This window comes from Podarcis pityusensis, assembly GCF_964106645.2.
Source record: "Podarcis pityusensis genome assembly, chromosome: 8".
NCBI lineage: Eukaryota > Metazoa > Chordata > Lepidosauria > Squamata > Lacertidae > Podarcis > Podarcis pityusensis.
This window is the reverse complement of record NC_138033.1, coordinates 59,351,370-59,423,458: the sequence shown is the minus strand read 5'-3', so window position 1 is coordinate 59,423,458 and position 72,089 is coordinate 59,351,370. Positions and strand designations below refer to the sequence as shown.

The 72,089-nt window shown below is 43.8% G+C and overlaps 1 protein-coding gene and 1 long non-coding RNA gene across 2 annotated transcripts in view; both read left to right on the top strand.

Annotated features, from left to right (window-relative positions):
* The window catches only part of UQCRFS1 (ubiquinol-cytochrome c reductase, Rieske iron-sulfur polypeptide 1), a 5,835-nt gene extending 799 nt beyond the window's left edge, over window positions 1-5,036 (top strand). The window contains exon 2 of the mRNA XM_081015565.1: window positions 4,241-5,036. Within this exon, the coding sequence (XP_080871691.1) occupies window positions 4,241-4,851 (611 nt within the window). The 3' untranslated portion in view covers window positions 4,852-5,036. The remainder of the gene's footprint in view (window positions 1-4,240) is intronic.
* A 24,949-nt stretch (window positions 5,037-29,985) lies between these two features.
* Window positions 29,986-48,090, top strand: LOC308483005. Its single transcript, XR_013989541.1, has 6 exons — window positions 29,986-30,040; window positions 36,292-36,349; window positions 43,365-43,514; window positions 44,779-44,889; window positions 45,027-45,220; window positions 47,797-48,090. It is a non-coding gene; the product is annotated as an uncharacterized lncRNA (long non-coding RNA).
* Window positions 48,091-72,089: the final 23,999 nt, after the last annotated feature.

Sequence of the window (72,089 nt, the reverse complement as noted above, 5' to 3'; positions counted from 1 at the left end):
ACTTCCGTTATCCCCACCTAGTAGGACTAGTGGTCAGAGATGATGTGAGCTGTAGTGCAACGACATCTGGGGACCCAAGATTGAGAAAGGCTGCTCTGACTGCACCACGCTGGCTCTCATACACCGTTAGGCTGAAGGGTACTTACCTGATTCAGATGCTGCGGTGTACAAAACAGTTTCCCCGCACACAAGTCAGGCTTCTCCTGGCTTTCTATACTAAGGGAGAACTTCCTGAATGGAGTAGTGCTGTGTCTGAATTGTGCCACCTCAAACTTCATATGCAAAACTAGTATGGCAGGGATTGGCCAGATCGCCTTCCTGAGTAGCAGTCCCCTAAACCTGGTGCCATCCAAATGTTTTTTGGACTACCATCCTTTGCTTGATAGTCATGCTAGTGGGGGTTGTGGATCAAAATATCTAAATGGCACCAGTTTGGCTTCGAGTGTTGGACTACGACTGGGGAGGCCCAGGTTCATATCTTCACACACCTGTCAAGTTCACTTGGTGACATTGGACAAGTCAACGTAAGCTGCGTTATACAGAGTCAGACTGGGTCCCTCTGATTTGGTGTTGTCTATACTTGGCTGGCAGCTGTTCTCTAGGGTTTCTATCTCTCAATCTAACCTACTTTGCAGGCTTGTTGTGAGGATGAAATGAGTTGGTATGGGGGGAAGTTGAGATATCTGTAATAAAAAGTGTGAGTTTTCTTTACACAGGGATTTATTATTTGCTTCATTAGGGCTGTCATGCTGAAGATGGAGGCTTACATTATTGAATGTTCCTTTGTACAGAACAGAAGTCCCTGCATGCAGGCTTGGTTGTAGCCTTCTACCTTGGTTTCCTGTTTGTGGGGAATATTCTTACATGGAGTATTATTTTCTGGCTTGTACTACTCCAAGACTGCATAATGGAACTTGCATGATTGACTATCCCCACCCTGGCAAAAAGACACAACCAAACCCTCTACCAAAACCTTAGGTATTAGTAAGAAATCAATATGGGGAAGGGACATTGTTAGGTGTAGAGCGTTTGCTGTGCATGCAGAGGTTCAGTCTTTGGCTACTACCACTGAGTGAGATAGATCAAAAGTCTGACTCAGTACAAGTGTTTTCTTTGGAAGGAGTATTAAATCACACAAGTTTTTACCTGCAGCCTCAGAGGTGCAGTCTAGAGCAGGGGTCAGCAACCCGCGGCTCCGGAGCCGCATGTGGCTCTTTTACACCTTTGCCGCGGCTCCGGGGCGGATACTAGCGAGGGGAGGAGGCGCATTGTGTCCCCACTGTTTTAAATGTCGCAATGGTTTTGCGGCTCCCAGTTTTTTTTTCTTCGGTCCAAGTGGCTCTTTTTGTTTTAAAGGTTGCAGACCCCTGGTCTAGAGAAAGATTTACCATATTAAGAGTTATTCCTAAAATGGGAGTTGGAAAGGGTTGGACTTGTATAGTGTAAGGATTGTATCTGTGTTTTATCTGTGGCCCCAGCATAATGCTTGCCACCCCACAGGTTCCCTGTTAGCTGGTTCTGCATCACATGTCACCAGGGGGTAGAGTCTTTTTTCTCTCACTGTTGCAGGATCACTAAGTTCAGCCCTTTGCTTTTCACTCCTCTGGAGAAACTAACCTTTCACTTGCATAATAGGAAGTAAGAGCTATACTTGGGGATGCTGTTCGTATATAGGCTGAATTTGTTCCTTTTCCCAAATTGAAAATTGGGAGTGGGGTGGAATGTTGGAGGTTGACTTTTTTGTATAGAAGAGCCCTGCTGGATCAGAGAGCATCATTTCTAGTCCAGTATCCTCTTTGCAACACTCTCCAGCCAGTAGGACTTGATGAAACAGTACACAAACTGCCCCAGTTGTTTGTTTCCAACTGGTAGTTTTCTAGTTTATTGTTTTATGTATTTAAAATGTTTATTTTAGTTATTTAAAATATTTTATTTATTTAACATATTCATTGATTAAAATATTTATATACCACTGTTTCATTTAAAAAGTCAAAGCACTTTACAACAGTAATACATATGTACAATAAAAGCATGTAGATATTTAAAATCAGATTATCAATTATTGCAGAAAGATGTTTTCTTAATTGACTATATCATAATCCTGGCAGGAAAGAAAAGCTTTCAGCAGATGTTTAAAGGTTAAAACAGAAGGTGGCTGCTGAATTTCTTTTCAAGGGACTGGGCTGATGACACTAAAGGTTTGGTTTCATGTGTGTGTCAGATGAGCCTTACCAATTGTCTTTCACTTGAAATCACAAGGTGGTGTTTAGTAAAATTACAGTACAAAATGAAGCAGCAGCCAATGGGTCAGTGGAGGCCTATTAAATGTGATCAACTGATACCCGTTAGCCAGCAAATAAAGTGAATTCTAGTTTATAAAAGGGCAGGTGCTAAGTTGTGGGACTGCTTGGAAGCCGAGGCAGTTATATAAAAAAAAATCTGATACAGTATTTTCAGCATAGACCCAGTTTGGGTTATTTGCTACAAGGTTAAAATGTAAATATCCCATTTATTATGGGCCAAGTATAAAGGGGAGGATAATATGCTACTAGAGGGAATTGCAGAAATGGTTTAAACTTTCTTTAAAAAATTGTGTTGCTTCATTAGCTTTTTATTGGATGCAAATAGTCTTCTGTTTAACTTTAGACCTTGAAATTAAGTGTGTATTAGCTTGTCCTGAAAATCTTAACACAACCTTCATTTAATTTCTAAGGAAGCAGTCTTAAAAGAAACAAAAACTTATTATAAAGAGATGCTCTTATCCCTTCATTAGTTCAAGCTTGTTGCAAACACTTATTGTAATCTCTGCACAATGTCCCAAGAGATCCTAATTACCTTGAGCTTGATTCCTGAAGCCCTTAGTGTTATTGCCTTGCATTCTTACGAAGTCACATTTTTATGAAGTGCCCTCATTTCTTAAAAAATAAACAACTTACTGAAGGTGCATGGTATTGAGCTGTTGTGTCTTAAAACAGTTACATATACAGTACTCTAGTCAAAATAATTTTCCAAATACTCCTTTGGATTTGACTGAGTTATCATGCTAAATGAACTTTGTTGAATCCCCCCCCCATCAGATATTTTAGCTTAACTAATTCCTGCAATTGGAAAGAGTTGATAATATTTTCATAAGCGACATTAAATCAACTATCCAGTTTGATTTACCAAATATGTCAAGCATACAAAATTAAATTTGAGTCAGTTTGCATTTGGAAGCTTTCTTATTCAAAGTTTTCAAAAAACAAACAAACTAATATTACTGCATCTAAAAGAGATACTAATCCTACTCTAAACTTTAGATGTAATTTCATAGGCTACAATGTAGCTAATGATGCCAGCATAAGTTCACTTGTTTGCTTGGCTAAATGTAAATCAAGGTACTTTGGTTTAACTGGTTTGTAGATTAGGCCATAGAATTCCCCATAAAATGTAGAGAAATCTTCTAAATTTGTCAATTAAAAGTGTCTTTTAAAATTTAATCAAGTTCTAAGGTTGCCATATTTTGAAGAGCAAAAAAGAGAACACATTTGCTGACTTCTACTTTTAACTATGAATCGCTATGACGACACTCATTTTACATACTCATGAAAAAGAGGACAACCCTATAAAGGGCTACTGGAGTGGGTTTAACAAAACACTTTGGAATATTAGGGATTTCTTTACAGCATACAAAACACACCAGATTTCTCCCCCTTACTCCAATATACAGTGGTACCTCGGGTTCAGTACTTAATTCCAGAGGTCCGTACTTAACCTGAAACTGTTCTTAACCTGAAGCACCACTTTAGTTAATGGGGCCTCCTGCTGCTACCACACCGCCAGAGCCCGATTTCTGTTCTTATCCTGAAGCAAGGTTCTTAACCTGAAGCACTATTTCTGAGTTAGTGGAGTCTGTAACCTGAAGCGTATGTAACCTGAAGCGTATGTAACCCGAGGTACCACTGTAATCATATTTGTGTTCTTTTCTGGTTTTTACTATCATTTGATGACAATTTATAGGCTTCCCAGCCAGGAGATAATAGATTTTCATGTATAATTGCAGGAAGAAATAAATGGAATGCCTGCACCTCCATAAGGTGATTTAGTTCTTGTATGGAACTTATATGAAAATCAATAGTTAAATGTTCATGATAGTTAGTGTAGTACCAAAAATATAAATTTTATGGTGTCAATCCGGTACCAGTATAATGTCCTGTAATTTTTAAAAAATCAGTAATTGGTTTTCTCCATTCTTTTGCAGCTCCTGCTAGCATTCGTTACGTCCACAATGATGTCGCTGTGCCTGACTTCTCTGACTACCGTCGTCATGATGTAACAGATGCTGCAAAATCATCCCAAGAGAGCAGTGAATCCAGGAAAGTCTTCTCCTACTTTATGACAGCAACAACCTGTGTGGCGACAGCATATGCTGCTAAGAATGCTGTCACTCAGTTCGTCAGCAGCATGAGTGCTTCTGCTGATGTGTTGGCATTGTCGAAGATTGAGATCAAGCTCTCCGATATTCCTGAAGGCAAGAATATGACTTTCAAGTGGAGAGGGAAGCCTCTCTTTGTGCGTCACAGAACCGCAAAAGAGATTGAGCAAGAAGCTGCAGTATCTTTGACTGATTTAAGAGACCCCCAGCATGATTTAGACCGAGTAAAGAAACCTGAATGGATCATCCTGATCGGTGTTTGCACCCATCTTGGCTGCGTACCCATTTCAAATGCTGGGGAATTTGGTGGCTATTATTGCCCCTGCCATGGGTCGCATTACGATGCGTCTGGCAGAATCCGCAAAGGTCCAGCTCCATTAAATCTCGAGGTTCCCTACTATGAATTCCCTTCGGAAGATTTAGTTATTGTGGGTTAAATTTCTGGATGCCTGGCTCTTTATTTCCTGTATGTATGCAGAGGAACGAGGCAGGTGTTCATGTAATGTATTTAAAAAAAAAAAAATGAGTGGAAAGTATGGCTAACTGTCCCAAGTCACTGTTCAGATCTGATTGTTTGTGTACTTGGTCAGTTTTAATAAAGGATTAAAGTGCTTTCCCATAATGACGTGTAGCTTGTCTATAATTGGTAAAGCAATTGAATGTTTTCTAAGAGAAAATCAATACTTCTTAATAAAAAATAGTAACCTTTTTGGATGAAAAGCTATGAACTAGACAACTGAGGTTTAGATGGGCCAGTTTGCACAGGAGTTTTTGCTTTATGTGTGAGCAGGCCCAGCCATCCTTGGACTCGTACTGAGAATCTCATGAGATCTGATAGCTTGTTGGGTTGTTGTTTTAAAGCTATAGCAGAAGTAAGCTTCTAATGCCTTCCATCATTGTGTGTCCCTGGTGGAGGTTGCACTTGCACTAGCTGCTATATGATGACAAATACAATTTATTGACCTTGTGCTCTGACATCTTTAGCCTCCTGGATGCATTTGGAGAGCTTAGGCCCCTCACCTTGACTGAAGAAATAAGAGAGCCCAACCATCTTCTGTTGTTATCAAATAAACAGCTAGGCCTTTCTCAGTCACTTTCCCATGGTAAGATAATGGACTCTGATTGATATGCCACTCATGGGTGATTATGGGACACACTGGGCTCACATCATTGCAGTACTGTCTCTAGTTCCTGTTGATCTAATTGGCCATGCTGACTGGGGCAGATGGGAGTTGGAAGTCGAGCAATTGTTTGAGAGCTGCAGGACTCCCATCCCTGGTTGTAGATAGAGATCAGTGATCACTTAGTCTTCCACATTTATGTTGGAGAAATAGAATGAAAAGATGTGGAGTAACATCTGGTCAATGCATCATTGTAAGTTTCAAAATGCACAATGCAGTTCAAAAGCTAGCCAAACATGAGTGGTGGTGGTGGTATTATTTTTAAAAAATAAAAATAAAAAATTATGACAGCCCTTTGGATTGTGATCATACTTTCTAGATTTGTGTGTTAATGAAACAGCCAAATCTGAAAGTAAATCTGGTCTTTGTCCAGGAACCTTTGAATTAAAATGAGGCAGCAGTTTCTGAGCACAGAAATGCCTTATCCTGCAAATATATTTTTTATTTTGTTAGAGAATTGTTCCTTCTTTTTTGAAGACTCACTGATTGATTCCCTCCCCCCTGCACCCCACCAGGAAATAGAGATGTAACAACCACAACCCTTTTGCTTCAAGCACTGAACTTCTTACACGACATTAAAGGCATTGAGTCTGACACATGAAAGTAAAAGTTTGCATTTGTTTTTTCAGCTTTATGCCAGCTTACAAATGATGTATATGGTCAGCAAAGTGGTCAGTCAGAATACTAGGATACATAAAAATTCAACTTAAATACAAAATGCACTGATGTCCCAGCTACACTGTACTTCCCAAAGCAACTCTTTGATCTCATGTAGGCTTCCCTGATGTGCATGGTGTCTGTGAACATTTCTGCACTTTGATTTTTCTGTCACCCAGTCTGTTCTACCAGCCAGTAACAATGATACATGGAATGTTGAGTTGTGACCCCGCCGTAAGGTGTTAACACATAATATAAACAGGTGTTAGAAATATTTGAGAAATATGCAGGCTAATAATATGTCTGCCCCCAACGCACCACTTGGGCAGAGTGTCAAGCATTGGCATTACTCTAGAAAGTCAAGGTTTGGTTGGAAGTAAGCTACAACAAAACAATCCATGACAAACCATGCCACTTGCTTGTTTCTGCAAAATTGTGCCACGAAAATGAACAGAAGGACAGATTAATTTAATGGTGCAATGCCAATTATAAATATCATCAACCAATCCCATGCACCTTGTGTTCTAACAAAGCTATTGTGGCCTGCCAAATACAGAGATGTTTTTTTCCAGATCTGAACGAAGGTAGGTAAAATACAGAACACAATTCTGTATTTTGCACAAGAATTCTGCAAAATCTCGGAAAGACTAATCCTTTAGCAACTGCTTAGTATAATTATTTTAGGCCAAAATGTATTGTGGTTGCTTGCATCTATGTTGACATGCTACTTTTTTTCCCTTTTCATTAACTGGATTAAAAAAAATTGTTCATTGATTATAGAATGCTCTGGTGGATCAGAGAATCATAGACTTGTAGAGTTGGAAGGGATCCAAAACCTCATGTAGTCCAATCCCCAGCAATGCAGGAATCGCAGCTAAAAAGTCATTGACAGTTGGCCATCATCCCTATGTTTAAAAACCTCCAATTAAGGAGAGCCCATCGCCCTCTGAGGAAGCCCACTGTCAAAACAAGTCTGAATGCCAGCAAGTTCTTCCTAATGTTTAGTTGGAATCTCTTTCCCTGTCATTTGAATCCATTGGTTCAGGTCCTACCCTCTGGAGCAGCAGAAAACAAGCTTGCTCCATCTTCCATGTGAAAGCCCTTCAGATATTTGAAGACTTGCTTCTGGCTACACTTACCCAACTCCCTCAACCATTCCTCATAAGGCTCGTTTTCCAGATGCTTTATCATCTTGGTCACCTTCCTTTGCATTTGTTCCAGCTTGTGTGCTTAAGGCATGAGGCAAATCCATTGACATTAAGTTCTTTTATGGTTGTTTTTAAGTAGACTACAAGGAGATTTGGAATAGCTCTTAATGCCAGAAATCTAAATGCCATTTAACTGTTTCTCCCCTACCCTGCCATGAAACTTTGAGAACTATGGTGGTATTAAAAGGGATTGGATATCCTGTAACAACATTCTGTAAAGTGCATTTCTTGGAGTTCTCCTATCTTCAAATTATATTTATAATAAAGATGCAGCCTTTGTCATGCTCAGAGTTTGATTAAAAAAGAACCCTCTAAAATCTAATTGTTTTCATATTTTAAAAATCCTCAGAATCCTTACGGAGCTCTAGAAGCTAGCTAGTCATCTTGGATGACTTTCAAAGAGAATTGAACAAATTCATTGAGGATAAAGGCTACTGATGGCTACTAGCAATGAAGGCTATTGTCTGCATACTTGGCCAGAGGCTGTAATATTCCTGCACACCAATTGCTGGAAGCCGCAGGAGGGGAGCTGCTCCTGTGCTCAGGTCCTGCTTACAGGCTTCCAACTGGGGCATCTGATGGACCACTGGGAGTACAGGATAGTGGGCTGTTGCCTGATCCAGCAGGCTCTTATGATGTTCTTTTGGTCCATTTGAGAGCCTGCCATAATGATAGCGGACCAAAACAGGTTGACGAAAAGCAAAGAACTTGTTATTGCACATTTAGTGAGCTGCTAATGTGAATCATTTCCCATTTTTGTTAACTGGCCTGCAGAAGAATGCTCTGCTAACTGTTACATTACCAAGATACAGACAATTAAGTTATATAAAGGAGATGAAAGGATAGCAGGGCTGAAGACCCAGACAGCAGCAGCACCCGGTGAAAGCCCAGGCTGACAATGGATAGGGGCCTCTCCGCAACACGGTCCGAGATGCCATTAAAGTCAGAGCCCAGCCTGTAAGAGAGAGATTAGCCAAACCACTCATCAAAATGTCAGCACAAAGTCTCTGTCATGAAATATGCAAGTGATCTATCTCTGGATGTCTGAGCATGTTGTGTCAGATGTGTTATCATCGAAACAGCATTGACTGGAGGGGTGGGAGAAAGAATTCTAACAGCTTGAAGAAAGCAATTGAGGCCTTAGAATCATGCACAGTGCTATTTTAAGAGACATTGGTGCTGCTTTGATCTCCCTTCAAAGAGGCCTTGCCTAGCCACTTTCAGTATGCATCCAATTTCTCCTACCTAAGAGCCCAGGCGCTGCAGTGCACAAGACTGAACCCAGCTGAGGCCATGTTTTGACAGGGGTAACGTATGCAGGCTTGAGTTCTTACTTTTTGTACCTGTGAGTGGGGCTTGATAGGGGGTAACTGCAAGTGCTGCTGCCCACCCACTGTCTTGGGGAAAGGCCATAGCTCAATGGTAGAGCATCTGTTTTGTGTGCAGAAGGTCCTAAGCTCAGCCCCCAATAGCATCTCTAGGTAGGGCTGGAAGAGACTCCTTTCCTGAAACCCTAAAGAGCTGCTCCCTGTTAGTTTAGACCAGTGTTTCCCAAACTTGGGTCTCCAACTTTTTTTGGACTACAACTCCCATCATCCCTAGCTAGCAGGACCAGTGGTCAGGGATGATGGCCACTGTAGCTCAAAAACAGCTGGAGACCCAAGTTTGGGCAACACTAGTTTAGACAATAGTGAGCTGGATAGCCCAGTGATCTGATACGGTATAAGGCAGATTCCTATGCTCCGATGTACTAGTAGCAAAAGCTACTAGTTAACCTCAGAAGTGAACCTCAGAGGAACAAAGCAACTATATATATATATATATATATATATATATATATATATACACACACATATATACACACACACACACACACACACATATATATATATATATATATATATATATATATATATATATAAAAACATGCAGGATACAGAGCTAAAGAAATCTTAAGGGGTGGACATTCCACCTGCTAATTCCCCCAGAGATAAAAGGATCTCAGATCCACCATCCTTGACATTCGTACATTTCTATTCTTGCTTCATGAAATGCACAACATGCCTTATTGGAGGAGTTCAAAGGCTTCATTGTTTGGCCTGTGTTGGCCAGAGAAAATCTTGTAATGCCTCCGATAGGGAGAGGAGGGCGGCCTTCTAGCCTGTCTGTTCCCTATCCTTTTTGGACTTCAGGCGCTATGACTTTGCTCATCCCAAGAAGCTCCAAGCTGTGGAGGGCTGTGATAAGGCAGCCACAATGCCCAGGACACATGCAGTGGAAAACTGTAGAGAGAGATGCTGGAAGACAACTTTCAGACCACGGGATCTTCTTGTCTTCTACATGCTAATAGATTCCAACTCCCATCACCCCCAACCATTGGCTGTGCTGATGGGACTGATGGGAGTTGGAGCCCAACAATTCTGGAGGACCAAAGGTTTGCTGTCCCTGGACTCTGGAAATGATCAAGCGGTGGAGTGACTCCTCTATGAGGAAAGATTTCAGCGTTCTGGACCTTTTAGTTGAGAGAAAAGGCGAGTAAGAAGCAACACGAGAGAAGTTTATACAACTATGCATGGCATGGAGAAAGTGGGCAGCGAAAAGTCCCTTCTCATGACACTAAAACTAGTGGACATCCAATGAAGCTGAATGTTGGAAGATTTAGGACAGACAAAGGAAAGGACTACTTCACACAACACATAGTTAAACAATGGAACTCACTCCTGCAGGAGGCAGTGATGGACACCAACCTAGATGGCTTTAAAAGAGGATTAGACAAATTCATGGAAGAGAGGGCTCTTGATGGCTACTAGCCCTTATGGCCTTGTTCGACTTCCACAGTCATAGGCAGTGATGCTTCAGAATACCAGTAGCTGGAAACCACAGGATGGGAGAGTACTGTCGCACTTGGGTCCTGCTTGCTGGTTTCCCACAGGCATCTGGGGGGATTGGATGCTAGTCTAAATAAGCTGTCCACAGCAGGCTCTTCTTAGGTTCTTTTGACTACAACTCCCACCATCCCTGGCCATTGGGCATGATTGCTGAGACAGGTGGTAGATGTAGTCCAAGAGCAGCTGAATAGCACCAGAATGGCTGCTGCTGCTGAAACTAAATGGAACAATGGTCTGAATTGGACTAAGGCAGTTTCCTAGGTCTACATGGAATCACAGAATGGAAAAGCTGGATGGTTATGTGATTCTATGTGGACCTGTAACCTATGTGGACATTTATGACACCTTTTTCTTAACACAGCAAAATGACCTGTTGGGGGTAACACAGATAGTGCATGCTCCTTTAGCACATAGCCATTTCCATCTTTGTAACTTGCGCAACTCTTGAGTCCCTCCTGCATGAGTGATATCCTCTGCTTTCAGCAGTCAATTCCTTGACAATGTGCTTGAAGTGTACAGAAATTGCCCAAAAGCAGAACTCTCCCTGGTTCAGTATTGCAAACAGGGTACTGCCCACCAACCTCAGCCTGCCTTCAGTCAGCATCCACCCAACTGCCATGCCTTCCTACCTAAGATCAGTCCAGGGAGAGTTGCAACCTACCAGCTTCCTCCTCTTTATTCTCTATGTTGCCCTTGTAGAACTCAGGCGGGAGGGGTATTTGTGGAAAAACTAGAACTTCTTGTCTCTGCCAGTCATTGGCTGTGGCACCACCTACTGTTGGCCTCCCTGCCTTCCGTCCTACCAATCCCAATTGGCACCAGCCACCACTGCTCCCCAGCCTGCTAGAAGGGATCTCCCTAGAACTTTGCCTGTGCTTTCCTTGCTGTGTGAGCTATTCTGCACTGGCTGGATTAAAGGCTGGGGCTGCCTTTAGAACTTCTATAACCTCTGTTCTAAAACTGCTGCCAGTTCATTTCCATGCCCAAGTCAAGGTGCTTGTGTTAGTGTTTAAAGCCTTTAATGACTCAGGCCCCAAATGTCTGAGAGACCCAACTCCTTCCCCACAGACCCTCTCAGGTGCTAAGATCGGCGAAGGGGGCCCTCTTGGTAGTTCCACTGCCCTCAGAAGTTTGTGGGTTGATAGTGGCCCAGGAGAGGGCCTTCTCTGTGGGAGCCCTAGGTTGTGGAATCCCCTCCCCACAGAGGTGCATCTGACTTCTTCACTATACAGCTTCCAGTGAATGTTGAAGATACACCTTTTTACCCTGGTCGTTGGCACCTGAAATTGGTGTTTTCGGTACCACCCCATTCCTGCAACTATAATTTGTTTTCACTGTTTTTAATTCTGAATTTTAAATACACTGGGACCTCCTGGTGAAGAGCAGGTAAGAAATGTATCATTATCAGCTGTGCTTTCCTTCTAGAAAAAAAATGGTGCCAGTACTCACCACAAAGTTGTAACAGTATGTGCCACACTTTTAACCTGTGCTTTTCTTCTAGAAGAAAAGGTGCCAATATGGCGTGCCCTTGAGCATCCCTAGAAAAAAGCAGTGGTGATGAGGATGACTGAGAATAGGAAGAAGGAGGCAGAGGGGAGGAGGAAAAGGTTGTGTGTAGCCACAGGAAAGAGTATGATTTGGGAATAGGCTCTATTGGTCGACATCGCACATATAAAATGCAACCACTTGCTAGTAATAGAGCGCTAATGAAGGCCCTAGAAATAATTTCTCTCTCCTCCTTCTCCCCATGAAAGAAAATCTGCACAGCAGGACCTAACGGCAGGGATAAGAGGACTAAATATATAAATGGTAGTTCAAAAATCTTTGATTCTGCTTCTGGCCTCATAATAAGCTTGTACTGGAGGCATCTTTCATGCACAGTTAATCAGCGTGATCGCCCAAATGTTGACATTTAGCCCATAATCTGCTATGTAACAGCTTTAAACTGATGAGAGAACAGGCTGAGTCCTGCTGTGTAATGTACATAATAGAACTTAGGGGTGTTCTTCTGGGAACGCTCTGGGTTTCTTTGGGTGTGGGGGGACGGGCGGGTTGGCAAATCTGTAAACAGCAGCTTTTTAAATCCTTATCAAGCCCAGGAAGGACTGTTGACTTTAAATTATATTTGGCTTATTCACGCTGTAAGTGAAATTGCTGTTGCTGGCACATTTCAGAGTGGCACGTGGGGTGGTCAGGTTCCTTTAAATGCATTTGCAGTTCTTTCAGTGGTTTATTTTATTTTACAGTGGTGCCTCGCAAGACGAAATTAATTTGTTCCGCAAGTTTTTTCTTCTTGCGAGTTTTTCGTCTTGCGATGCACGGTTTCCCATAGGAATGCATTGAAAATCAATTAATGCGTTCCTAAGGAAACCGCCTTCAGACCAGGTCCGGGGACAGTCTGTCCCCCGACCTCTTCTGAAGGCTGGGGGGGGGGACAAGGGCTTTTCTTCCCACCCCCAGCATTTTAAAAAACCCCGGGACAGCGGAGGACTTCTCCGCTGTCCGGGGCGATCTTAAAATGCTGGCGGGCAGCATTTTAAAATCGCCCGGGACAGCGGAGGACTTCTCCGCTGTCCGGGGCGATGTAAAAGCCCCTGGGAAGGCAGGCAGGGGGGGACAAAGACTTTTGCCCCCCGCCCGCCTTCAGAAGAGGTCCTGGACCTCTTCTGAAGGCGGGCGGGGGGCGAAAGTCTTTGGCCCCCCCGCCTGCCTTCAAAAGCCGTCTGGGAAGGTAGGCAGGGGGGAGCAAAGACTTTCGCCCCCCGCCCGCCTTCAGAAGAGGTCCTGGACCTCTTCTGAAGGCGGGCGGGGGGCGAAAGTCTTTGGCCCCCCCGCCTGCCTTCAAAAGCCATCTGGGAAGGTAGGCAGGGGGGAGCAAAGACTTTCGCCCCCCGCCCGCCTTCAGAAGAGGTCCTGGACCTCTTCTGAAGGCGGGCGGGGGGCGAAAGTCTTTGCCCCCCGTCTGCCTTCAAAAGCTCTCCCGGGAAGGCAGGCAGGGGGGGAGCAAAGACTTTCGCCCCCCGCCCGCCTTCAGAAGAGGTCCTGGACCTCTTCTGAAGGCGGGCGGGGGGCGAAAGTCTTTGCCCACCCCCGCCTGTCTTCAAAAGCTGTCCGGGACAGCGGAGAAAGGCGCTGCCTTTCTCCGCTCTCCCGGGAAGGCAGGCAGGGGGGAGCAAAGACTTTCGCCCCCCGCCCGCCTTCAGAAGAGGTCCTGGACCTCTTCTGAAGGCGGGCGGGGGGCGAAAGTCTTTGCTCCCCCCCGCCTGCCTTCAAAAGCCGTCCGCGATAGCGGGAAGCTCTTCCCTGCTATCCCGGACTGCTTTTAAAATGCTGGCGGTGGGGAGCAAAGCCTTTCGGCCCCCGCCGGCCTTCCTGGACCTCTTCTGAAGGCCGGAGGGGGGGAAAGGCTTTGCTCCCCACCACCAGCATTTAAAAGAGGTCCCCGGAGATTTCCCTATGGGCTTTCGTCTTGCGAAGCAAGCCCATAGGGAAATTCGTCTTGCGAAGTGCCTCCAAAACAGAAAACCCTTTCGTCTTGCGGGTTTTCCGTCTTGCGAGGCATTCGTCTTGCGGGGTACCACTGTATTTACAAGAGAGATAGCGAGGTTGCCATTCAAGCAAAAAATAAAAACAGAATTACAAGCTGAATATCCTTAGCTCGGCGGCAGAACATGTGCTTTGCATGCAGAAGGTCTAGGCACAAATGCTTACATCTCCTGGTCGGAGCTGGAAGGACCTGTGTAAAACTCTGAGTAGCTGTTCCTAGCCTATGCAGACATTACTAAGGTAGCTTGACCAATGATCTGACGTGGTATAAGGCAGCTTCTTATTTTCACAAAATGAAAATAAGTGCTGCCCAAACCTCTGGTTTACAGCCATGTCATTTCTTGTCTTGATTGCTGCAATCTCCTCCTCTCTAGTCCATCTGGGTCCCCTCAGCCCTGCCTGCTGACACAGGTATGAATCCCTCTCATATTTCTGGCTTTGCAGTGCCCACCCTACCCCCAGTCCCTATCTTGGCTTGTTAGCTTTTTGTCCTTACCTTCAAACCTCTCTATAATCTTGCTCCCTGCTTATCTCTCTGCACTTATATCCCAACTACGTTTGCCAGGTGAGGAGCATCCCAGTCCCTGAAATTTCAGGGCCCAAACCTGAGACCTAGGGCTGCTACCTGGTGATGTTATGGGGGCAAGCCCTGGACATGGAAGTGTAGGGGAGATGGGCAGACCCCATGCCCAGAGTGTCTATGCTGCAATTTGCAGCCAGATCCTGCTCAGCTGAAGCTTGCAAGTTGTGTGCACACTAATCATCATCATCATCATTATTAAAGGTACTCTCATGCACCTGGAGATCCCCCTGACATCTAGAGGGGACCAGGCAAACCTGGAGAAACTAGGTCACACCTGAAGGTCTGGCAACCCTAATCCCAACAATCCATCACCTTTGCTCACCTAAAAGTCTGCTGCTCCCTCTGTCACTCCTTTTTCTCCCTTACTGCCCCTTATGTCTAAGACTGCCTCCATAATGTCTCTGTAAGGCCACCTTTCTTCCTTCCTCCAAATCCCTCCTCAAAACTCATATTTTCCTTGGTTCAGACCTGTAGGGAAGACCTTTCAGTTTAGTGGTTAGTTCATTTAAGCTAAAGACTCCACTTCCTACATCTCTACATTGTGAGAATGGTCCATTTATTCCTTCTCTTATCCCATGCTGCTACACTTTAGTGATGGTCTTTGTCAATGTTAGTGTGCTTTCCTTGTAAAAGCCATACTGGTCCTTTTTTAGCAAGGCTTATTCTTCTATACACTTGTTGATTCTATCTTGCAACAGCACTAAACTAGTGCACCTGTAATTTCCTGGATCCCACCCCCACATGGATTTCTGTTTAAAAATTGAACTTTCATTGTTCACTTTCCAGTCTTCAGGCGCAAAGACTGATTTATCACATTGCATTTCTTTTACTGTATTGTTATTAAATTCACGTATGCGTGAACAATATTGAAATATGACAGGGGGATGTTTTGTGAGCTGACACTTTGGGTCCCTTCCAACTCTCCAATTCTATGATTCTATGTGAATGGGTGCTAAAACTGCCACTCTAGTGTGAGCCCCACAGGGGAGGAGCCATAGCCCAGTGATGGAACACATGCTTTGTATGCAGAAAATCCTAAATTCAGTCCCCAGCTTCTCCACCAAGAAGGGTCAGATACTGGGTGGAGAGAGAGAGAGAGAGAGAGAGAGAGAGAGAGAGAGAGACCCCTACCTGAGACCTTGGAGAGCTGCTGCCAGCCAGAGTAGATGCTGCTGGGCTACACAGACAAATGATTTATCAATTTAGGCAGTACTCTAGGTGTGGAGAACATTCCCCTCTTAGGAAACATCTAGGGTGTGTGTGCTGGTGACAAGACGGGTCAGAGGGGAAAGTGGGTGGAAAAATGGATGTATGGATCTTTGTTGTTGTTGTTTAGTCATTTTTTTTTTTTTTTGCTTTTATGATTTTATTGAATTCCAACTCATTATACATTTTATCCATTATACAACAAATCATATCCGTTTTAGACTTCCTTCAACGTCACTGACATTCTTTCATAATTATCCTTTTAGTACACATTCCATTCTTCCATATTGCCATTTACACCTCCCTTCCCTCATTATTTCTATTAAACAATATTCATAAATTCTTTACAGAGCCTCTTTAAAACCCGCCAGCGTTGTATTTACACCATAGTTATTTTCCAGATAACACACAAATTTCTCCCAGTCCTTTATAAATTTTTGGTCTTTAGTATATCTGATTTTCCCTGTTAATTTGTCCAGTTCTGCATATTCTATTAATTTTGCTCTCCACTCTTCTACCCTTGGAATTTCCTCCTGCTTCCACCTCTGAGCCAATACGATTCTGGCAGCTGTTACAGCATACTGGAAAAGTTTGCAATCTTTTCTTCTAATGTCCTTCCCTACAACACCTAATAAAAAAGCCTCTGGCCTTTTCACAAAGGTATACCTTAACATCTTCTTCATCTCATTATAGATCTCATCCCAGAAGCTTTTTACTTTCTTACATTCCCACCACTGGTGGAAGAATGTCCCTTCTTTGCATTTACATTTCCAGCATTTATTGTCTACCTTATACATCTTTGCCAATCTTACAGGTGACAGGTACCATCTGTAGAGCATTTTCATCATATTTTCCTTCAATAACGTGCAGGCCGTAAATTTTATGTTCTCTTTCCACAACCTTTCCCAATCCTCCAGTTGAATATTATATCCTAAGTCCCTTGCCCACTGTACCATCACTGACTTCACCTCCTCATCTTTCGTGTGCCACTCTAACATTATTTTATACATCTTTGATAGATTTTTAAATTCGTTATTTATTATTTCCTTTTGGAAGGTTGATTCTTTTTCTGCATACCCCCTTTCCTTCAACTCTTTTTTAAACATTTCGTTTATCTGAAAGTAGTGTAGCCAATCATATGTTAATGCTTTAACTTGGTCGTATGATTTCATTTTCCACTTCCCTCCTTCATTGGTAACCATTTCTCCATATGTTCCCCACTTTCCTCTCATGTTAGTTTTCTTAACACACATTATTTCTAACGGGGATAACCAATGTGGGACTTTTGGTTCTAGTATATTTTTATATCTATCCCAAACCTCTATTAGTGCTCCTCTAAAAATGTGATTTCCAAATCCCTTATGTACTCTCTTTTTATCACACCATAGGTACGCGTGCCACCCAAATTTGTTATTGAACCCTTCCAAATCTAATAATTCTTTGTTTTCCAATTTTACCCATTCTTTTAACCAGCACAGGCATGCTGCCTCATAATACAATCTCATGTCTGGTAGTGCGAAGCCTCCTCTCTCCTTTGCATCTGTCAATAACTTAAATTTAATTCTAGGCTTCTTTCCTTCCCAGACATATCTTGAAATCGCCTTTTGCCATTCCCCGAAAATTTTTGTACCTTTTAGTATGGGTAAAGTTTGAAATAAAAATAACAACTTAGGAAGCACCATCATTTTTACCATTGATATTCTTCCCCATAGTGATAGTTTCAATCTGTTCCAAACCTCTAAATCCCTCTTTATTCCTTTCCACATAGGGATATAATTATATTGGTATAAATCTATATTCTTATCCGAGAGCCAAATTCCCAAGTATTTAACCTTTTTGACTACCTCTATCTCCGTTTGTTGTTTTAATAATTCAATTTTATCTTGGTCCATATTTTTAACTATCATTTTGGTCTTCCTCTTATTCAATCTAAATCCTGCTAATTTTCCAAATTGTTCCATCTCATCCAAAATTTCTTTTGTACTTTCTATAGGTTCTTCCAGAGTCACAACCACGTCGTCCGCGAAGGCCTTAACTTTATATTCATTTATACCTAATGTCACCCCTTTGATTTGCTTATTTTGTCTTATTGCATTTAATAAAACTTCCAGGACCACTATAAATAGCAATGGCGAAAGCGGACAACCCTGCCTTGTTTCTTTAGATATTTTAATATCTTCCGTGATGATGTTATTTATAATCAACCTAGCTTTCTGTTCTGTATAGATTGCTTCGATACCATTAAAAAATTCATGACCCACTTCCATAGCCTCCAAATTTTTCAACATAAATTCCCAGATCACATTATCGAAGGCTTTCTCTGCATCTACGAATATTAAGCTTGCTGGTTTATCACACCTATCGGACAAATATTCAATAACATTGACTATATTTCTTATATTGTTCCTTAATTGTCTGCCCGGTAGGAAACCTTCTTGGTCTTTATGTATGATTTTTACTAATATCTTTTTTAATCTCTTAGCTAGGATTCCTGTGAAGATCTTATAATCTGTGTTCAGTAACGAGATAGGTCTATAATTCTTAATTTGGGTTAAGTCCGAATCTTGTTTTGGTATTATTGTAATAAATGCCTCTTTCCATGTTCCTGGAATATCCTTTTCTTTTAAAATGTTGTTCATTACTTCTACCAACGGGGCCATCAACGTATCTCTCATCTCTTTATAATAGCTAGATGTAAGTCCATCCGGACCTGGTGTTTTCCCTCTTTTTAATTCTTTTATGACTTCTTCTACTTCCTCTTTACATATTGGGGCATTCAGTTGTTCCCTTTGATCTGTTGGGATCTTGTTTAGTCATTTAGTCGTGTCCGATTCTTCGGGACCTCATGGACCAGAGCACACCAGGCACTCCTGTCTTCCACTGCCTCCCGCAGTTTGGGGATCTTTGTATAGTAGGTTATATACACAACACTTACCATCAACTGCCCTTCACAGGGCACTCTGGGAATTATAGTTCTGTGGAGGGAAATAGGAGTCTCTTAATGATTCTTAGCACTCTTAACAAACTACAGTTCTTTAGGGTCTTGGAGGTGGGTGGGAAGCCCTGACTATTTAAAGGGTATCATAAGACCTTAAATGTTACAGTTTTAATGTGACCATAGTCACAGTTCAGTGATGCATTCCATGCAGGTAAAAGCATTTGAGGAAGATGTGGAGCAGGACCAGTGAGGTGCACAGCCTAGGGACAGTCCTGAGGGCCACACTGAGAGGCATGGAGGCCACAACTGGCTGCTGGGCCTGTGGTCACCCAGCCCTGAAGTCTTCTATGTTCCTATGAACTTGTCCTGAATCAGATCATGCTTCAAACCCATTTGGTATTCCCGGCAATATTTTGTTTTTTGACATGTTACCTCCACTTACTTACGAGTCCTGTCCATAGCCATTGTTCATTCTGGCATATGCTTTATAAATTATCCTCCTTTTTTAAAAGAAGAAGAAGAAGAAGCCTGAATTTCATGTCGTTTCCAGATTGTTTGTCTGAGGTCATTAAAGGTCGGAGCTTCAGGTGCCATTTATCTTCCAATGCGATTTTCCCTCGCAACCATCCTAATCTGCTTTATTTCCCAGGCAAATAGACTTTCAATTATTTCAATAGGTCACCCACTCAGTGATAGAGACCCATTTCATTAACTTTTGTCATTGACATGAGTGGCACCTCATGAGGTTCTGAGCCGCGAGGGCATTTCTTAAGCCTTGGGCCCCTTCACCTCCGCCTCATTCCACATCCCAATTCAAAATGCAAACTGGGAGAAAGTTGTCAATCTCAGTGAAAGTTCAGCAAAGGGACAAAACCTCCTCAAACCTATCTTTCCCATGAAGCTTTTGGCACAAGTCCATCACCCCCAGATCCCATGAACCCAAACTTTAAAAAATGTACAACTGAAATAAATGCATATTATTTCTCTCTTTACCACTTTCTCCATTTCCCTGGCCTTCCCTGTTGTGCCTCTGGGAATCCTAGTTCTCTGAGGAGGAAATAGGAGTCCTCTAACAACTCAGGTGAGATGTTCCACAAGTTAGGAGGGTGCTGGACAAGGTAAAACAATAAACGGAAGAGCAGAATAGTTAGTTATGGAACTTGCTCCCACAGGAGGCAATGATGGCCATCAGCTTGGCTGGCTTTCAATGAAGATTAGATAAACTCACGGGGGGGGGGGTAATGCTACCAGTAGCTACCAGCCATGATGTAGGCTATGCTCTGCATCCATTGCCAGAGGCTGCAATGCTTCTGAATACCAGTTGCTGGAGGCTTCAGATGCAGAGAGTGATCTTGTGCTTGAGTCCTGCTTGCGGGTTTTCCATGGGCATCTAGGTGGCCACATGCTGGTCTAGATGGGCCATTGTTTTTCTTATGTTCTTATGACTCCTGCCCCCTCCATTTTATCCTCATGGTGGGTTAGGCCAAGAGATAGTGACTGTTGCCCAAGGTAACCCAGTGAACTTCATGGGTGAATGGGGATTTGAACCTAGTCCAGCATTCTAGCTACTACATCACACTGACTCTCTGTGTTCTTACGTTTTGCTGTTCACATTGCATTCTGTCACATGTGATGCAGGAAGATGCTGGCCAAGCCAGTTACGACTCATTGTCACTCTGCAAAAATTGTAAGGACCATCTAAATGGAACCCAAGGGGGAACTCTGGGTTTCAAGGGAAGATCTGTGGCTAGGAGCCAGCTCACTTTCAGGGACACTTGTCTGCTGTTGTCGATGTGCTCGTTTAAAAACTCTTGTTAAGCTTCTAAGGAACTGGAGGGTTTCCCTGGAGCACAGCTTTTGATAGCCACCACTTTAGAAAAACGCCGTAAGATCTTGAGATGATCGACTTGCTTCAACTCTCAGGCCCTTTGAACTGTTGGGCAAATTCTCAGAGGGTGCTCACTTTGAAGTCTTTTGAGCTAAACAAAAAAGTCGCAGCAATAAGAATGGCTTTGACAACTGATTGCAGTTTTTGATCTGTACCCTCCCCCTCCCACCCCGCTGCTGCCTTTAGCTTTCTGCTCCTTCCCATCTGCTCACTTTTCATTTCCTTTTTGGAGGACATAAGTTAGAGCGATCTTCATTATTCTCAATTCATGTTTTATTTAGGAAAAGATTAGCTTGTCACTCACTTGTCTTAAGTCAATGCTGTCCTGGAGATGTATTTCTGTGTAACTACAGCAACCCCTACAGTTCTAAGAGAACTTTTCTGCTGGACAATATTCATAGATGCTTTCTTCCATATGTATAGGTCTACTTCACAACACATTTTCCATCACTGCCATTTTCTCCTCTGCTTCCATTAAATATGCTTCAGCATATTTTTGTAGCCTGTGGTAGCCTTCCAGGAAAAATAAATTAGCGATTTTATTTAGAGCTGCAATGAAGCTTGAGGAGCCATATTTCTTAATAATGTCCCCTCCACAACTTAAATTTTGAATGTAATGGGCAAAATCCATCCATAGGAGATGAATCATTGGAAACACTGCGGCGTAGTGAGTAGATCAGTTCCCCACAATCTGGTACCCTCTGGATCTTGCTGGACTCCAGCTCCCATCAGCCCAAGCCATGATGGCCAATGGTCAGAGGTGAGGGGAGTTGTAGTCCAGCAGTGTCTGGAGGGCACCAGGTTGGTGAAGGCTGGAATGGAGGGATGAAGCTTGACCAGGCAAGTGTGGATTTAAATCCCCATTTACCTGCAAGGCTTCCTGGGTGACCTTGGGCTAAGCCATCTCCATCAACCTAAATTACATCATATGGTGTTAGAACTTGACCAAGTTTGGAGATAAGCTAAAACTAGGATTCCAGTCTAGCACAGGAAGATCAGAGGGCAGGATGCAGCTATTGTGGTTGAAGACGGACTAGTGATTAAATTCTAGATCACACAGAGAGGACTCCAAAGGGCCAAAGGCTGATGGTGTGGTCTAGGATGGACTAGTGCCCTTTGCTGCATTGTTGTATCACCCCTTTGTACACTATCCTGAGCCCCAAGGATGATGTAATCTGCGTCTTAGATTACAGATGGAGTTCGCTTGAGGGATTTGGTTTTACAAGTTTTAAATCCAACAAAACACAGAAAATCAGGGAGTTTGCTTTGAAGAGGACACATTTTTTAATGACCCCATCCAGTTTTGGAACTAGAAGTAGATCCTAGAATAGCTGATATTTGGGTTTAGCTGAATCTTTCCATTTTCAAACTTCCCCTTCATTTATTTAATGCATTCATTTATTAAATTTCTATCCTGCCCTTCCTCCAAAGTAATTCTAGGGCAAAAATGGTGGCTAGTGTCCATTGAGACTGGTAGGGTGTAAGACAGGAGGGCAACAGTAGGTGGAGCCAGAGCCGATGGCAGGTGCAACCACAGCCATAGTCAATAAATTGTCCCCATCCTCCTCCTTGCTGAGTTCTACAAGGGCAATACTGAAACTAAGGTGGGGGAAGCTGACTGGTTGTTAAGTAAGAAGGCAGGCAGATGAGGGACTGGCTGAGGGTAGACTGAGGTTCATTGGCCCCATTCACCATAATGGGCTGGCCTCCAACTGCAGGGTGGCCTCCGCAACAGCAAGGTAGTAAAATCATGCCGTTAAAACAAAACATGGCATATTCAACGTATCTGAAATAATGAAGAACATCTAGACACATTTAAAAGCAGTCTCATACCCTCACAATTTCAAGGCTGCTGTGAATAGTAACTCTAACCAACATGTTTCTCTTCACTGAACTGTCAAAACACACTGAGCCCATGCTTGCTTGCTTATTTATTTATTTATTTATTTGCAAATATTTCTGTATCACCAACCTTAAGGAAAAATACTATGGCAGTGAACAGCACTACACTGACAATCGAATTGCACCCTTCAAACAAATACAAAACATGTCACAAATCAGTAGATCAAATAAAGACATCACCATAGCTGGACCACTCATCATGGGGGATAACAGCTGAAGAGGTGAATTTTAAGCCGGTACCTAAATGCTAATGCTTATGCTAAAGCTTATAATGGTACCCTACCCATCCCCACGATGGGGTGAGCTCCCGTTGCTCTGTCTCAGCTCCTGCCAACCTAGCAGTTCGAAAGCATGCCAAAAAGTGCAAGTATATAAATAGGTACCGCTCCGGTGGGAAGGTAAACGGTGTTTCCGTGTGCTGCTCTGGTTTTGGTGTTCCGTTGCACCAGAAGCGGCTTAGTCATGCTGGCCACATGACCTGGAAAAACTGTCTGCGGACAAACGCCAGCTCCCTCGGCCTGTAAAGCGAGATAAGCGCTGCAACCCCAGAGTCATCTGCAACTGGACTATACTGTCAGGGGTCCTTTACCTTTACGATTCTGAATAGGTTGCCCCAGCTACTCTGGTTGGCTTCCAAAAAATATAAAAAGCATAATAAAGGATCAAACATCCAAAACTATCCTATGCAGGGCTGCCTTCAGATGCCTTCTAAAAGTTGTATAGTTACTTATCTCCTTGACATCTGATGGGAGGATGTTCCATAGGATGGGTGCCACTGCCGAGAAGGCCCTCTGCCTGGTTCACTCTAACAATACCCTAGGTGCTTGCCTGGTGTTAATTGGAAGTGCATTCCAAACTACAGTTGCCACTATGTTAAAGACCATAACTTCAGAGCATACATCACTAATAAAATTCTCTCTCCTAAAGATCAAATGACCAAAGTACTCCAGCACAAGCATTTCCATCTAGTCTAGATCTTTTTCATCCCAGCTCATGGTAAGGAAGATTGACCAGATATCATTTGTGGATGGATGATGCAATGTATGCTAAAACGGTCACCTGTATGGACTCAAGAAGATGAACTCTTGCTCAGGAGAAGAAAAGGACTGGGAGCATCAAAAGAGGCTAGGCAGTGGTGAGGTTGGCACGCTGGAAGCATGTGAGTGTGAAATTAATAAACCAAGACCCAGATGTGCAACCAACTCAACAATTTTGTGATTTTATAGGGATTCTATAGGTGTGCTTTCTTCATTTCAGGAGCTTGGATTAGATACCTCTTTGGGTATCTTCCAGCTCTACAAGTCTATGATTCTAATTATAATATGGTCCTGTCCTGACAACAGGTGGATTCTGTCTATTACCCTCCCCACCATGACTCGCCAAGCAAGGTGGCCTACTTTTTAAAGTAATTATCGGTTTATTTCAATCCTGCAAATCTACTAATGGTTTCTGAAGCAATTAAGAAAACAATGCTGCTATTTAAGCTCCTGTAAATAATGTATTAACCAAAATTCAAATTACAGAAAATAATTAGCTATCAAGAGTTGTGCCCTGCTTCAGGGGATGGGGGAAAAACAAAACCACACCCTAGTTTAAAATGACCTCTAATCTTTGATTTTCTTTAAAGGATGGCTCGTTAGAGTGCTTTTAATAAAATCCAATTGTTGTAGATTTTAATCATGTGGTTTCTGACAAATGAAACTAATGACTGATTGATGATCTACCACAACACATAATTCCTCATAAAAGCTAATAGACAACCCAATGACTTACATATCAAAAGCATGCATCATGGTTAATGCTGTTAACAATTAAAGCTAGAATTAAATAATCTGCCACAGTGTTTTCCAGACTTTCTACCATCAACAAACCTTTGATCTAGGGCCGCCTTCCCCAACCAGTTATTTTGGGCTTCAGCTCCCAATAGACCCACTAGTAAACATGACCAATGGTCAGCAATTATGGGAGTTGTAGTACTATGAGTACAAGATACTGGAGTAGATGGCCTATTAGCTTGATCCAAAGGCTCCTTTTATGTTCTTATATGATGCATGAACAGGGCTATCAAAAGTTCATGTTGAACAGTGTTTGTGCGTTACAGATCTACTCCTCTCTTTTTCTTAAAAAAAAAAGAAATATGTTTAACAAGTATTATGCTTTCTGTTGGTACTACTACAAGAAGTTAATAATTCAGAATCTTCAAATCCCCACTTTTAGCCAAAAGGAACGGCCATATGCAAATTTCAGAATAATTACAGAAAGTTGCATTGCTCATGAGCTTCCTATCTGTCCTGATGTTTAATTCACTGCATGGAGACATTCCTTATCCCTAGAGGCTGGCTAAGATAGAAGCATTTATGCACTTGTTCTTAGGGAATAAACTTGAGAGGGAGAGGGGGAGTTCTCCTCCTCAATTTGCCCTGCATACCTCTTGACCTTCCTGCCTGACCTCTCTGATCCTGCTGTTTGCCTGAGCCAGAGGGACTGTTGCTCTCTCCCTGGGTGCAAGACAAGGCTGCTTCTAGAATAATGCCTGAGAACCTTCACCCTTCAGTGACTTCCTGCCATTTGAGCAGATGAAAAAGCTGGGATCCATTGCAAACTCCCAAGTTATCTGGGGCTAAGTTCTGCCACTTGCTCCCCATCACTATTCAGCCAAATTTATTGTACACAACCAAAGGCCTTTACAATAAGTAAAATGCAAAATTTCCAAAAATAATCACGTGGCGCAATGGCTCAGTGTGTCTGGCTGTCAACCAGAAGGTTTGTGGTTCAGGCACACCCAGGGACAGCTGTGAGCAGGATTCCTGCATTGCAAGGGGCTGGACTGGATGACTCTTGGGGAGAGCATTCCACCAGTAGGGAGCCACCACAGAAAAGGCCCGTTCTTCTGTTGCTGCCCTCTGGACCTCTTGCAGAGGAGGCACATGAAGGAGGGCTTCAGATGATGAGCACAGAGTCCGACTCAGTTCATAGAAAGAGAGGTGGTCCTTGAAGTATTGCTCATTTTTCTGAGCTACAGTTCTCCCCATTTCCACATCAGTTTGGAAAATTTATACCAGCGTTTTAGTGCCAATTCGCCCCAATATACTATCTATCTATCTGTCTGTCTATCTATCTATCTATGCGATTTTGCCAATATGCACATTATTGCTGAGCAGTTTTCCCTGTCATAAGGCATTTCTGATGTTATTTTCACTAATGTGTGCCCATTTTACCCTAGTATATGCATGTTTTGTATGCGTTGGTTGGCTGGAAAACTGCATTTCAAGATTTATAGAAGTTTATTCACCTTGTTTCAGAATGTGAGGATTTCTACAGTCAAACTGAACTGAATTCCACTCCTCCTGCTTCCCTGTGTACGGTGGAAGTTCCCTCTCTGCTGCAGTGTGATGCCTTACGTGATCCTGCCCTACTTACCACGACTTCTCAAGCCACCTTGTCCTAACTACCTTCTTTCCCTTTCCATTCCTTTCACCTTCCTCCTTCCTTAAGGCCCTCTTAAGTTTATCAGAAAGAAGCGAACCTTTGCCTAGGAGACAGCATGTAGAAGGAAGGGAAGGGAAGAATGCCGAACAGGAGGTACTCTGTCATTGACAGTGCCTGGGGAGGCTGTTTGGAGTAAAGCATCTATCACAATGAATACACATTGTTTATCCGCTATACTTTATTTGGCTCTGCACGATAAAAATCACTTTCCACCAGCCAGTTAGAGCCAGGAGCCATGTTCCACATTATTTTGTGCAACAAAAAGGAAAAGGGGAAGAAAATATCAAATGATAAATTATGTATGAGAGCGCCACATGAATAACAAGCAGTAAATTCCTATTCTTATTCTTTTTTAGAAAAGAAAGAAAGAAATCCGGTAAAAAAATAAAAATAAACAAAGGGGCTTTAAAATCAGGAGGGGTGGGTTAAAAGGTCTTAATTATTCTGCATGATCCAGCACAACCGACGGTTGAAAGATGGTGCAGTACAATGGTTAGAGCTAGAATGGACACTGTGCGTTTTGCCCTCTAGATGTCGTTGGACAGCCATGCCCATCATCTCTTTTGTACAAATCGATGGTGCAACTGCAGTCAGAACCATGTGTGCAGTTCTGGACACCTCACTCAAGAAAGTATATTGTTTGAGTTGGAAAAGGTCCAGGAAAGGGCAACCACAACTATCAAGGAGATGGAGTGATTCCCCTGTGAAGAAAGGCTGCACAGCTTGTGGACTTTTTAGTTTAGAGAAAATGTGAGTAAGAAATGACATGACGGACGTTTATAAAGTTGGGCATGGCAAGGGGAAAGTGGACAGTGGGAAAGTTTTCCTCCTTCTCCTGTAACACTAGAAGTTGTGGACATCCAAGGAAGATGAATGTTGGAAGATTCAGGACAGACAAAATGAAGGAGTTAGAAGACAGGTTGGAAGCAAAGCATTGCACTACTCAGAGTAGATCCACTGAAATTAATGAATCTAAGTTGGCCATGTCCATGAATTTCACTGTGTCTACTCTGATTGGGGCTAGCACTGAAGTCTACCCAGAAAGAAGGAAAGTGCATTATAATATTTTGTAGCCTAGATCAGGGACAGGGAACCTCTGGCTTGCCAGATGTTGTCAAAGACCTTACTCCATTTGGCCAGCATGGCTAATGATCAGGGATGATGGGAGTTGTAGTCTAGCAACATCTGGCCTCCCCATCCCTGATCTAAATTGTGCACAATGATATATGGAGCATTTGATTTGTGATGTATTAGGACTTTAGGTTAGGAGGTTAAAAAGTGATCTATTTGGGACTCCTTCTTCCACTATGATGGTATGACTCAGTGCTTATATTTTGTTTTCATTGTTCAATATATCTTTTTCCAGCTGAATATAATTGCACTTAATCACATTTCAAAGCAAGATGATAATTATCTGCATGTCAAATTAGCTGCTTCTGAATACAAGACTGTTGGTGCTAAAAAAAAATCAAAAAATTCCCCCCATGTCTTTAAAGTCGAGGAATGGTCCCCAGATCTTCCCATCGTTTCTCTGTAAACATCAGCCTGTGATAAGCTCCTTTTTGAACAAGGGCTGGGATGCAATTTATTTTACATAGCTTTGCATAATAAAGTGGCATTTTAGATAACTCATTCAAAGGGCAGATAGCAATTCTCTTCAGACTTCATTAAACCCTTTCGTTTCATGTTAAATTAATGTGTCAAGTATATTTGGAATAAACAAACTGAAGTATTCCCTTTTGTTTGGGGAGGAAGATATAAACTGGGTTGCGATGATTTTATCAATTAGCTTTACGTTTAAAATCTGCTAATAGCCTCATGCAGCTCATCTCCTGCAGGGTTTTCTTGTTCTGTAAAAGCCAAACATTCCCGCGCTTGCTCCGTGATAAAAGAAACTGACTACACATCCCGTCAAATTGACAAACATACACAACTTTTGGAAAGTTTGTTTGAAGGGGCTGGACTTTGCTTTTAAAAACTTGCAGCATTTATAGCTTCTGTATGTAAAAATGTTTCTGTCCACTAAATGCAAAGAAGAGAAGCAGAATATGCCCACTGCCAATACATTTGACACGACATCTGAACAGGGGATCCTGTGTGTTAATGTTTGGAAGGCATTTTGAATGTTGTCACCCAACTTTCAAGACTTATGCCCTCCAGGCAGATCATCACCAGGGCTTAGTCTGAGTATTGGAGAAAAAGGAAAAATGTGAACTGAAGAACAGAGATAGAATTATTATTATTTGTTCATTTATTTATTGCATTTATATCCCATCTTTTTCTCCAAGGAGCTCAAAGTGGCATACTGTACATGGCTCTCCCCTTCTTCATTTAACCCCACAGCCAGGGGTATCTTACCCACAGAGGCTAGTGGCGCGGGGTGCCAGGGCACCAAGTTCTGGAGGCGCCACGGAAGAGTCAGAGGCTGGATGCGGCGCCTCCTGGTATCAGCTCGCCGCCCTCGCCCGCCTCCGACATGCCGTGCCAAAGCAGCGCCATGCCTCCATCTGCCGTGGCCACCACGGCCCGAAGCAGCCAGCTGAGCTGGGAGGCACCGGGTCCAGCCTCCGCCTCTTCCCCGCCGGAGGAGCCACCCTCCAGCCGCTGCCCCACCTTCTCCAGCCCCCTAAAAAAAAGGTTGACAACTCTGGGAAATGGGTGGCGGGGCGCCGGAGGGAGCTTTGAACCACAGCAACCCTGTGAGGTAGGTTAGGCTGAGAGAAAGTGACTGGTCCAAGGTCAGCTTCATGGCTGCATGCGGATTTGAACCCTGGTCTCTTAGGTTCTAGTTCAATGCTCTAACCACTACACCACACTAGCTCATTAACATAAGCTCTCAGTGGATGCATATGAAGGTCACTTGTGCACATGTGTAAATGAAGAGAAGGTCAAAATGAGAGAAGCATTCTGGGGCCATGCAAGAGCAAATAAGCGAGGAGTTAATGGTCACCATCCAGCACAAATGTTTCCAAATGGGAAATCCCAGAGCCCTGCTGCTTGTGCAACTGAGCAAGACAAGCGTCTCATTCTGGCGAGTGTTTGAAGCCTGGCTTGCATGTCTGAGAATAATTATTTGCATTATTGTATGTGCAATTTTGAGGGTCATTGCCTGTAAATTTGTTTGAAACACTCTCTCTGGGAATCAAGTGTGATTTTGCCTACGAGCCTCTATTTGGCTGCGTGAGAGGGTGTTGATTTGCTGCCATGGCCCATCACAATGCAATCAGTTTCCATTGCTATCATCAATTTATTATTTCTTGGAAATGAACCGCAGTGTGTTGAATTTAATGAAAAATACACTTATCTCTAAGACAGACGGACTTGTTATTCACCCCCTCCCGCCGTTGTATAAAATATTAAAAGTCATGCACATTTGTAGATTGTAATACACACAGTGCTGATTCAGGGGTCTGATGCTTCCATTCCACATTCGTATCCAGGCTCCTTTGTGTGCATGGAGCTCCATACAACATGTAGCTAAGTTTCCTTTCCATGAATCATAAATCCCTGTATGGGGCAGAATAACTCTTCCATAATAGAGGGGGGTGTCCATGCAAAGATTTGTAGGAACATTCAAGTGCCACAGGTATTTGGATCATCTCCCAGTTTAATAGTAACCCACTGCTTCATTGTGTGATGACCTGAGGTGGGTGGACAGGAACTCCCAGAGGAATGTCCCAGACCACCAGGGCCTACAGGTTCAGAGCCTGGACTCTTGCTGATGCCTTCCCTTGAGCAAGAAGAACCAGATGCCTCCTACAGCACATCACCAGTCCAGCAGTATTGGGAGCGTGATGGGAGGAGTGGGCAATTTCAGGCTAGAGGGTTGGCCCTTTAAGTCTCCTCTCTCCAAGGGGGTGGAGGCTAGTCTGGAGACAGAGGCATCCAAGTCCTCTGTGCTCTAAACTTTCAATCAATGTAGTAAGTTGCTCATTTGGAGCTGTCCATGGTTCTGCAGCCTTTAAGCTGCCCTGCCTGGGTTATAGCAATGGACCAGAACTTGACACTGCCTCTTCCTGACACATCCTTTGTCACCCAGTCCTGTAAGGGAGGTTGACAGCCATTGTGACCCTTGACAGCCCACTGGTGGGAGCACCTAGCAATGATCAACTGAGCCTGGGAACAGTTCACCACAAACAGGTGGGCACTGGGGACAAGAGCCATAGTGTCCGTTTGAAACCTAGGAGGTCAATGAGGTGAGAAGTCCAGCTGTGGTAGGCTCTGTGGTAGTCTGAACCATGATTCAGAAAAAGCCCGAATCCCTAAACAAATTTGGTGGAGATGGTCCAGAATTGCGCTGGGTTGGACTGTTATGGGGTGAGGCATTGGGCACCTGTAGGATCATCTAGAAAATTGATTTGGGGCTAAATCTGGGATTGGTGTCCCTAGGTTGGGCCCTTGAATCAGATGGGGTTGGGCTGTGCCTCAGCCTAGTCTTCCCCTCCTTTCCTCTCTCTCCTTTCGGGTGAGGCAAATGATGGTAGATATCCCCATGGAGGTTGAGGTGGGATAATCCAGCTGGTGCAGGCTATGTGGTGGCTTTTGCCTGCCTGCCTGCCTGCCTCCTCTCACCTGGAATTGGCACGCAGAAACAATCCCACCTCTCTTCCCATCTGGAAACTCATTGCTTGTCATTCTGTTGAAGAGAAAGGAGGCCTACTGGCAGAGAAGTCTGTTTTTCAAGATCTCTGTAAAACGCAAGGTCCTTGCGCTGGCCTGACTAAGCATTACCGGGTCCCAGGGCGTGTGGGATCGGCTATCACGTCGGCCTATAAATAATTTATGTTGGATGGTTTTCTGGCATTTTCCCTGAACAGAGCACTATTTACCTGACATTTGACACTGGCAAAGCTATTACAAGAGGCACCCCAGAGACTACGTTAACTGACAAAATAGGGGCACCTCAGCTGGTTTACACGCTTGTGGCAAGGAAATTCAGAGGAGTCTTGGGACAGGGACTCATTTTTATGCATATCTGACTGTCAGCAATCCAAATTAACCCATACTTCACATTTTGGCATTTCCTTTGCTTTTATCCTAAATAAGAAGTTGTGGGTCGAGGTAAACTCAAGAGACTGGAGAACTATTCATCTCAAAATCCTCTGTTACATCTCCCTCTCTTTGCCTCTCCAATGCCTCCCTGGCATAGGCACCAACTTGTAGGGGCTAAGGCAGTCCCCCCCATGTATTTTTTGAGGAAGCTGGGCCCCCTCAGTTTTCAGAGAGCGTTTGGCTCTGCCCCCTGACTCCTCACATCTTTGCACATGCAATGTCAGCATGTTGCGTGGCATCATGATGCCCCCCCCCCCAAATCCTCTGAAGAAGCTGGTGCCTCTGTTCCCTGGCTAGCAGACAGCCTTTCTGTGGTCAGTTACAGATAGGTAGCCGTGTTGGTCAGCCATAGTCAAAATAAAAAAAATCCTTCCAGTAGCACCTTTAAGACCAACTAAGTTAGTTCTTGGTATGAGCTTTCGTGTGCAAGCACACTTCTTCAGATACACTGAAACAGAAGTTGCCAGATCCTTCTATATAGTGAGAAGGTGGGGAGGGGTATTACTCAGAAGGGTGGTGGGAATGGGAGATTGGCAGATAGCTGAGATGAGCCTGCTGACGACTCTTAACGACTGTAATAGGTCTTACAGGAAAAGGCAAGGGGTGAGAAGGTGAGAAATGGCTTAGTCATGTATAATGGGATAAGAATCCAATGTCTTTGTTCAAACCAGGTCTCTCCATGGTTTTAAGTTTGGTAATGAGTTGCAATTCAGCAGCTTCTCTTTCCAGTCTATTTCTGAAATTCCTTTGTAGTAAAACAGCTACTTTGAGATCTTGTATAGAATGTCCTGGGAGATTGAAGTGTTCTCCTACTGGTTTCTCTGTTTTGTGATTCTTGATGTCAGATTTATGTCCATTTATTCTTTGGCGTAAGGTTTGGCCTGTTTGTCCAATATAGAGAGCTGAAGGACACTGTTGGCATTTGATGCCATACACAATGTTAGATGATGAGCAATTGAATAGTCCCGAGATGGTATGTGTGATGTTGTTGGGGCCAGTAATGGTGTTGTCCGGGTGTATGTGGCAGCAAAGTTGGCATCTGGGTTTATTGCAGGCTCTGGTGCCAGTGTCCGTGTTAAGTCTGGTTGTAGTATTATTGTGGGTTAGGAGTTGTTTAAGATTGGGTGGCTGTCTGTAGGCAATGAAAGGTCTTCCTCCCAGAGCTTGAGAAAGAGAACTGTCATTGTCCAGGAGAGGTTGTTCCAAAAGGAAAAACAAAATATTTACCACTCTCAACTGGAGCTACTGAAAAAACAGAAAAACAAGAAACTCTCTAACCTTTCCAACCTACAGGCTACTAATCAAAACAAGATCAACAATATTGTCAATCTCTCACAGCAAGCACTCAGCCCAGCCGAGGAATCAGTCCTTTCACGTGGACTGTCATTCTGCCCTGCCAAATCCCCACACATGATTCAGTTCTACGGGGACTTGGAAGCATTTTTCCGCCGTTTATGCCTGAAGGAGTATTTTCAACACACACAACAACAAGACAAATCAGAACAAACAACAACTTCACAACACAACACCTCTCAACCCACTGGAGAACAACAACCACCCTCCCAACAGAACACTGACCACCAACTACCTCCGAAAAAGTGTTACACAAAAAGGGACTCCACATGGACCCCTCCTGATGGATGCAATACCACACTGGACTTATACATTGACTGCTTCCGCCACAGAATCCAAACAGATGTGACCAGAAAACACCATCGCTTACAACAAAATCTAAACCATGCTGAAAGGAGAGCCATAGATAATCTCAGAAACAACCCAGACATTATAATTAAAGAAGCAGACAAAGGTGGAGCTGTCGTCATCATGAACAAAACTGACTACATTCAGGAGGCTCACAGACAACTTTCCAATACCGCCTTTTACACAAAATTGGACTCAGACCCCACACAAGAATACAAGAAAGAACTGAACAAGATTGTTAAGGAGCTACCCCCACACATCCAAGAACAGATCCTCACCAACACACCAACAGAACCTCGACCAGGAACTTTCTATCTTCTACCTAAAATACACAAACCAGGAAATCCAGGACGCCCCATCATTTCAGGTATTGGCACTATTACAGTGGGTGTCTCCGGTTATATGGACTCTGTTCTGAAACCATATGCCATCAGTGCTCCCAGCTATGTACGTGACACCACAGATTTTCTGAGGAAAATACAATCTTTAAATAATCTTCCCAACAATACTATACTAGCTACTATGGATGTGGAATCTCTGTATACCAACATCCCACACAACGATGGTTTACAAGCTATAAGGAACACCATTTCAGATAAAACCACAGCGGACCTTGCCACCAAACTCTGCCAATTTGTCCTTACCCACAACAACTTGAAATTCGGTGATGACCTGTTCCTTCAGATCAGCGGCACAGCAATGGGCACCCGCATGGCCCCACAGTATGCCAACATCTTCATGGCAGATTTAGAACAACGTTTCCTAAACTCCTACCCACTCAAACCTCTCTTGTACCTGCGATACATTGACGATATTTTTATCATCTGGACACATGGTCAACAGACCCTGGACACCTTTCACCAGAAATTTAATGATTTTCACCCCACAATCAACCTTACAATGAATCAATCTATGCAAGAAATACATTTTTTGGACACTACTATAAAAATACAGGATGGGCGCATAGACACCACCTTATACCGTAAACCAACTGACCGACAAACATATCTACATGCCTCTAGCTACCATCCCAAACATACCAAACAGTCCATTGTATATAGCCAGGCACTACGTTACAGCCGCATCTGTTCCAATTCTACAGACAGAGACTCTCACCTAAGAGATCTACAGCAAACCTTTTCAGAACTAAAATACCCAGCAGATGAAGTTAGACAACAGATCAACAGAGCCAGACTTATACCCAGAGAGAACTTGCTGCAAGACAGACCCAAAAAAGAAAATAACAGAACACCTCTAGTCATCACATACAGCTCCCAAGTTAAAACAGTACAACGCATCATCAGAGATCTACAACCTCTCCTGGACAATGACAGTTCTCTTTCTCAAGCTCTGGGAGGAAGACCTTTCATTGCCTACAGACAGCCACCCAATCTTAAACAACTCCTAACCCACAATAATACTACAACCAGACTTAACACGGACACTGGCACCAGAGCCTGCAATAAACCCAGATGCCAACTTTGCTGCCACATACACCCGGACAACACCATTACTGGCCCCAACAACATCACACATACCATCTCGGGACTATTCAATTGCTCATCATCTAACATTGTGTATGGCATCAAATGCCAACAGTGTCCTTCAGCTCTCTATATTGGACAAACAGGCCAAACCTTACGCCAAAGAATAAATGGACATAAATCTGACATCAAGAATCACAAAACAGAGAAACCAGTAGGAGAACACTTCAATCTCCCAGGACATTCTATACAAGATCTCAAAGTAGCTGTTTTACTACAAAGGAATTTCAGAAATAGACTGGAAAGAGAAGCTGCTGAATTGCAACTCATTACCAAACTTAAAACCATGGAGAGACCTGGTTTGAACAAAGACATTGGATTCTTATCCCATTATACATGACTAAGCCGTTTCTCACCTTCTCACCCCTTGCCTTTTCCTGTAAGACCTATTACAGTCGTTAAGAGTCGTCAGCAGGCTCATCTCAGCTATCTGCCAATCTCCCATTCCCACCACCCTTCTGAGTAATACCCCTCCCCACCTTCTCACTATATAGAAGGATCTGGCAACTTCTGTTTCAGTGTATCTGAAGAAGTGTGCTTGCACACGAAAGCTCATACCAAGAACTAACTTAGTTGGTCTTAAAGGTGCTACTGGAAGGATTTTTTTTTATTTTTTATGTGGTCAGTTCAGATGTGGTGACTCCAGCTGGATAAGCCATGGTTTATCTGGCTGGGAATGAACTGGGTGTCTCCATGCTCCCTTCTTGACACAGTAGCTCATTCCTGTGTGTGCCTGGCTACAGAGAACAATGGTGTCCTACTTTCTTAAGTCACTGTTTACCTTGACATCCAAACTGGGAAACAGTGGTTTAAGGCTCTCATGCTGGCCTCATATGCAGGTTTGGAAGGACTCCTTAAGTCATAGTTTCCTGGTTCAGACATCACATGAAACCGTGGTTTGAGAAATAAATATAGCTTCGCTGAAGCCAAGTGCATGAGTGGAGGAGGGAAGAAGAGGAGGGAGCATATGGGCACATTAGTACTTAACAAACTGTAGTTCCCAGGACTCTTTGGGGGAAGCTGTGGGTGTTAAAGTGGTATGATACTGCTTTAAATCTAAGGTGAATGTGTGGCCTGTATCTTCTTCTCACCATAGAATACTGACAAAAAGTCTCTTTGTGTGTTTTACATGACTTTCAATCTGCGAAAGGGTCCAATATAGATAGACAAAATAATTAACGGGTATTTTCCACCATGACAAACCAATCAGGATCTTCTTGCTACTCTCTTTGGTACACTCATTACCGTGCGGTGTACATTAAAAAGCGATATGAATTGCATTACAGTGTAAAAGGGGAACCATTATGCAATAAATCAGAACCAAATGCCGAAACAGATAGGCTGAGCGGTGGAAGCAAGCAAATGATGATGAGCAAAGACTCTATTATTTCAACCGAGCTTTCAATATTTAATTTCCTCATGTGTTTCCCTCCTTTTATATTCTAATAAACTTGCAGTACTGTTGCAGCTGCAGTGACTCAGCAGCAATTCAGAGGAACTGGGGCAAGGCATCTCCTATCTATCTTAGTTCATGAGCCCTGGGGCTTAACAGCAGAGCAGATTTGGCCCAGAACTGAGGTATCACTCAGGGGTGGCTGGTACCCACTGGGAATGCTGGGGCAGAAAGTAGGGAAGCCAACAGTAGAATCATAGAAATGTAGAGTTGAAAGGGACCCAAAGGATCATCTAGTCCAATCCCCTGCAATTCAGGAATCACAACTAAAGCATTCCCGACAGGTGGCCATCCAACTTCTGTTTAGAAACTTTCAATGAAGAAGGGTCCTTCACCTTCTGAGGGAGTCCATTCCACTGTCAAACAGCTCTTACTGTCAGAAAGTCCTTCCTGATGTTTTATCAGAATCTCATTTCTGGCAGTATGAATCCTATCCTCCGGAACAGGAGAAAGCAAACTTGCTCCATCTTTCATGTGACAGCCCTCTAGATATTTGATGATGGCCATCACATCTCTCAGTCTCCTCTTTTCCAGGCTAAACATGCCTAACTCCCACAGGTAGGTAGAGTCAAAACTAATGATAGGCAGACCTAACTCATTTTAGTTTTATTCCCCATCCTGTTCCTTCCTGAGTACTACAGGGCAGCACTGAGACCCAGGAAGAGAACGCCAAGAACCAGGACTATCCCTGGACTTGCTGTAAGTAAGAGAGCAGGTGGGGTTGGAGGAATCTGAAGTTGGTGGAGCAGTGCCCCATTTGTACTAATGGACCACCCTCTTTAGCAGCGGGTGTTTGGGGAGGGGGCGGAGGGCAGGGGATTTCCCTGCCAGTGTGGTGTAGTGGTTAAGAACGGTAGACTCGTAATCTGGTGAACTGGGTTCGCGTCCCTGCTCCTCCACATGCAGTTGCTGGGTGACCTTGGGCTAGTTCTCTGAAGTCTCTCAGCCTCTCTCACCTCACAGAGTGTTTGTTGTGGGGGAGGAAGGGAAAGGAAATTGTTAGCCGCTTTGAGACTCCTTAGGGTAGTGATAAAGCAGAATATCAAATCCAAACTCTTCTTCTTCTTTTAGCTACTTCTGCCTGTAGTCTTGAAGCTCTGGCTCATCTCTTGTAACTATACCACTTTAGTGCCACTGACCTCCTACTTGAGATGTAGGAACACGGAAAATTGCCTTCTACTGAGTCAGACCATTGGCCCATGAACCCCAGTATTGTGTGCACTGGCTAGCAATGGCTTTCCAGGGTTTCAGGCAGGGAACTCTCATAGCCCTGCTTGGAGATGCTGGGGTTTGAAGTGCAAGTTGGACATGTAACACTGAGTTACAGGCCTTCTCCAAATGTTTAAAGAAACAAATAGAAGTGCTTCCCTTCAAAACAATTTTGGGCAAAGTAAACTAGAGGCCTATTCTCAGCATTTCCTGGGAACAGAGATTGACTGTTGAGCCACTCAGGGAGTTGTAACTCTGTGAGGAGAATAGGGGTCTTCTAACAATTCTCAGCATCCTTAACAAACTATACTTCCCAGGATTCCCGGGGTGGGGAGCCAGGACTGCTTAAAGTGGTATAATAGTCCTCTAAATGTAGGGTTTGAATGTGACCTTATTATGACTCATTGGAGTAAGTGACTGGACACAGGCAGCTTTCTTTAATGAATGATGTTCCCGAAGACTCCTCTCTCTTTCCAATCAATTTATGATCTCAGCTCTTCTGATTCACAGCTGGGAAACTTACAATTTAATGCTCATGAAAATTAAAAACAAACAAACAAATATATATAGAGAGAGAGATATATGCATTGATTTAAAATGTTTGTTTCTTCCCCTCTCCCTTAAAAAAAAGGCAATGAAATCTATTACTACACATAATAAACGAAACCCTACTTTGAATGTTGGATGAGCACATTAAAATGCGCTATGATTCCTTTTATTTATTCAGTACATTTGTTCAATAAAACAAGCCACCTTCTTTAATTAAACACATTTTATATTTTCATTGCTGTTGCATAAAAGTTGAAAGACTGAACAGGGAATGCATTACTAAGCCATTACACACTTCCCAAGTGATTGAAACCACTTAGTGCACCTCGTACGTCATAATGCACTGGAGAAAAGGGATATGATGATGATTATTAATAACAGTAGCGGGAGAAATGCTAAACAGTCTTTTAGCTGCAAGCAATACAAAGAAGTATCTTAAAAGGGCATTTTGTATTTGCACTTAAAAGATTAACTATTATTGGGTTGGAGGCCTGTGAATTTTTTAACTTGGTGGGGGGCTGAAAGGGTCATTTTGCAGCTGGGGAAACTGAGGCTGAAAGGGTGCCTCTTGCTCAAGATACAAAGCCCTAAGCAGCTTGAGACCAAGACACCTAAAAAGATAACCTATTGATCTGTTCCAATTCCCCAGTGCTGCCCATAGACTTGGGCTGGAGCCCAACGAGTCTGGCTACCTATTGCAGGCTCTACGCCCCTCCCCTACACCAGTGTGGTGTAGTGGTTAAGAGCGATAGACTCGTAATCTGGGGAACTGGGTTCGTGTCTCCGCTCCTCCTCATGCAGCTGCTGGGTGACCTTGGGCTAGTACACTTCTTTGAAGTCTCTCAGCCCCACTCACCTCACAGAGTGTTTGTTGTGGGGGAGGAAGGGAAAGGAGAATGTTAGCTGCTTTGAGACTCCTTTGGGTAGTGATAAAGCGGGATATCAAATCCAAACTACTACTACTACTACTACTATTCTTCTTCTTCTTCTTCTTCTTCTTCTTCTTCTTCTTCTTCTTCTTCTTCTTCTTCTTCTTCTTCCTCCCCTAAGGAATGGATGGGGAAATTGAAAGGGGTTGATCATCACCACTTAGCAAGGTTCAGCCAGGTGCTCCATCAGAGGGAAGGAGATTAAGAGGCCCTTGGGAACAAGGACTGTGGCCCCTGGGGAGGGATGTCCTGCCTGCGCCAGGATGATCTGTCTTTGCAAGGGGATCTGAATGATAAAGTTCTGAGCTGGTGTAGTTGAGATCCCAGAGATGCCCAGGACTTCTATGCACCCTACTTTCTGAATCCATGCCCGTTTCACTGATTGAAGCTGGTACATGATGACTCCCTGTTTCACTCATTTAAACCGAGGTATTCTCCCAGCCAACTTCCTGAAGTCTCACCTTAGAATCCGGCATACCTGATTCAAAGCTATGAGACTGACTGATGCAGAAGACTGTAGCTCGGTGGGAGAGTATATGCTTTGCATCCAAAAGGTTCCGGTTTCAATGCCTGCTGTCTCCAGGCACAGCAGGGAAAGTCTCCTGCCTGAAAACCTTGGGCAGCTGCTGCCAGTCAGAGTAGACAGTACTGAGCTGCTAATGGGTTTTAAGTGATGAATGAATACGATTTTATCGAATGGGAGAAACTCTGGTCTAAATGCAGGAAAGGGTATTGATTTCTGAAAATCCTATCAAACTAGACTGTGGCAAAGTCCAATACATACATAAAGGCAGGCCACAAAATGGCCAAATATCAATTATTAATCTGACACAATTGGCTTTTATGATTTCTGTATTATTTGTCTTGTGGAACGTGGAAAGTGGTGCCCTCCCTGTAAATTATTCGTTCCGTAAAGATTTGGTTCTGCCGAAACAACAACACATCTTTTAAAAAGAAAAGAACAATGCAGTTATACTTAAACACCTGTCTCTCTGTTTTTGCTAATCCCTGTGAAATGGCCACACACACACCCCCAAAGTCATGTCTGTTAGTCAGCAGCGATGAGGAAGCAACAAATGCCTTTTTGTTCAATGTGAAGCTGCAACCCAATGTGTTTAATTGATTTTTGAGTGTGTTCAGCATGTGGCGAAAGCAACTTACGAGAGACCACACAGGGGCCTTCAGGGAACTTGGTGAAATAATATGTCATCTCAGCTCACAGATTATTTGCAGGTATTATGCATTCCCTGAGTGATGGCATCGAGTGAAACAGCATGGCTTTTGAAGCCACTGTCCGCTGCTGCAGGAACATTAAATTGGATAAGGAATTCTCATCCCAACCAGAAAGTGATGAGAGGTAGCTGAGACATTTCAGGCTGTGTTGGGCCAGCACCGTCTCTGCTGATTGGCTATCTGCCCCTTGTGGGTTGCAGACTGTTGATATCAGTGAGGCAAACTAAGCAACAGTCAGCAAGCACACTCCTTCCCTTGCCTTCACTTCTGTCTTCTACCAGTTTGTCCTAAGCCCAGCAATCTCTTTACCTTCCATTTGCTCATATTGTTATCTGATATTTGGCAAGCTTGAACATTTATGCTGCCTTATTTGTGCTTGAATGATGGTGGCTTGTTGGATACCATGAATGAGGCATCCAGGATGGGAAGGGAAGTAGCCAACAAAATGGCCATTGTTGTCAATCTTACCTCTTGCTGCTTCAGCAGCTAAGACTCCTCTGCCTTCCGCTGCTACAAAAGCCACCAGAACTGGCAAATCACTTGATGGTCTTACAGAAGCTATCAGAACCAATTGCCTTGTGAGGAGGAGGAAGGGGAACCATCAAGGTGAAAAGTCATTATCTCCACTTCTTTAAATGGGCTCTTTGGGATGTTGCACACTTTTTGCCGTTGAGATGATTTGTTGCTGCTTTTAATTGATCTTCTATGAGCTTTGCAAGTGAGTTAAAGTACCTTAAATAATAATAAATGAATGAACCAGCAAACAGCAGATCGTCTGCTTGAAATTCTCCTATAACACAGACTTGGTTTTCCAGATGGCATAAGAACATGAGAACATAAAAAGAACCCTGCATCGTGTCCTCACAGTGGCCAACCAGATGCCTTAAAGGAAAGTCCATAAGAAAGACCCAAGTACAACAGAACTCTCCCCTCCTGTGGTTTCCAGCAACTGGTATTCAGAAGCATTGCTACCTCCAACTGGGGAGGCTAGCAGCTCTCAGTAGCCTTCTCCTCCACGAATTTGTCCAGTACTCTTTAAAAACCATCTAGCTTGGTGTCCATCATTGACTCCTGTGGGAGTGAGTTCCATAATTTAACTCTGCACTGTGTGAAAGGGCATCTAATTGTTTCCTGGAAACTCAGAAGGGAGGATGCTGGACCCATCAGATACCTTTCCTCCACCAAAGGCCCATCATTATATGCAGAAGGCTCTGAAATGGTATCTGTCAGTGTGTTGGGAATAAGCAGGGGGTATGTCTCTATGGTGGTAAAACTCAGAGCACAGCAATGCAGCTTATATTCTGCAAGTAGAAAAATCCCATATCCAATCCTGGCAATAAAGGGTTTTTGAAAGCTGAGCTAGTAAAGACACCAGAGTCTGAGACCTTACAGAGCCACTGTCAGTTATTTATTCATGATTTATTTATCAATAATACTTCTACCCCAGTTTAAAGACCTGAGGGGTTTTCCAAAGTCGCTTACAAAAGATTCTAAAAACATATTCAAAATCACCCTCAAATCTGGTACAAGGACAGAGCTAGGCTCCATCTGCACTATACATTTAAAGCAGTATCATGCCACATTAAACAATGATAGCTTATCCTAAAGAGTCCTGGGAGCTGTGGTTTCTTAAGGGTGCAGAGAGTTGTTAGGAGATCCCTGTTTGCCTCACAGAGCTGCCATTCCCAGAGTGGCTTAACAATCAATCCCTCTTCCCAGGGTACTCTAGGAACCGTAGCTCTGTTTGAGGAACAGGGGTCTGCTAACATCTCTCCGTACCCTGAATGATCTCCAGTTCCTAGGATTCAAGTTTGCAGGCAACAAGTCCTCTGAGGCAAGGGACTAGGACAGAGCAGCTGGAAGTTATTCCGGCTGTGATGGAAGCAGTCAGAGCACGGCTGATGAACCTCCAGCTGTCAATATACTCCAGTTCCCATCAGTCTCAGTCGGCATGGCAGATGCTCAGGGATGATGGGATTTGTAGTCCAGCAGCACCTGGAGGGCCACAGTTTTGCCACCCAGGGGACGACAAGTGGTTTTATTCAGAAGGTCACAGTTTCCGATGTGAATGTGATGAGCAGAGGCTGAAGTTAGTGGCATACATCCAACCCCCTCCAGAAGTTCCATGCAAGGGTAGCCAGCGTGACTTCTGTAGCACACGGCTCCTTTGCCAAAGGGAACGTTGTCCTTTGCGAGCAGATGAATGCTCAGAGCGTCTGTCTCTGCAATGCTGGAGTAAAAGTCATTTATCACTCATCACAGGTGATGCTGCAGACTTCCACTGTCTTCCAGTTAATGCTCTCTCTGAGTGCACAATAATTAATTAGCCGGCTATTTCCAGCTCGATTACAACCATCCATCATCGCTCCCCAAAATCACACAAATTGCCATCTGTAATGCCCACTTAATATTTTGGCTCAGAACGTCAGACAATATATGAAGTCATTTGCTGCCGAAAGTTAGTAAATTTGTCGCAAGGCTGTAAAATATTAATTGTTCTGTCCTTTCCTTTACTTCTGGAGCCTACCTCCGCCATTTGTCTTGGTGTAACTATCCCATATTGAAATGCACTGGGTATCCAGGGGTGGGTAGCCTGAATACAAATGCAGAAGGCAAAGCCATTATTAACCTGGCTTCTCCTTCATGCTGGCTGTGGGGCATGTCTGCACTGTCTTCTTGGGCACCAGGAGGCCAAAGAATCTCACTGCATTTTCAATGGGCAAATCTGTCCATTTTGGTTTTGCCAATCTGAAGCTCAGTTCTCCACATCTCCATAACAATCTGCAAATTTGTTTTTTGAAAAGTCTTCATGCAAATTCCTTGGTACTGTTGCACACACCCCAATATCTGAGAGCAGCAAGAGACCCTAGGGGTCCTAGCACATGCCCAGTTTTTTAGTTTCCTTGGAAAGAGGAGGGCTACCAATGACTACTATCCACGATAGCCACAGTTGGAGGCAGAAATACTAATTTCTGGAAACCACAGAAAGGGGAAATGTTATTGTGCTTGAATCCTGCTTCTGGTTTCCCACAGGCAACTGTTCTGCCACTGTGAAAATAGGATATGGACTAGACAGGCCTGATCCAGCAGGCTCTTCTTATGCTCTTAATAAAGACTGTGGTGTCTTTAGGATAGATCAGGAATAGGCAAGCTCGGTCCTCCAGATGTTTTGGGACTAAAACTCCCATCATCCCTAGCTAACAGGACCAGTGGTCAGGGATGATGGGAGTTGTAGTCCCAAAACATCTGGAGGGCCGAGTTTGCCTATGCCTGGGATAGATGGTTGTATTTACACATATATACAACCTGAGTATAGGATGGAGGGGCTTACAGCATTACTCTCTGGCAGATTTTGCCTTCCCATTAGGTTCCCAGGAAGATCCCCAAGCCATAACTTTGGGTTCAGCACAGAACAAGACAATCCTCTGTGTCTCCTGCTTCCAGCATTAGCTAAAACTCTCTCTCACACACAGCCCCTCTTCGCCTATTGTTCTCCATCCTAGGATATCCTGGCATCCAGCCAGGTGAGGTGGGAAAAGGCCCACCCATTTGTCTCTATGGCAACAGATCTCACTCTTTAAAGATGCTGATGATGCGTACTTGGCTGAGCGGCTAAGGCTGCTACCTTCACAAATGAACTAGTTTGACTGCTTCAGCTGATTTCCTCTTATAGATTCTAACCCCACAGATAAAGAATCAGAGTTTTTGAATGGACCCACAAATATCTTCCAGACTGATGACTCCCCAAACAATACACTCGCCCCCCCATTAATTAATTTTACTCTTATTTTCAGAAATATATGCATATTTGTGAACACTTCCTCCCTCGTTTCCATGGTTGTGTACACATGTTTGGAAAGCTGCTCTGCAAAAGTTGGAGAAGTGCGAATTTGGAAGAAGGACAGTGTTTCAATTCACGTATTTTTTCATAGGATGTGAATTAGGTAGGTTTGCCTTTAAATGCAAATGGAACTGAATTTCTCCCCCACCCTTAGTAGTGGCCTGTGAGGTGGGGAGGTAGTATACTGTGGTCTCTGCTTACCATAACTCTCTTATGCCAAATTGATAAACTCATTCCCAGTAACCCTGACCCTATTCTATAAAAAGCATTATTCAGAAGATTGGTTTGCATGACTTACTAAGGAACATGCTAGGGTTGCCTATTTTTATTTTTTTTATAAAAAGTTGCTGAGCTTTTTCTAGTTTTTGATCTATTTTTTTATTGCCAAAATCTACACTACCAACATGGGCTGCCATACATCCAGATTTTCCCAGTTGTTTAAGCAATTTCCTACTGGACGCTGTTTACGAGGGCTGAATACTGGCTATGTCCAGGAAATCCCTGACGTATGGCAACCCTAGAACAATAAAATTCAAAATGCTAACAATGTGTTCAAAATCCAATGGAAACTATTTAGCTTAATCAATTCAACAAAAGTGATTAACTTGATCCAGTGATGCCAGCTTTTCAAAGACTGGTAGTCATTTATACAGCCAGTGACCTCCTGCTTCTTAGTAATCCCACCTCGCCGTGGGATGGTCCCACCCAATTTGGGAACCACTGGTGTAGACAATATTGAGTTAGATGAATGATCTGACTCAGTCTCAGGCTGCTTTCCACATTCTGTTCAGGAAGCGGCACTTCCTGCTTTGCTGTCTGAAACGATACAGTCGACTCTTCCACCTCACCTGCTTTTCATTCAGCCGCCTGCCTACCCTCAGCTGTATCAAACACACTCCGAGCTGTGCTCTCGGGGTGGTAATTGTTCTTTGTTTGCTTTGTTTCCTTTTGTATTTCCTTTCAGCCGCAGGTAAACAGGTAAACAGAAGAAAACCAGCTGAGCTAATCCGAAAGCTTGCTGGGGCTTTTGCAAGGGGAATAGAGGAGGTGGAAGGAGAAATTTCATAAAAATAAGGTAACCCACATGGGATTTTCATCTCTCTGCCCCCCACCCTACCAAATTGTCAACTTTTCTTCATATAGCTGTTTGCTCCTCCAGCCATCACTACAATGAATCTGAAGGCAATCAGAAGGCAGCCCTGTTTAGGGAAGTGTTTAATGTTTAATAGATTATTGTATTTTAATATTTTGTTGGAAGCCGCCCAGAGTGGCTGGGGAAGCCCAGCCAGATGGGCAGGGTATAAATAATAAATGATGATGATGATGATGATGATGATGATGAAGGGAGGACTTGATTACCTTTTCAGGCTGTTGTTTTCAAGCCAACCTGGAAAGACGGGGAGGCAGAGGAGGTACCCCTCTTTCCTTCAGGCTTGTTGCTTTATCTAGGACTGGCTTGCACAGCTGAAGGGCAAGAGGTAAGTCCTTCGTTTCACTGCTAATGCAAAGAGCATAAGGGACCTCTGCCTTTTATGTAAACCAATTAAGATGGCTTATGCTTCCCCCATGGCCTTCCATGCCCCCCTTCCCTGCTAATATATTTGTCACATTAAAGCCTGCAGCAGATATGCAGAGAGAGGGAGAAGTGAGCTAATGAATTGCAACAGACTGGTCCATCCATGCGACAAGAACAGATGAGTGTCAAGCAGATAACACCACCAGCCCATCTCCTGACACTTAATGTTTGTCTTTTCCTCCTCCGCCTCTGCCTCCTCCTCTGCTTCACCTGTAGTTCAGGTGGAAGGGCAGGTGAGTGAGCTGTTTCCTTTGGAGTGCTCTAGGAGGAAATGAAAGGAAGCACTCTGAGATGAGCATGCCTTGACACCTTATGGTCAAGGGTGGACATCAGGCGAATGTTCTAAAAGGAGTCACCAATATGATGCTTCCAGCAGAGAGGACAAAAGCCCTTTTGCCAACATAATCTGAGGGGGTGGACCCTGGGATCACATCCCATGTTGCAGAGAAAGGGGTGCAGGTTTTGAATGGCAAGCGGCGGTGCTCAGCCTGAGAGTTCTGACTCAATGGCCTTGGAGACCAGTGAACAGCACAGCATTTCTCAGGGTCCCCCAAGCTTAGGGTAACATGTGTTTTATGAAGTTCTTTCCTTCTTCAATTAATGCTAAACTCCACCTATTGTTATACCAAAGTGAAAATCACAAATCCTGTAAGGTTTTTCCATTTGGTGGCAATTGAGGTTCTGGCAGGTTCTGGATTGTATCTTCTATACAACAAATATATAGGCACACATATTCCTCTCCACAGTACATAGAGGGAAGCTGATGGGAGGCCATTGAGGCCACCTGAACCTCAAATGACAGAAGTACCCCCAAGCTGCGTACCCACTCCTTCAGAGGGAGTGTGACCCCTTGAAGAGCAGGCTGTCAGGAGCTCGTCCTACATTCAAGTAGGACCCTGGCAGAGACACATGCCCGAATGGCATGTTCCCTCCCTCCTGGTCGATCATTCGGGAGCTTCAAAAGCTTTCTTCTGCCCAAACATCACAGCGCCGGATGCCAACAGACATCGGCACACTTAGGGATCCGCAGAGTCTTCGCAGCTTGCGTAACAGAACTCAGCAACTCAGCATTTTGGCTAATCTACTTTATTTACATATAAACACACACGGAGCACTGCAACATGGCTCCCTCTCTCTCTAGCATCAGACAGCAAAGAGAAAGAACAAAGGACAATAGTCCCACTTCATGGAACACAGTAACACAAACATCCTGTCTCCATCGCTTCCGACTCTGTGGAGTCAAAACATGCACCATCATGTGATAGACAACAATCCCATGACTGCAATCATGGAGCAGGAATTCTAACACAGGCAACCACCCACTAACTGTGCCTCTGTCTTATCAGGATTGAATTTCAGTTTGTTGGCTCTCTTCCAGTCCATTACCAGGACAAGAATGCAGGCCAGCACATCCACTGCCTCACCTGCAGATGTAAAGGAGAAGTAGAGGTGTAACTTGTATATACAGTATCTCACCTTTTCCTCTAAGGAGCTCAAGGTGGTGTACATGGTTCTCTTTCATTAACCCCCACAACAACCCTGTGAGTTCGGTTAGGCTGAGAGGCAGCAGCTGGCCCAGGGTCACCCAGTGAGATTCAAGACTAAGTATGGATTAGAATCTTGCCCTCTCCTAGGTCCCAGTCTGACATTCTAAGCACTAAAAAACACTGGCTTTGTCGGCACACCTATCCTTATTCTCATCAGGGCTCTTTTTTTCTTTTCTTTTTTCTTTTGCTAAGACTGGAGCTTGCGTGATTACCTATAATAACCCCCCCTCCCTGCTTTCCACATAGAACATTAGCCTGGCATGGTCCCTTGCTAAGTCATTTCAGCTGGCTGATATGAAAAGAGGCAAAAAGAAATTCTTTCTGAAGCTGACATCAAAGATGATAGAAGATCAAAAATGTTTTAAAGGGGGGAGTATTAAAGGCAGGACCCGAAGCGATGCAGCTAATGAAAATGCAAGAAAGGGGCCAGGGAGGAGGGAGTTTAAGGGAAGGATGTAGAGATCAGACCCTTTTGTCGAAAACGAGTCTGTTTACTTAAGAAAGTGCGCGCACACCAATCCAAACGGTCGGAAGGTGCTATTAAAACTCATGAATTCAGACGAGAAAGTGATTTCTATTGGGATGTGAATTTATATTCATGAAAAAACTTTGGCGATGAGGATGATTTTTAAAAACCAACAAAACCAAACCATGGAGAACCTTGTTTCTATTCAAGGCATAGCAGGCTGACACTCGCATCTCAGAAATAAAAGGCGGCTCCCATCACAACACCAGGGTGAATATTCATAGCTGCTTTTAAAAAACTGGTTTCTGTGGGCTATTTCCCTTAATAGCTCAACGAAGACTCACATTCCCTCTCTTTTCCGACTCCCATCTTCCACAGCCCCCCTCCCAAGAATCCCTTTTTTGTATGTGTGTGTGTCTATCTTTTGTGCAGAGAACAAAGAACATTGCATCTCCCCCCCCCCCACCTCTCCATCTGAACAGATTTAATCTCTGATGCTTAGAGGCAAAGGAAACTTTGCACAAAACAAAGACACACAGCATTTTATCTGCCATGTCAAGGTTCATAAAACAGTTCTTCCTCTCTGCAGGGGCAGGGGTGGGGGGTGGAAAGAGGGTCGGGGAATAAAAAAGAGAAGTTTCCCGGTTTGGGCGCAGGGTTGTTAAAGAAGGTGGCATCTCACAGAAAGGAATCTGAGTAAGAAATGAAAGTTAAGGGTGCATTTAGATGTGGGGAACATTGCACTGGTTTTTCTGACTATTATACTAGTGGTTCTCATGTTCTGTTCACACTGCAGGACCTGTTGCATTACAGAACAGGCTTTTGGACCAAGATACCAGCATGTTGTGCTAAATCCCATTCACAGCAGTGGGCGTAGTGTAGCACAACAGTGAATATAATTGGACAACATCATTACTCCTCCATCCTTTCTACACCTGAGTGCTTCTGTTTCCCTGTGAAAATGACAGGAAATAACTGCATGCCAGCGCAGTACCCCAAATTTCATCACTTTACTCCCAAGGTTTTCTGGGTCAATGGGGTTGCACATGGATTTTTTTCCTGGAACCAATAAACACAGCTGGGGGAGAAATTCAATCTGGTTTGTATTGAAAGATGAACCCTCTGCATCCTCTGAAACAATGTGCAAACCAAAACACAGCTGTCTCTGAATTTTGCAGTGTGGTTCTCCAGCCATGTAATGCATACAAAAATGCATATATTGGGGGTAAAGTGTACATACAAAGACCTACATTATTGAAAACAACATATAAAAATGCATTTTATTAGGGGAAAGCGCATTGCAAAAAAATTGTATATTAGGCAAAACTGCAAAAAACGGTTTTAGGAGAAATTTGCACTAATACTTTCCTGAGGGGTTTTTTTTTTAAAAAAAATTGTGTTTATTTTGTTTTCTCTTATATCTTATGTCCAAGTGGATAGCTCAGTTGGTTAGAGTGTGGTGCTGGTATGCTAAGGTTGCAGGTTTGATCTCTCTATGGGGCAGCTGCATATTCCTACATTGGGTGATCCTCAGGGTCCCTTCCAATTCTACAATCAATGATTATCTTCTAAAATCAATGAAAATAACAAAAAGGAAAATGGAAAATAATAAATGTGGACTGATATGGAAATGTGGAGAACTGGATTTGAGACTGGAAAAAATGAGAGAATCAAAATGGACAGTTCCATCCTTCCTTAGCCACCAGGTTTTCCACAAAAGCAATATGTCACGATCTTCCATACTCCAGATGACGTCTGAATGAAGTGAGACTATTACTCCTCAAGATTTGGAAACTATGGTTCTGTTCATGCAACTTAAAAACTAAAATGCAGTGCTTCCTGCCCACCTCCAAATTTCATTCAGTTACAGCGCCTGAAAGCGTTTGAAATGAAAATGTAAACATGAAAGCAAATATGTCAAGTTCCACTGTGGGATCAAACGGTTAAGCAGTTTGGAACCATGTGACCTGAAGGGATTGCTTGCACTTGTAAGATCCCTCCCATAACCAAAGTTCTGCACTTACAGTCCTGCTTGTGTGTCTGTTGGTGAAATCAGTTAGCTTGGCGAACACACGAGACAGAGTATTCTTGGTGATGGCTCCACCATCGTGTAACTTTCTTCCAGTTAACATTTGCTTGGGCCTTTCAGTTCTGCCATGGGAGAAAGCTTTCTAAAACTTGTGTGATGAGTCTGGGAGAGATGCTAAAGCATGTTGGCTGTCTGCCTGTGCCGTCTCTCAGGAATTAGGCCCAGGTGTACTGTTTCTGCTTTACAAGCAGCAAGGGGGGAAATTGAGGATAGGAGACAGAAGGAGGAAGCTGAGGGACATTGCAAAGAAGCAGAAAGAATTGCTAAAAGAATATTGTAATAATAGTTCTTTGGTTTGTAGGAGGGATCTAGGCAGGGCAGGTTGTCCACAGTCTTCTTCTAGGATGAGTCACAGCTCTCAGGACAGAAGCTTAGAGCATCTCCAAGCCTTCTCCTGTGATGTAAGAAGGAGCCAAGAACCCTCAGAGGAGATCCAGGTCTTGCAGAGAAAATCACACTTACATATTTCCCCACCTGCCTTCCCTTGCAAGAGGCTAGGTGATCAAATTACGTATCTGCCATGCATCTTTTCCTCTGCATCCACTCAATAGTCTCTCTCTATAGATATATATTTAGAATTAAATATTAATTGTTACATATTGGGGGGAAGGAAAGGCAAACTGAAAATCCCCCCTGCCTTTTACACAGCCTGAAGGCACAGTTTAGATCTAAATAATTATATCAACGTTCATATAGGCACTGAAGCAGAGAGAGTCTGAAAGTTGCTGATGTCAGCATCAAGCAAGACATTAATACAGACGTATATTATGGAATGTGGCAGGTGCCGTTTGTCCTGTAGAGTCTTTGTTTGTGTGCTGGCTGATTGGCCACCAGTCCGCCATTGGGTTTTTTCCTCTGCTCTTTGGCGACACACATTTTTTGCACCAGTTTTTTTCAGAAGGCGCTATCTTCCGAATGATGAGAAAGGAGATTCTGACTAAGCATTAGGAAGAACATTCTGATGGGAAGAGCTGTTTGATAGTGGAACCAACTACCTTGGAATGTGGCTGTCTCTCCATCATTGGAGGTTTATTCACTGAACGTGGGTGGTGCTGTGGTCTAAACCACAGAGCCTAGGGCTTGCCAATCAGAAAGTCAGTAGTTTGAATCCCCGCGACGGGGTGAGCTCCCGTTGCTCGCTCCCTGCTCCTGCCAACCTAGCAGTTTGAAAGCATGTCAAAGTGCAAGTAGATAAATAGGTACTGCTCCAGCAGGAAGATAAACGGCATTTCCGTGGGCTGCTCTGGTCCGCCAGAAGCGGCTTAGTCATGCTGGCCACATGACCCGGAGTTGGCCAATAAAGTGAGATGAGAGCCGCAACCCCAGAGTCATCTGCAAGTGGACCTAACAGTCAGGGGTACCTTTATCTTTACCTTACTTATCCATTCTGGTTTCTCTCAGTTTCTTATTTTTGCACTCTTAATTTCTTCACATTTTCACACGTGAGTTGTTGTTTTTTAAATCTCTCCTGAAAATTCATCAAGATTTCAGTTCACATTTCACTTAATATAATGTATTTTGGGGCACACTTTACACGAGTATATGTATTTTCACACTCATTACTTATCTGGAGAGTTGCATAGCGAAATGTGGAAATGTCTCAGTTTCGAAGGATGACCGTGTTTCAGTTCAAGTAATGCTTTGGAAGCTGCAAATCAGGCAGGTCTGCCTTTAAATACAAGCAAAAACTAATTTCTCTGTATATTCCTCACCCCCCAGTACAGGAGGCCTGAACTCCCATGTTTCCCATATGTGAAATGTGGGAGGCTATGGAACTGTCAACTCCTCCTGAGACTGTTCTCAATTAAAATGGGAACTCTTTAGCAACATTTAACACTGCATACGAACATCAACAAAATATGGAAGAAAATATGTTTATCATAACTGAATGTCTCCAGGGAGATGGGGGGGGGCAATCCTATGGCACGATCCACCGGGACGAGCAGCTTAGGAGATCTCCAGCTCAGTCTTCAAGCTTGGCTCAGCTAAAGATACTACTATACCATCATAACTTGCTCTTCTTGGCTAATTGAGCTACAGCTGAGCCAAGGCCAGTGTTAACTAAAAGGGGGGTTCTGGGGGTGTAGCAGGGGTGGGACCAGACAGTGTGAACTTAAGGCTGGATCCAGGGCCATTCTGCTCAGTCACATGACCTGGGAACCCAGGGTATTTTAAAACCTTGTTTTCCCTCTGTCAGGTGTAGGCAGAGCAGCAGCAGCTACCCCACTGCAAAATGGGGTTTGCTCCTGATGTAACTTAACACCAGATTAATGTACTCTGTCTTGCTTTACACCAACATCTTAGACTTGCAGGACAATAGAAGTGTAGCCTGGGAAGGGAACCAAGGGGGCATCTAGTCCACCCCTGGTGATGCATAGGAATGAGCATAGGATCACACTCTTAGTAGCTCATTCAAACTTATTGGCCTTCATTTCTTCTGGTTTGGTGACAAGCCCCAACCTGGGTGCACACAGGGTGGCGTTGTCTGGTGGCAGAGGGCTCAAACAGCAGTGGAGGGGGTGAAGTTGCATTTCCGCTGGGGAGTTCTTGTGGGATCTCATGGGATGACAACCATACTGCAGGAGACCTCACAAGACAAAAAAGGCCTTAGAAGACCTCACCCACTTGGGGTCACTCACCTCTCACAAGCTTCTCACCAGCCCCACCTCAGTGTTAGACCCTCCCTGGAATACTTGGCTGCTGGTTGACAGGATTGGAAATGTATTTATTTATTTATTTTGCTACCAATCTTAATTGGCTCCAGGGATGGGTGTCTTCCACCTCCCCTCCCCCCCACTTTCCATCATTACATCAGTTTATTTCTGTTTGGCAGCATTGGGACTTTGTATACTCTGGCGGAAATGGCATGGGTAGGATCAGCATAATAAAGGGGGCCCCTATAAGAGGCTTGGGGTGGTGGACTGGCTGTAGTTTGCCAGTCCTCTGCCTGCCAGAGTTTGGTCCTCTGCCTGGCTTGAATCCCCCACTCTGGTCTACTAGTGAGACCTTGGGTGTTTGGCATGAACCACATTAGGACTCAGTGCTGGGTTTCTCCTATGGTTCGGGGCTTGGAAGCTTCTCAACTCTGACTGAGCGCCATTCCATCAGCAAGAGCTGCTGGACTAAGGAACTGAATCCGTGACCTATTGCCATGCCAAACCAACTTTCCTTCTGTAGTCGATAAAGATTTGGGCTGATTTCTCCCAACCTTAGTGTCCAGTTATTTCAGTGCTGCCACAGGACCATAGAAAGCACCTACCTGGGCAATGTCTTTTCACAAACTGCTCTTGACAACTTCATCTCTGCAATCTCTAGGCTATTTGTGTGGGTTTTTTAAAAAAATAAAAAAAAAGTATATTTGTTCCACCATTAAATTTTACTTTTGGCACTGTTGTTTAAAACAGCGATTTCCCAACACTTCTGACCTAGAGATTCAGCTAAATGTGTATATTTCCTCGGAAAGCCTTCAGAATATATGGCCGTGTCTCAGGACTGCAGGGGTTATGGTGAACAATGTCATAAAGTGCTCTGGAGTGTTCAGGTAATATAAACGTCCAAGCCTGAGTTTGATGCCTGAATTTTGGGTTTCACTTGGAGGAGTGGAAGTGGAGACACTTTATGCATGTGCCCGCCCCCACACAAAAAAGAGGAATGACATTCAGGATGGGGACTACATAGCAGAAATGTCTTTGTTAGGTCTGCCTACCAGTCCTACCTTCCAGGGATAGTCCCTATTCTTACCTTTTGAGGACAGCCTCGTTAGAATGTTTCCCATGAGGTTGTTCAAAGTGATCCAGGGAATGGAGTGACTTCCCTAAGAGGAAAGATGGTGGCGTTTGGGGCTTTTGAGTTTAGGGAAAAGGCAAGTAAGGAGTGACATGATCAAAGTTCATAAAATCATGTATGGCATGGAGAAAACTGATAGAAAAAAGTCCCCCCCCCCTCACATAACACTAGAACTAATGGGCATCCTGTTGGGAGATTCAGCACAAATAATATAAAGTACTTTTCCGTGCAGTGTCTAGTTAAACTGTGGAACTCACTCCCACAAGAGGCAGGGATAGCCACCAACTTGGATGGCTCTGAAAGAGGATTAGACAGATTTATGGAGGAGAGGGTGATTGATGGCTGCTGGCCTCCACAGCTGGAGACAGCAATAGCTTCTGAATAACAGGTGTTGGAAACCGCAGGAGGGAGAAGGCTCTTGTGCTTGGGCCCTGCCCTGTGGGCTTCCCACAGGCATCTGATTGGCTACTGTCAGAACAGGATGCTGGCCTGAGTGGGCCATTGGCCTGATCCACCAGGTTCTTCTTGCATTCAAATAAAAATCCTGTATTTTTATATTGTTGCTACCCACCCTGGGACCTTATGGTAAAGGGCCAACGCAAAACCCAATTGTTGTCATTGTTAAAAACAATATAGTTATTGCCTTTAACACAACATCACACTACTTTTACATTAAACGTGAAGCATTGTTAAATCCTTTTCACTGGTGCTTTTAATCACGCACGCACACACAAGCGCACACAATGACTTAATTAGAGTGTATTCAATCCTATCACCAAAGAGGGGCTTTTTTTTATTTCCCTTACAAGGATAGGCAATTTTTTTAAAAAAATCTGTTATTTTGTATCCTGTAGTGTTTACCAGCTTCCAGTCTTTCTCGCCCTGCTCATAGCCTCCAGCAACAGGAAGGAATCAGTAGTTGTGGTGCTGAATTTCAATCACCTCATAGCTGGGATTGGCTGGTTTTGCTAAATAGTTTCAAAGGGTTGGCTTGCTCAGCAGGGGGGCTGCACATCACAGAGATGTTTAAAGGAAAACTTGAAACCATTTTGTCTGCTTTCGCAGGATTTTTTTTTTAAAAAAAAACTTAACACTACCCCTTTCTCATGAATGGATTCAGCCAGTGCCGAAATCCATCCCTCCTCATCTCATTCAAGTCACATCTCTCTTTCCCCCCCACTCTTCTGTAAAAGAGGCCGCTGGGATATGTTGAAAAATTTAGCTGGTTTAACTAGGATTAACCTGAATAAACCATTTTTCCTCCTTTTTGATTTACCGTCAAGATTTTGGCTGTCTGGTTATTTCATGTAAATGATGATCAATGCATCTATAAAAGGCTTGTATTTAATTCATTAGCATGGTTTGACAATAATTACTGCCCTAAAAGATGGAACGGATTCAAGGCGCCGCTGATTTGATTCTCAGAAGGCATGAGGAAGGGACCTGAAAGCAGTTGCTCTTGTTCCTTGGAAGCCCCTCTGCCATCTTGAAATTGGACGTAGGCCAAAGCGTTGACATGCTAGTCTCAGGGACAACAATCTTTTAGCATCTTGAAGGCTAGCAAATGGTGGCATGCTGTCAGGAATTGGCGGAACTGCAACTGGAAACATTCCATTCTGTGCAGAGGGCTGTCCCTAGGGATAAGTTCTGAGGATCCGGAGCTTTGATCATCTGAGGGAAGTACTGGCCTGGCCCACCCAGACTGACCATTGGGCATTCCCAGTGCTGAATGTTTCTTTCTCAGGTGCTGAGACTCTGCAGTTCCAGGCATCTTATGATTCTATAGCTGGGAGTGATTGGATGGGAGCAGTGAGAGTCTGCTCTGGTATAGATCTTGGCCCCTCTCAGGTGAGGTACGGGAGAGGAATATCTGATGATCCAGTGGGTGGGTGCTGCGAGTCCATTAGAGCTTCAGAGATTAGGAGAGTTATGCATATGTGTATGTTTGGTAGTGGCTCTTTCTATGTGGGCTGTAATATAGCAGAATGTGAGTGTTTTATGTATGAATGGTATTTTTGAGGTAGTAGATGGTTGTAGCAGTTGTGTGAACTGTTGTGTGAACTGGATGGGGAGTGACATTGTATGGATGTTGAGCTGATTGACATTTTACATTATACTGCCTTGGAGTGCTCTCTGACCTCATTTATTTTATATTGTGTTCCTGGTTATGATTATTATTTTTAATGTATTACATTATCTGAATAATTTGATAAAGTTTCTATCATTCTCTATGTAAATCGCTTTGAGATCTTTTGGATAGTAAAGTAGTCTATAAATGGAAACAACAACAACAACAACACTTTATACAGAATAGCCTCTGTTTCCAAGAGTTCTGTGTTTGAAAGGCTGGGCAGCCCAAGTCCAATTTAAGGATAAAGACCCAAGGGTCTGGCACTTGGAACTAGCCTATCAGCAGTGAGCACCTGGATAGCCAACTGAGCAGCCACTTAGGCTACCTGAGTCTTCTCTGCTATGGTGAGATGCATGCTATTTCTATTTACATTATACTACTTCTTTCCTAAACTGAATTTTAAACAAATATGCAAATTTCGTATCTATTTTAGTCCTCTTTTTTTCTTTTTGGTGATGCATTTCCTCTCCTTTGGCAATGTGTAAGTAGCCATTCTAGAACACTGCCCAGTTGCAGTGGCTGAATAGAGGGTGCTAGAGAGTTTAAAATACCAGCCCTATCCAGGTGACCAGTACTTGTGGGTACCATGTGTGCAAAGGAACCAGTGGGAATGCATTGGACTGCCCCCTTGAATATGACAACATGAGGAAGACAATGTGACGGCAATGATAAGTACGTGATGGGCTCTGTCTGGAGGGAGCCACTTCAATATTCATGGGAACCCTGATTGGCTAAGATTCCCATGGGAACCCTGATTGGCCAAGGTCCTTGTGGGATCCCTGATGGCCAAGGTTGCCACATCCATGGAGGAAACCCTATGCATGTTGAAATTGCTTCCTTCGGACTCAGCTGACAATGTGGAGGATGCTGATGACACATGTGTTGCAAATGAATGGTTGTGTTCCTACTTGCCCATTCTCTTGAATGCCTCATTGGGGCTACTCCCAAGGCATTCCAGGCATGTAAATCCTGGCCAATCAAGGTTCCTGCTGAGCTCATGTGCAGAAACCTCTGCCTTCCATGTGGCTGCAATGTAGCCTACTCTGCAAAGTCCTGGAGTCACAACCTTTCATTTCCCCCTTTTGCTTCTTGAGCTGCTGACTCCTGCAAGACAGGCTGTTTGCAACCCTAGCTGATTCCCTGAATACCCCTTGAGGTGTAAGGTCACCATGTCCAAAACAGCAAAGCCTATCAGTACCACTGGTAGCCATGGAGGCTCCAGCAGCGGATTCTGACAATCAACGCCAGCTAAAGGTTTCAGAGCATTGAAAAGCACGTAATAAAATCTGGGTACATGGAACTGAAGGTCACCCCCTGTGCAGGGAGCTGGCAAGGCATTTCTTCTTAGGGATTAGGAAGCAGGCCTGGCTGCTTTGCTGCAGGCTGAACATAAAACTGAGTCAGAGCAACTGAGCAAGGAGGAGACTGGAAATAAAGAACTCGGAAAGGAAGCCAGTTAGGCAAGAACAGCTGTCAAATTAGCTGAGGCGAGCCGCATAGTTAATCGGAGGAGCAGAATAAGAAGTGTGCAGGCTGAGATTATCTTCGATAACATGGAAAGGGGGCCAGAGACTCATTTGCAAGAGGCAAATTTCTGGAAAAGAACCAGGAGGAGAGATAAAGAACAGCAATGTTACAAGAAAATGGTGGGTGGTTTTTTAAAATCTAAATTAGGGGTAGGGAACCTTCAGCATTCCAAATATTGCTGAAAGACAACTAGGGCTTTTTTCAGCTGGAACTCACAGGAACTCAGTTCTGACACGTCTCAGATGGGCGCCATTGCCATTCTAAGAGAACAAGGGAGGTGTTCGTGGTGGTCTGTAGTCAGTGAAAAATAGCATTGACTACAACTCCCATCAGCCCCAGCAAGCATTCCGGAGATCAGTGGAACTGGCACTGCTACAGGTGCCACAAAAGACTTGTTCCACATTGGCTGCCCCTACACTTTGGAACTCCCTGCCTATTGGTATCAGGCAGGCGCCTTCACTGTATGCCTTTTGGCACCTGCTAAAAACTTTTTTTTAAAAGACAAGCATTCGCAGATGTTTAGAAAGTTGATTCAAGTCTTAATCTGCTTTTAGCCTATCGCCATTTTATATTTTTAAATTATTAAATTACCTTTGTCAATTTCTCTTCGTGATCATTTTATTGTTTTATCTTTTTTTGCAATCTGCTTTCGGGTGTTTTGGGTGTTGTTGTTTTTTACAACCAAGCAGTGTAGAAATCTTATGAATTAAATGGTATATGAATTTCAGAAACATCTGGAGGGCCACAGGTTCTCTACCCTTGTTCTAAAGGATCCTCTTTGCTCACTTGGCGTGGGTGGGTGGGGTGTATTTAAATGTGCTGCAGCTGAGAAAAGAAATGCAGAACACAAAAGGAAAAAAGTGGATGGGGAAGAGGAAAACAATATGCGGATGACAAGGCTGCTAATCAGATCCAGCTAGGTCATCCTCTTGAGCCTCATGCTACGCTCACTGGCCCTGCCCCATGCCTTCCTTGACTGCTTTTGCCTAGCTGAAATAATTGTCCTGTGATAATGCCTCTTGCTTGCTAGAATGGTGTGTGTGTGTTTGTGTGTGTGTGTGTGAATGAGTGAGTGAGTGTGTGAGAGAATGAAGCCTAATATATGCAAACAAAATTCACACCAATTGCTCCATCCCCTTTTACCTCTGCTTTACCCACATTTGTCTCTGGTTCTGTCTGTCACTGGAATGTGGCCCCCAAGACGTTCCCAGAGAGCAAATGTGGCCCTTCAGCTGAAAACGAAAGCTGCCCGCTCTCAACTGCAAGAAACCTATTGAACCCCCATGAGCCTTCCCTTCAGGTAAACAGACACAGGACTGGTCTGGAAAACGAATAACCCTTTCCCATCAATGTCAAAGATTAATGACTCCCCGCATTAATATTTCTCCGTTCTATTCCAGTCTTAATGTTCTCTTGCTAATTAACCGGAATTAAAGTCATTCCTCTTGGCTTCTTTGTCAAATAAAATGAGAAGAGGACACTGTGACAGGAGTTTGGGATCTCTCAGTGCAGTTTGGTCACGAATCAGGTTTTCATATCTCCTTGCTGCCTCATGGGCGGTTGGGGGGGTGAGTGTTGAGTGATCTGTGTCCCTCATTATGGTAGAAGCAGAACATATGGTCATAGCCTGCGTGTGGCTTAAGAAGCAGTAAGACCCCCTCTGAGCTTATGAGATTGCTTCTTGTAAAGCTTAGATGAGGAAAATGGGACACATGCACACTTCAGGAGAATTACTCTTGATTTGCAGTAGTGGACATGTCTAAGAGTTGCGGGAGGGGACGGCGATGAGGAAGAAGACTGTGAAATGAGGAATTGGTTCAACCCCTGTGTAAAGTCCCTATTAAGGGCTACAGGGTTTCTTTTTTCCAAGGAGAACTTTCACTGAATAGGTAAACTTATGTCTGAGAATGTCCAGAATGAAGAAGCGGCTCACACAATATTTTAAAAACTAGATAGGTACATGGGTCGGTCAGTAGTTTCCTGCAAGTAAAACAGCAGCAACCTAGCACTTCCGGGAAAATGCTAGGTTACAACCATTCTCCCCAACATCTAGAGAGTCCCAGGCTTTAAAAATCAAGCCTGTGTCATCTTTCTACAGAAGGCCATCTTGCAATCTCGTCCTTGTTAGAATATGATGGACCATCAGGACAATTAGTTATGTTGCTGTTACTCTATATCAGTAACTGCTGGATGAATATTCTCAGCATTCAGCCATCCAGTCTCCTCCCCGTAGATCAATGTTTTCCAAACTTGGGTCTCCAGCTATTTTTGGACTAAAACTCCCATCATCCATAGCTTGCAGGGTTTGGAAAACACTGCCATAGATGCAGATGACAAAATGTTGTAGTTACTCTGTAGTAACTTTGTGGTTAATATTCTTTAGTAACTTTGTAGTAAAGCGAAGCCTGTTTTTTCACAACAGGCATGTGTCACAAGCACAAATAAAACATTGGTAGGAGAGATATGACTCAAGCCCTTCCCTTTATGCCTGTCTGGTCAAAGTCTAGTTTAAGGATAAAGCAACTTTAGGAAGGGATATCAAGGGCATTGAAACTGCCCATCAGCAGTGACCACTGGGACCCTTAACTGAGCAGGCACAAAGGTCACATGGTCACATTCTTCCTCTCTATGGTGGAATGTATTGAATTATTAGCAAAATTTTTATTTTCAAATTTCCATCTACACGTATAACACAACAGAAGCACATCATATACAAATCTGTGTGACCATTTGCTCTCTCTAGCAATTTGTATGTGGCCACCCTAACCCCTCCTTCAAATAGTTCCCTCTCTGGCCAAGTTTCTCCTAGGGCTCAAGTGCCAAACACATTAGATAAGCTTGAGTCCCTCTGAGCCCAAGGAGGTCCTCTGTCACTTTAAGCAACATGCACATTAGTCAAAGCCCAGTGGATTTCGGCTTTAGAACCTTGTCAAAGTTCCCAGCAAGGGAACAAACCCCAGAAGCAGTGAGGCCAAGCCAAGCTGGTCTCGGCAATGCCAGTGTTTCAAATTGGCTTCCTGACAGACTGAAAAGCTCAATGAGCTGTCTATATCTGGGGATGCCAGTGGTCTGAAGGATGGTTGGACTTTCTTAATTATCCCATTCGGTAGCCAGCTGCCATCACTGGAACAAAGGCCCACAAGCTTAGTCTGTGTCCTGTCCTTGCAACATGAATGCTGAATTATGAGGATTGGGAATCTTTCCTTAAGCAACAAAACAGGGATGGGAAACCAGTGACCTTCCAAATATTTTGGAACTCCAACTCTGAACATCCCCTGACCATTTTCCATATTGGGTGGGGTAGGTGGGAGTTGGAGACTAAGAGGAGATATGATAGCCATCTTCAAATAGCTAAAGGGCTGTCACAGGAAGGATGGAGCAAGCTTTCTTTCTCCTGCTCCAGAGGCTAGGACCGAAACCAATGGATTCAAGTTACAAGCAAGGAGATTCTAACTAAACAACAGGAAGAACTTTCTGACAGTAAGAGCTGTTCGACAGTGGAATGGGCTCCCTCGGATTGTGGTGAACTCTCCTTCCTTGGAAGTTTTTAAGCAGAGGTTGGATGGCCACCTGTGCTGTATGATCTAGTTGAGATCAGGGCATTGCAGGGGGTTGATCAGGGGTCAGCAAACTTTTTCAGCAGGGGGCCAGTCCAATGACCCTTAGACCTTGTGGGGGGCTGGACTATATTTTGAAAAAAACCTAAATGAACAAATTCCTATGGCCCACAAATAACCCAGAGATGCATTTTAAATAAAAGGACACATTCTACTCATGTAACAACATGCTGATTCCCGGACCGTCCATGGGCCGGATTTAGAAGGCGATTGGGTTGGATCCGGCCCCCGGGCCTTAATTTGCCTACCCATGAACTAGATGATCCTCAGGATCCCTTCCAACTCTACAATTCTGTGAAGATCTAAAGGCCTGCAGGTTAGCCAGCCTGCGAGGTGAATCACTCCTGGTTGAAACAATTCAGATTAAAAGATCTGGGCCATAAGAAAAGAAAACAGAATGCAAGCATAATGCTGTATGGCTGAACCTTGAAAATAGTTTCTGGGACTAAGACCTGCCTTAAACTGAAGAAGGCAGAGGAGGCAGAGTGCCCTTGTGAGCAGGTCCTGTTTAACCATTCTCCACAGGCATCTGGTCAGCTGCTATGAGGACAGGGTGCTAAACCAGGTGGACCATTGTCCACATCCAGAAGGCCCCATCTTATGTTCTCTGGGTGCTGGGCTTGAGGTCTAATGCACTAGGGCACTTCTTCTCTTAAGGAGAGAGAAAGGAGTTCAGCCAAACCTGCATCTGGTGTGCAAATGAGATTCTGCCCCTTCCTTGAACTATGCATATCTTCTTTTTTCATTATCAAAGTTCTGTAAGTTTTTGACAAGGGGGAGAAAAAAATCTAATGTGCAGAAAAGTTCTACTCATCAAGGTCACTTATCATTCCCTTCCCAAGCCGCCCGGAGCTCCCTTTGGTAGGTGCAATCTTGCGAATTTTCACCCATCATCTGACGCCTGTGTCAGCTTGCCTTGTATTTTTAAGATCAGCTTGGAAGTGCAAGCAGACCGTAGCTTGCTCTTTTAGCACTTCCAGGTGCTGCTGGAGGTGCATCTTAGCGCACAGCTAATTTGTCAGAAGGGGGAACTGTGTATTTTTCCTCCCTTCCCAGCTTGCGATTTCCTTCCAAAGGTGCAATTATATTTCATCACCAAATCACTGAGAGCTGAGTTAGTGTTTTTCCCTCTTTCCTCTGCTCTGAGGTTTTAATCTCTGCTTGAATTTGGATGGATTCAAACATGTTGGGCACCTAGATAACTAAAACCCATTTAAAGAAAAACAAACAGCAACGGGACGCTTTTGAAACAATAAATGAAATAGTGTAATGTGGTCGAAATGCCTGGTCTGCTGTTTCTGGCAGAATCCACTTAATATGCAGGGTGAGATGTGTGTGGACTGTGTGTGTATCTCCTGGGTCTGAGTTTTGCACACTTTGAGCTGTGTTTGTTGGCAAGCACAGTGCTATCACTCCTAGAGATAGACTGAGGGAGAGACAGAGAGATTTAAAGAGGGACAGCTGTTTTCCTATAATCATTGTCAAAGGAGGGGGAAAAGTGAGGTTAAAGATCTAGGTGGAAGGACCATAGCTGTCAGACTCCTGTCCCCAAAGTGCAACAACAGCGACTCCTAATTGAAAATAAGGAAGAGATCTTTAGTCAGACAAACACAAGGTTCAGAAGTCAAGATTCTGAGCTACATGAGCAAGGCAAGAGGTCCATAACTGAATGGAAGCTAGGAAGATGCCCCAACAGTTGGCACATTCTGCTCAGCAAGCTTTTAAAAATGAGGCAGGGTGAGCTCTCATCCTATGGTTCTGCTGTGCATGGTCATGCTCCATCTGAGTGGGTGCATCTTTTGTGTAGCCTCCTCTTCATGATACTGTCCAGGCACTGTGTTGCACACACCTGTAACAGTAGCAGATTGCATGGTGGGATTCTGCCCAGCTGATGTCTTGTTGGTCTCACTGCAGCTGCTTACCAGGGGATAGAGCAGCCTTTCTCAACCTGTGGGTCCCCAGATGTTGTTGAACTACAACTCCCATCACCCCTAGCTAGCAAGGCCAGAGCTCAGGGATGATGGGAGTTGTAGTCCAACAACATCTGGGGACTCACAGGTTGAGAACCTCTGGGATAGAGGGAAAGGATGAGGCAGTGAGGTCAGGGTGGTGCAAGCACATCACTGGAGTCAAACAATTTGCGCCTCACTGGTTTCCCCATCTGCTCATCCCTCCCCTTCTACTTCCTGCTAAGCTACTAATGTGGGGCTGGTATACATCTGGGGGGAATTACCAGGATTTCAAAGGTGGAATTGATGTCTGGGGGGAATTTTCAAAAGGTGGCACTTTGTCCTGGATCTTAGGTAAGTTAATTGAAAAACCGTGGTTTCCTAATTTCTGTTTTCCTAAAAAAATGGGGGGAGAGAAAAGCTAAACAATTTTGGGGTGCTCTGGTTTTTACTTTTTGAAATATGGCAACCCTAACTGATGTGTCTGTCCAAATGACAGGTAGGACATCCACCCCACCATGCTATCTTCTACTGCCATATAATAGACTACTGGGAAGATATCACTCCATCACGGGCTGAGCTGCTCTGTGATCCAGCTTGCTTAGCCCCACTGCCTACAACCAGAGGATATCAGTGGGCTCTGAAACCTTGCCCAAAAAAGAGAAAGGTTGACAAAAGAAGAGACCTAGACTATGAAGACCAAGAAAGCCAGTGAGGTGTAGTGGTTAGGGGGTTGGACTGGGACCTGGGAGATGATGGTTCAAATCCCCACTCAGCCTTGAAGTTCACTAGGTGGCGTTGGGCCACATTCCATCTCCCAGTCTAACCTATCTCACAGGGTTGTTGTGAGGAGATAATGGAGAGGGAAGAGAACGACGTATGCCACCCTTGAACTCCTTGTAGAAAAAATGTGGGATCAAAATGCAATTATATGTAAATGAATGAATGAATGAATGAACGAAGAGGAAATATCCTTGGAGTAATCCTGACACTATCAAGACACCCTGCTATTTCGGTTCCTGATACCAGATTTTAATGTGACTTTTATTGGGTGAATTATGCACCTGGAGAGTCTCTCTGGGCTACAAATTGCAACATAAATATTCTAAATAAATAAAATGGAAACAAATTCATTTCATGACGTTGATTACGAAGTATAGATCATGATTATTTAAACTTTGTCTAACTCCCCGCCCTTCTTTTTTCATGGATTCTTAGAAAACTTGTGATATATATATCACAATTTTCAATTTGATATGCACATTCTCTATATAAAACCTTTTTTAAAAAAGGGGGGGTGAGGAAAATGGTTAGTTATTGGATATTGCTTTGCATTAAAATGCCAAGGTGCTTTTCCGTTAGGATGCACTGAGGCTTGTTCAGAGAGCATGTAAAACATGACTGACAAGGGCGGAGATGTTTGTAACAGGTGGACAATAAATAACTCATTAGCATTTGCATAAGAAAGAAAAATGACGCCTCGGCTATTTAAGATAAAGCGCCTTAATATTCTCACAGAAGCAAAACAGGTGTTAAATTACTTTTGGTTTGCATTCCATGCTGTGCTGTTAACTGAGTCCATACTTCATTCAGACTTATGAATATTCATAATTGAGAAGAATTAAAAAAAAAAGTTGCTTAACAATCTTACTTCTCATCACTGTTTCTTTTTTTTAAGCCTCCCTCTTTTTAAGACTCCCTTTTCATATATTTTTTTTGTTTCGTTTGCTATTCTGGCAAGTTGGATCTCGATCGTTCGTCACCTCCTTTCTCAGTCCCTTTGAAGTTGGTACTTTCAGTCAGGATGGATGAGAACCTAGGAACACAAAACAGACTATTGGTCCTTATAGCTCAGTATTGTCTACACTGACTGGTAGAAGCTCTCCAGGGTTTCAGGCAGGAAGTACCTCCCAGTGCTACCTGGAGACGCCAGGGATCGAACCTGGGACCTTCTGCATGTAAGGCAGATACTCTGCCACTGAGCTGAGGCCCTTTCCTGGAGGGAGCTTGCTGAAAAACACTTCAGTCCTGTAGCGATTGTGCCAGTCCAGTCTCATGATGCCTTTGGTCAGCTTGGGATGGTGGTGTATCATAGCCATGCGTCATCACTCATCCTTGGCCCCATCTGCACCATATGTTTAAAGCAGGCTCAGACCTGTCAAAAGAGTCATGGCTTTTCTCAAAGAATCCAGGGAACTGTAGTTTGTTAAGTGTGCTGAGAGCTGCTAGGAGGCCCCCATTCCCACATCCCAGAGCTACAATCCTCAGTGTGGTTTTAAACAATAAAGCCCTCTTCTCAGGGAACTTTGCAATTGTAGGCTGTGAGGGAAATAAAGGTAAAGGTAAAGGGACCCCTGACCATTAGGTCCAGTCATGACCGACTCTGGGGTTGCGGCGCTCATCTCACTTTATTGGCCGAGGGAGCCAGTGTACAGCTTCCGGGTCATGTGGCCAGCATGACTAAGCCGCTTCTGGTGAACCAGAGCAGCGCACGGAAACGCCCTTTACCTTCCCACCAGAGTGGTACCTATTTATCTACTTGCACTTTGACGTGCTTTCGAACTGCTAGGAGCTGGGACCGAGCAATGGGAGCTCACCTCGTCACGGGGATTTGAACCACCGACCTTCTGATCGGCAAGTCCTAGGCTCTGTGGTTTAACCCACAGTGCCACCAGCGTCCCGTGAGGGGAATAGGGGCCTCCTAACAGCTCTCAGCATCCTTCACAAATAATAGCTCCCAGAATTCTTTGGGGGAAACCATGACTGTTTAATGTGGCATTGTGTTGCTTTAAAAGTGTAGTGCAGATGGAGCCTAGTTCCATCCTGTAGCAGATTTGAGTGGCATTACAGTGCTTTCAATGTGTGGTGTGATAATCCTAGCGCTTCCCTCTCACTTTCTAATATTCCTTTCTCTTCTCAGGCAACTCTTTGGGTGAAGCCATGACTGTTTGAAGTGGTATGATATGGTTCTAAATGTATAATGCAGATGAGGCCAATATCTTGGGCAGACTCATGCCAAAATAGTGGTTCACAAGAAACTACCATCGGGACTTCCTTAAGATCTGACGTCCCCCCCCCCCCATACCTACAACCAAATGCAAAGCATAATTATAGAGAATTTATGGGGCATATCCAAGCTCCTTTCGCAATGCGACTCCTGCAGTCGCTGGAGATAGATTACATCTTGCTAACAAGCATTTGGCATTTCTAACAGCAGGTTGACTCCAGGATAAGCAGCAGGGGAGCTCGGAGCAAAGAGAGTGCACCAAATGTCCCTCTGGCAGTTACCATTATTCAGCAAAGTCTTGGTACCAAAGCCTTTGCACAGGACCTGCGTGCTCCATGTAGAGAAGTTGAAAACGAGCAGGTTGATTGATTGATTTAACACACTCACATCCTGCGCTTCCTCAGGGGCAACTTGGGGTGACATGCAGCCTGAAAAGCAGCCACAAAGGACTGCCAATGTACTCTTAATGAGGATATGAAAAACGCTCGGGCCTCCAGAAAATGGCTACAACAGGGGCCACCAAATATTTTCAGCCATTGGGTGCATTTGGCATCTTGAGAAAGCACCATGGGTGCAAGTCACAAAATGGCTACAGTGGTGGGGTGCGGCATATCACAAAGTGGCTGCTGTGGAGGCATGACGTAGTGGCTTCAAGGTAGGAGAGGCTGGGCAATCAGGAACGGAGCAGGAACAGAGCTCCCGTTCTCCCCCATAGAGCTACAATTTCCACAGTGGTTTAACAGTCCATCCGTCTTCCCAGGAAACTCTACAAATTGTAGCTCTGGGAGGGCAATAGGGGTGAAGCATATTGCAGTCTCCTGGGCAACCCAGGCTGCATGGGCCTTGTATTTCTCCTGGTGCAAAATCCTCTGACGAAACAGTGAGCTACAGTTCACCTGGGGAAGCTGCATAATCTCCACAGCTGTCACCCTGGCTTTGGCACCGTGGCATTACCTCCAGCCTTCCCACACGCCTGCTTGCCACCTAATGTTTGGCATCATCCGGAAGCAATAATTTATGCGGGTCCAGTAGCAAATCACACTTCTGTTAAGTTGGCATGCTTTCTGACCAGCTTTTCCTTTGCTCTCATTGATTTGCCTGTTTAAAGCTATGTTGGGATTTTGATATCAATATTTTATTGGTGTCTTTGAAAGCTTTACAAGAAGTCATAACAACCCTTTTGGACGCTGGTAATGTGTTACTGTAAAGCATCAGGATGGCATTATCCCAGGCCGCAGGGGATAGTGGCTGGTCACCATAAATCCACTGCAAAGGGCCTGAGCATCCTAACACGTGACCAGGGCCAAAAAAATAGGAGTAACATATACTGCAACTGTGTAAACAATGGCTGACTGAGGCCACATTCACACAATACATTCAAAGCGCCAGGATACCACTTAAAACAGCCATTGCTTCACCCAAATAATTCTGGGAGGTGTAGTTTACTAAGGGTCCTGAGAGTGGTTAGGAGGCCCATATTCATGGAGTGACAATTCCTAGAATTTGGTGTGGAGATGGGTTGGTTGTTAAATCACTCTCTGCCTTTCTTCCCTTACCAGTATGTTATAAATACATGAATGTGTGTGTGTGTGTGTGTGTGTGTCCATACTCTCTCTCTCTCTCTCTCTCTCTCTCTCTCTCTCTCTCTTTCTCTCTCTCTCTCTCTTAAACTACAGGGAATCCAATCCCTGAACTATGCAATTTGATTGAAATCAGTTGGAGAAATTAACTGTGAGTGACTAAAAACCTATTTCATAACAATTTAGCAATGGTTCTCTGGATTGGGGCTCAATATACCACTTTCTTGACTCCTAGCCCTCCAACAAATGCTTAGCAATATTGTATGAAACATAACCAGATTTCATTAAAATAATCCAACCTTCAGTCTTCCCTCCAAACCCAGTAAAATATAATGAGGCACACTTTGAAAGTTTCTAGTGAGTCCCCCAGCTTACAAATTCAAATAACGAATTCTCATAAACTTGTGGGAAATTCAGTATCATATAACCAGCATGCTTAGCTCTAATTAATGCAAGAATGGTTTAAGACCATAGAGTAAGCTATTTTGCCATACTTGACTACATCACACCACCTCTCCTTGAGGGATGCAGGGTCAGCAAATTCTCTTTTTTTCAGTCTAGTCCACCATGTGATTCTGACCAGAGAAGACATCTGGGCTAATTGGTCCAAGTGCAGACTGTGTGTTTAGAGACATTGTACCAAGTTTTGTTTGTTTTGTTTTTTAAATGATATTTATTGGAAAAAAAATTAGAATTACAAAAAAAAGTAAAAAAAGAGAAAGAAAAAACTTAAATCTTATTTTTACCAATTTCTCATAACCATAATATTCTTACATAATTCTTTAAATATTTTTGCTAAAGCCAAATAATTTCGTTCCAACATTTTTCTAACATTCATCAATTTTATAAAAGAATCCTAATTAAAAAAAACAAAAAAAAACAAAAAATCCAGTCTTCATCCAGCGTCTCTTCCTCCTGGTCCCGGGTTTTGTCAGTCCTCTCTATCCCATCAGTCTAGCGCATTAACCTGGTAATCTTATATCCGAGGCCCTTAAGTCCCTTCCATGTCCCTTCCGTGGCTCTTCTTCATATTTATAGCTGTATTTTCCTTTGTCTCCTGCTCCTTTCACTCGTGGGAACTCCAGCTTAACAATGTTTTTGACCCTTCTCGACAAATCAGCCCCTTTTCCATAGTCCACACTAAACTCCATGTGGTATTTAAGAACATGTTTCAAAGTCCCTCCAAATTTAAGAGCCCCCACAACCCCAAACATCTCACGGCCCATTACCAGACTTGAAAAGTCCAAACATCCCTGCGTAGGGGGGTCTATCCAACCCCCCATTTCCAAACCAAGCCAAACTTTGTCTTTCCAAATCTGGCTTTTTCCAAGTTCATTTGTCAAATCCAAGAACTCATGTTCCTGCTGGGCCGCAGCTCCCTCCATCTCTGGCGCCCGAGGTTCAGCAACATCCTCTTCCCTCATCTGTTCTGTCAGGACACACTCCTGATTTGATTCCTGGGTGGGCTCCATATAATTTCCCACTGCCTGTTCAAAATTTTTGATCGCATCAGTCATCAAGTCCCTCTTCTCATGTAGCTGTTCCAGTAGGGCACTTGTTTTACAGAGAGCACACAGCAGAGCTTCTGAATACATTGTCCTGCAAGGTCAGAAGTCTATTCCCACGATCGTAATCTGTAGCAGCGGCAAGCTCCCCGATTCAGAATCGGTTACAGTTTCACAGGCTCCCTCTAGGGGAAAAACTTCTATTTGTTCTTTTCTTTTAAAGACAGATCTAACAACAAAGTTTCCTTTTTCGGATATTTTGTCAATATTTGTTCCTTTAAAATGCAAAAGGGAGCAACGGAATCACTATGTTTCTCTTCTTTTAGCTATCTGTCAAAAACGTTTGTCTCTGGTCAATGAGCTTCAAAAAACGTCAGTCCTGACACCCCGCTCCAGGATCAAGACGGTGGAAAGTTACTTTGCTTTACACTCACTTCTGCAGGTTTAAACAGTCCGAAAAAAATCCCCCCTCTTCTCCTGCTTCCGAAGGGGGTTCAACAATTTTAAATGGTGAAAGTTAATCCTTTACAAGCGATTTTCTGAACTCTAGTTTGCCATGTCTTTGCTTTAATCTATCTACAAAGAATCGGAAGGCTGACTTCCTGTTTAGACCTTCCCGTTTCAGTACCAAATTGAAATAAACTGTTAAGTCCAATTTTCCTTTCTACTCGCAATTCCTTATTTAGAGTCCAATGGTCCGAAATTTAAGTACTCACGGTGATTGTTTTAAAAGCCAAATTGTCCCAGGAAAAAGGCAGCGCTCTCCGGCAATGGCTGTGCGGCTTCGCTCCACGGAAGAAGCAGTTGACTCTCAGCACCGCGCCACTTCCCCCTCTTCGCTCCGGAGCCCGTTAGTGGGTTCCTTTGTGGGTTGGGGGGGCGCTAAAGGTGCCCGCCGAGTCCCATGGTCACAGGCTTCATCCGCCTGTGATTTTTGAAAGGGTCCCCACTTCGCCGTAGCAGAAAAGACCCGTTTCCTGTGGAGCTGGTCCCTCCAGATCAGAGGGAATCCGCCATTACCGATGGCGCCACCCCAGAAGTCCCCAAGTTTTGTAACTACATTTTTTTTTTCTACCTGTGTTTTCTTGCTGCTGTATGGAAAAGCACATGAATCTGACCTTTGACAAGTCTGTAAGTAAACCATTTTTTTAACTTACCAAAACTGTGTGGTATTTGCTATGCCAAATGGGAAAATGATTCAAAAGGGACTTCAAAATGGGGTGTTTTAAAGGGCTAACAGCCTATATTTCAATGCTTTGCTTTGCTGCATGTTTTGTGATTTTAAATCTCTGCTGGGAATCTCTTACCAGAGAATGCTTGCCCTGTGTTTGGATCTAGGGATCCAGGGAATTCTTCTTTAAATCAATCACAGAATGCAAAGCATTAGCCTCCTACAAAATCACAGCAGCTAGAGCAATCTATGAAAGAAAATAAACATTGAGGCAATATTTTGTACCTTCTATTGGAACATGTCATGAAAAGGTTTGGGAATATACAACCATGATAAAGCTGACTTGTTATTTAAAGAGCAAAGAAGGAGAATGCTGGCAAAATAGGTTTATGAGAAACTGGCTAGACTTTATTTAACATGGAAGATCTGGATCATTCATACCCAGCACTAGTTAGGGATTTACAATCAATCTAGCTACTAACGAACAGTTGGCAATAAGGCTTAATGTAGGGATAAGAACATTATGAAATTGCTCTCATTGTTTAATTCATGTATTACGCTGTTGTGTGTATGTAGTGTGATGAACTTACTTATAAGTTTTTTTTAAAAAAAATCAGCAGCAGAAATAAGAAACATAAAGACAGGTGTAGGGCAGGTGGCCCTGATTTGAGAGAAACAGCCACATGGGCCAAATTATGACCTATGCTGGGCTTAATTAGGTCCATGGGCTAAAGGCTCCCCACTCCTGATATATGTGCATTATCTGGGTGGGGTAGGAAGGACATAGAAAACAAGGTCACCAGCATTCATGATGTCTGGTATTTTTTTTCTTTTTAATGCTAAATAAAATAAAATAAATCGAAAGGAGCCGAAGTGATTGACTTCACTTGGGGAGGAAAGAAATTACAGATGTGAGTGAAAGGGAACCTGAATGGCAGGGACTTGCGCTCAAGGAAAGGTGACAGCAATTAGTTTGTCTCCCATCCATACAACCTGAAAGTGTCAGGAAGGTGATGTACTTCAATATTAATGGTAAGAAAATACCATCAATGTATTCATGCTGTTGTGGATTCTGGAGGCCAAGACACAGACGCTTTGGAAAATGGTTTTGGGAATAATGCATCCTTTCAGCTGCCAGGCCACAATCTATTTCCTGCCTCTCTCCCTTTCCTTCTGGGCACCAAAAGGCAGATTCTTACATTATTTACAGCCATGAGTTCTGGCTCCAGCAAATCCTGACTTTGGATTTATGCCGGCATAATTGAGAGCAGAATTTGGCACCCTTTATGCAGAATAATGGGTTTAGGAATGTTTATCGCAGGCTATTGGCCCGGTTCGCTGAACATTTATCATTTATTTAAAGTTCCTTGTTTAAAAGTGTATGCGGGTGGGGAGGGGGTGCGGGCGGGCGGGCGGGCGGGCAGGCAGGATAGCTCATAGCTACATTGTTGCAAAGATGGAAATGCTTTGGCTATATGAACTCAATGCAAAGCAGGTGGGGAAAAAAGTTAATTTCTAAGCAGGCAAGATGGGTGCCCACCCCTTCACAATGGTTATCTATTGTTCCCATATCAGAAGCGCATATTGCGGATTGAATTTGTGCCCATGTGGGGTCCTTTTGTGAAATAAAATCCTAGTGAACAATAGGGAATTTTCAACGAGTGATGACTCCTAAGATGATATAGGAGGAATGTGCAACTTTGGTACCTGATGAGCTAATGTTAGATGGCCAGGCCAGCCAGAAGATTGCTTCACTGGCTTTTTGATAGAAGTGACCAAAAATGAGTTTGTTGAAAGATTTGGGTCAGGTAAAAGACAGTACTCCTTTACACAGTGCATTGTCAAACTTGGGACTTGCTCCCACAGGTGGCAGTGATGGCCAACAGCTTGGATGACTTTAAAAGAGGTTTGGACAAATTCATGGAGAATATGGCTATTTTTTGTCACTAACCATGATGAGGATAGGGTTCTGGCTTCAGGGTTGAGGGATGTATGCCTCATAATAACAGGCATCTGGCTAGCCACTGTGAGAACAGGATGCTTGAGTAGATGGGCCACTGGCCTGATCCAGCAGAGATCTTCTCATGTTCTTTGTGCCTTGACTATTTTGGGAGATGAAGCAATACCTATGGGGACAATACCTACTAGATCTCTTGAGGCTTCATTGTGCTGTTGGTCATGATATTAGATTTCCCACAATGCCCTGTTCCAAAGGTGGTGGAACACCCACTATGGTCCTTCACAACTACTGCTTCTTCTTTGTTGCAGGGAGGAGGGACAAGCCATTTTCTCCTCCCAATGCTGGGTATTCTGGGAACTCTAACATGACGGCCACCAGCATGGTAGATCTTCAAGACCTCTGGTACATATCAGAAATCTTCCCAAAAATTGCAGGCCCCCATCTAAAATGCAGAAGGAGAAGAGGCATAAGTGGGAGGACTTTAGGTTGGCAGGACACAAGTTGACCACACCTGTTATTTAATCACCACTTAAAATACTGATTTAGTCCACAAGGCCTCTCATGATATAATGCAAATTACATTACCAGTTGTCTATGGCACTTAGGTGTAACTTTGGTTTTGTGGACAGATAATGGAGAATGTTGGTAATGTATGTTGGCCACACTGACTAAAATAGCTATGTATGAGAATAAGGACATTGGGACAATGACTTCTTTCCTAATTCTGAAATTAAGGATTAGATTGATATTGTTGGTGCAAGGGGGAA